The 72,089-nt window shown below is 42.9% G+C and overlaps 1 protein-coding gene across 1 annotated transcript; it reads left to right on the top strand.

The window, feature by feature from the left end:
- The first annotated feature begins 29,611 nt into the window (after window positions 1–29,611).
- KLHDC8B (kelch domain containing 8B) lies at window positions 29,612–65,427 on the top strand. The gene is made up of 5 exons (XM_070933518.1): window positions 29,612–29,987; window positions 53,466–53,630; window positions 55,802–56,026; window positions 58,419–58,520; window positions 65,231–65,427. The coding sequence occupies exons 1-5, from the start codon at window positions 29,612–29,614 to the stop codon at window positions 65,425–65,427; spliced, it is 1,065 nt and encodes a 354-aa protein (XP_070789619.1).
- Window positions 65,428–72,089: the final 6,662 nt, after the last annotated feature.

Here is a 72,089-nt window from a genome sequence, read left to right as displayed (position 1 = left end):
GGACAATATTACAGGAAAAAGAATTTCAACAATTTATGGAAAAGGAGATGTTCTTTTTCTTTAAAGTAAACAAAAAAAAAAAAAAAGATACATCACTCCAAAACATATGGGATACAGCGAAAGCATATATTAGAGGGCTGGTAATGACATATTTGGGAGAAAAGAATAAAAAGAAAAGACAGACACAAAAAAAGTTAGGAGTATAAAAAACTGGAGAAGGAGCTACAAAAAGATACACGAAAAAAAAAACCAACTTACAATCTGATAAAACAATATTATGAAGAATTAAAATGAATATTATAAAACAACAAGACAATAGATATAACATGAAAAATAAACATAACATCGTAATGATATCTTAATATCTTTTAAAACATGCTCTATTTCTAAGCAAGAACTTTTGATGTCATCTCTAGTTATGTCTGTGCAGACACATTTCGTTGAAAACTACAGGTAGACCTCGATTTACGACCACAATTGAGCCCAAAATTCCTGTTGCTAAGCAAGACATTTATTAAGTGAGTTTTACTCCATTTTACAACCTTGTCACAATTGTTAAGTGAATCACTGAAGTTATTAAATGAATCTGGCTTCTCCATTGACTTTGCTTGTCAGAAGGTCGCAAAAGCAGATCACATGACCCCAGGACACTGTGACAGTCATAAATACATGCCAGTTGCCAAGAGTCCAAATTTTGATCATGTGACTGCAACAGTCATAAGTGTGAAAAACAGTCATGTCACTTTTTTCAGAGCCGTTGTGACTTTGACGGTTACTAAACAAATGGTTGTAAGTCGAGGATTACCTGTATGGAGATTCCATCCAAGTAATACATTTAAGATAAGGTGTTGTTCTCCAGACTGATGAACTTCCAAATTATGAACAGCCAGAGTTAAAGAAGCACAATAGCGTTTTGTTTTTCCCTCCTTCACCCCAGCAAAATTAGAGTCACCTTCCTCTTTCCTAGATCCTTTCTCAGAAATATCTATGCTTTATCCTAAAGTAGGATGGCCCTCCTTATGTATTCTCGTATGTTTCGCCTAGTGATGGGTTTCAAATTTTTTTACTACCGGTTCTGTGGCTGTGGCTTGGTAGACATGGCAGCTTGGTGGGCATGGCATGGTGGGTGCGGCAGGGGAAGGATACTGTAAAATCTCCATTCCCACCATACTCCATGAGAAGGATGCTGCAAAATCTACATTCCCTTCCCAATCCAGGGGAAAGTTACTGCAAAATCCCCATTTCCTCCTGATCAGCTGGGACTCAGGAGGCAGAGAATAGATGGGGTGGGGGCCAGTCAGAATTTTTACTACCGGTTCTCCTAACTACTCAAAATTTCCGCTACCAGTTCTCCAGAACCGGTCAGAACCTGCTGCAACCCATCTCTAGTTTCGCCTGTCAATTCGATATTACCTTATTTGTTTTTAAAACACCCAGCATCCTGGTGCAGAGTCATATCTATTTTGCTGGGCTTGGTTGACTTAAAATGTGGCTGGGGTTCAGCCAGGTTCAACCTCAAGAATGGTGAGTTCAGCAAATTACGCCTGAAAGAGCACTGCAGCTAAGCTTCATTTTCCAACTGCTCCATTCCCCCTTCCTCTTTCCTATTTAAGGAAGCTCCCTGTGGATAGATGAGAGCAAGAATAAATGAGGGAGGAGAGATTTTTCAGAGAGGGCTGACAGGCAGGTGACAGTTTGCTAAACCTCCTCTTTGTACACTGATTTTCTTCTGCACATCTGTTTTCTGCCTCACCTTTGGGAATTCAAAGGAATATCAGGCCAGACAATGAATTTAGCTATAAGAGAGAGACGCAGGGTGGGCTAATTGACAAGGGCAGTGAAATGGATTTTTTTTAAAAAAAATGCTTTTACTTTGCATTTCATTGGAAAGGTTCCCAGTGCAAAGTATGAAGGTAAGAAGCAGTCCCTGTTCATGCTTTGAGAAAGAAAAAACGCTGTATAGATGTAGAAAGGTGGGAAAGAAGAAATAAAACAACATTTAGATGGTCTCTGTTTAATATTATAATGATCTCAATGACTTCCTCTGCAGTCTGATTGAAGGATGAAAGGAAGCCTGATAAATCTGGCTTCCTAAAAAGAATCACTGGTGCTTTTTTCTTGTTTCTGCTTTCTTGTTGAATTTAGTGCTAGGGGTCTTGAATTAGACCTGCTTCAGATTTCTCTTCTTTTTTTTTAGGCTTCCACGATTCTCTGTGTTTACTATATACACGCTTGGAATCATCTGTGCGTATTCTGAATATTTTAGGTTTTTTTCTTCCTCTCGTGACCATGAAGAATGATGGGGAAAGTGATGCTTGGCATCTGACATAATTAATTCAGAGGGGTGAAGAATAGGCAAAAGTTGTTGCAGGCTTCAGCATCCTTTCACGCCTGAAGGCCAGGTTCTCAAATCCATAGTATGTGTGCATAGGAAGAGAGTGTTTTTAATTGCAAAGAGCTGGGAAGATGGAAGGTTGTTTCATCCTGCCTCACCTAGTAAGAATAGAAGTTGTTGAAAAGAATAAGGAAGAGGAGGAAGTGACTGTCACTCTTCTTACAAAGCCTGGATATCTTTAAAGGTTAGCTATTATTTGAGATGGTTTATCTGGAAAATGTCTTTTAGAATTCTGCTCTCTTTTATTTACCTTTTTTTTTTGTTGGAAGGAAGGAGGAGAAACTGCAGGCATGAGCCCTGGATGTGAGTGCATGTTAGAATAGTTGGTGCATGCAGGATTCAATTGGTTTTATAATTAGTTGTCAAATTCACCTAATTCAATTATCATTATTAGTCAAAGTCATATAATCTTGATGGAATATTTGTAGCTCAAGGTTGAACTGTGGGGTCCTTGGTGCTGTCTGAGCTTGATTGTTTTCTTGCAAACATTTCATTACTCAACAAGCTAACAGCAAACAACAGCCTAATCAAGGAAGCACCAACAGCATTCCCACCAACACTGACAGGACAAACGACTAATATATAAACAAAGAGAAAATCCCAATCCCTTCTAGCACTGATAATGTTACCTAGCTGGATAATGAAACTCCTGCAAGAAAATAGCCTTGCCTTTTGTTTTGGTTATTTTAATTTGCAGAATTTCAGTTTATGGTAGCAAAACAGGCACATTCCATTCGGAATATAGAACAGAAGCAACTCTCTAACTTCCTTTTACCTGCCGTAAGCATGATCCTTCAAATGAATTCAGGCTTATTGGACTCAAGTTAATAAAAAGGAATTTTCTGACAGTTTAAAGCTTAACTCTGAAGCCTTTCGTAGAGGTATAAGACGGTAAAAGTGGCAATGAAATAATGAAAGCTACCCTATTTTCCCCAAAATAAGACATCCCCTGATATTAAGCCCAATTGGGCTTTTGAGCGCATGGCAATAAGGCCAAGCGCTTATTTCAGGGTTCAAAAAATTATAAGATAGGGTCTTCTTTTCAGCGAAACAAGGTAGCTTTCCTATGAGTCTTGCTTTGTGAAAGCATCACGTTTAAAAAAAAAAAGAATTGCTTCACAGAACTGCATGAGTATTGGTTCGATTTATTGGTTCGATTTATATGCCGCCCTTCTCCGGAGACTCAGGGTGGCTTACAATGCATTAAGCAATAGCCTTCATACTTTTGTATATACCTGCTTAGTAGGGCTTTCCCCCCCCACCAAGCCGTGTTCTTTTTTATGCAAAGTCAGCTTATTGCCCCCACAATCCGGGTCCTCATTTTACCTGCCTCGAAAGGCTGAAAGGCTGAAAAGGCTTCATACAAAAGTATGAAGGCTATTGCTTAACGCAGTGTAAGCCGCCCTGAGTCTCCGGAGAAGGGCGGCATATAAATTGAACCAATAAATAAAATAAATAAATAAATGCGAGGACCAATCATAAAGTCACCTTTGTAACTGGCAGGCCCAAAAACCAGGAACCAGGGTGGTTCAAATGAGTCCAGGTTTATTCTGTGCTAGCTCTCAACAAGAATCCGAACTCCCAAAAGCAACTGGATTTTCTTTGTTTTTGCTTGAAGACATTTTGCTTCTCATCCAAGAAGCTTCTTTAGTTCTGAAGAAGCTTCTTGGATGAGAAGTGAAACGTCTTCAGGTAAAAACAAAGAAAGTCCAGTTGCCTTTTGAAAAAGCACCTTTGGGACAACCATGACCTGGATGACTGAGAATCTCCACCAATTTTGTGGCCCGCCAGTGGCCTGCGCGGATCGTGGCTGATCCCGACGACGAGGAAGCTGGTGTGGGGTTGCACCAGCAGCCTGCGCAGCCGGCGCTTGCGTCGGACAGCGAGGAGGCTGAAGAGGATGTGGTGCCAGAGGCAGAGACTCAGCCTGGGCCTTCAGAATCTCCAGAGGCTCCTTCAAGTGGAGAGAGCGAAGTGGAGGAGCCTCTCCTCAAGGCTTGAGCACGCAGGGCTGCCAAAAGGCAGGAGTGGCTACTCAGGAGGAGGAGGTCTCCTCGAGAGTAAGGTTTGAGGATAATTGGCCACTCCCTTAGCCTATTTAATTTGCATGCAGTTAGTAATTTCTAGCTGGAAACAACGTGTAATTATTACAGAGCATTTTTGAAGACTGAGTGTCTTATCATATCTTGTTTTCTGGGCTGGTTGCCAACCTTTGCCGGACTTTGTTTATTCTTGGTATGTTATAACTTTGATAAGGACCGTTGGTGTGTGTCAATATCCTTGGGAATCTGGAGCTGGGGCAGAGCAACTGACAAGAATCTGAACTATTAATGGTCAAGGCAAATTAGCGGCAAATAAGAGTCAACAGAATTCAAGGGGGGCTGGACTTCGGTCTCTTGTGGGCGCGAAAGGACTCCAAACTAAAGATGCTCTTGACTCCTCCCTCAAGCTCAGCGTGCTCATTTCCTACAGTAACTTCGAACAGCTGCTAAACAAGGCGGCCAGTAAGCGAAGAATACCTGTCCTGAACTCCTTGGGTGAAGTTGCAGCGTAGAGAGCACTACCTCAGTTTCAAGGCAGAAGGCTGCTGAAAGATCACCACTGAAGGCACAGAGAATAGGGTATAAATTTTTGCAAATTCCTCGAAGACACTCCTTTCTTTTGGGCAAGAGTGACAGTGGTGAGAAATGATGGGCAATATTTGTGAATATCATCATCCTGTTCTGAAATCCTTTCCCTAGTTCGGTTGTTTCAGCAGGGATGTTGCATATCCAGGGGATTCATTTAAAAATACCTGACCTATCTTCCAACCAGACAGCAAAATATGACTCAAAACTGGCCTTTCAGGCATCCATTACTCAATGACACTTTAAAAAATACTACGGCTACTAGGATCACATCATTTCACTCTATAGTAGTCTTACTCAGGGGAATCTGAAAATCATATTATTTCCAGCCCAGGTATCCAGATGAGTTTCTCTAGTTTAAAAGCTTGGTGGCTCAGCAGACTGATAGCATTGTGATTAACACCAGCTGCCTGCAATTACTGTAAGTTCGAATCTCACCAGGCTCAAGGTTGACTCAGCCTTCCATCCTTTCTAAGGTAGGTAAATTGAGGACCCAGTTTGTGGGGGCAATAAGCTGACTTTGTATAAAGGCTATTGCTTAACGCATCGTAAGCCACCCTGAGTCTCCGGAGAAGGGCGGCATATAAATCAAATTATATATATATAAAAAAAGCTTCCTATTTTTAGGTCTGGGTAAAAACTTAAATTTCATAATTATTTATCAATATGCTGGCTTGAGCAATTACATTATAAAGGAAATAATTTCAGCAGCTGTGATCTTATTCCTTGGAAGTTTTCCTTGCCCTTATATTAAAAATAAACTAATTGAAATCTTGACAAGTACAGGTCATCCTCCCTTAACAGCCACAGTTGGAACTGGCAACTCCAGCACTAAACAATGCAGTCATTAAACAAGACATCACCTGACCGTGACAGACATGGTCATCACTTCTGTCACAGTCATTAAGCAAATTACCCATGGTTGTTAAGTGAGACATTATATGACCACAACTTGTGATTTTACTGCCAATTTCTCCATTGATTCTGCTTGTCAGAAGTTGGAAGGGCCTGACTATCAATCATGTGAACGTGGAAACACCGTGGCAGTCTTAAGCATGTGGACCAGTCAGAAAGTTATTTTTTCACTGGCATCATAACTTCAGGGAGTCATTAAGCGAGGATTACTTTTAGCCTATACTAGTAATCCATTGCTATAAATCAAGTGTAGATATCTCTTTTCACTAGTATATAATATCTTTTATGCCTGAAAAATCCACAGTTCTTGATGTATTGATCATTCCACGTAGAATATAGTCAATATGTAATCAAGAACAACAAAGGTGCTTTTAGTATTTGGCCACAGTGAAGACATATTAACAGTCCCTTTGATATTGGTGCCAGGTGTGACAATAATAGGACGCGATCGAAACATGTCAGTTCCTGTTTCAGCTCCAAGATTGCATCTCCAATCGCAAGACGATTGAAACCAGCTCTTATTAAATGTCCTGAAGCAATTTTTGTTGTTCTGTTAAGCTCATTTCTAAATCACAGGAAAACGCTGCCATGTTTTTAAAGCAAATCTGTATTAGTTTATCCAGCGTGTGACATTCAGTTTGTTATTTCAAAGGATGTGCAAATAACACAATTGTCACCAATCAAGGAGGGACGCGGTGGCTCAGTGGCTAAGACGCTGAGCTTGTCAATCGAAAGGTCGGCAGATCAGCGGTTCGAATCCCTAGTGTCGCGTGACGGGGTGAGTTCCCATTACTTGTCCCAGCTTCTGCCAACCTAGCAGTTCGAAAGCACGTAAAAAATGCAAGTAGAAAAATAGGGACCACCTTTGGTGGGAAGGTAACAGTGTTCCATGTCGGCGACATGACCACAGAGACATCTTCGGACAGCGCTGGCTCTTCGGCTTTGAAACTGAGATGAGCACACCGCCCCCTAGAGTCAGGAACGACTAGCACATATGTGTGAGGGGAATCTTTACTTTTACACCAATCATCTTTTTCCTAAAATGGCCAGCCAATTCTTAAACATCTAGAAGCCAGACAAAATAGCAATAGCATAACTTTCTCCTATTGTTATTTCTTAGAAATTAGTATTTAGAGGCAAGGTACTTCTTCTCATAATTATATTTTTACATCTGTCAGGGACCTATAATCTCTTTCCTATGGAATGCATTTATAATGGGGGAAGAAAGAGCTAGAAAGTTCAGGCTTATGGAAACTTAACTTTCTCTCTTAAAAATCTTGAAATCTACCAGTTGAAGCCAGATGTGCATGCTTGTCATTAAAGAACTGCATATAAAAATTCATTTTGAATATTAAATGAGGGAAAGAATACAGTAATCTGTTTCCAAACTTTTAACATACAAGTGCACCTTGTCTTTTTCTGACACTTCTGTTAATTTTGAAAATATGGTATCCTTCAATTTCCATCATCGTGGTACTCCTTCCATCTGTTAAACTGTATTTTCTTTCCTAATGATGCTCATCTAACATTTTTCCAGTACTCTGAGCATTAGCCTATAGACAATGAACATCATTAATTTTACGAGATTTTCTCCCTAAATTTTCATTGACTGTTTTAATAGATCCACTGGGGCAACACTTCTTCTTTCCAGAGTGTTTGGGTTCTTTCTTGAAGTTCTTCAGAGTTTTCTAATTCTACATGCGTCAAAGAAACATGTTTTTACCTGTCCTTGGGAGATGCAACCAACTTAAACCAGAGGCCAATTATCAGATAATTGCCAATGGTCTTGATCAGTCTTGGAAATGTAGTTCTGTCACATCTCTGAAACTTGCTCCTAATAGAGAAGCCTACTTCATAAGGTATTGGGTCTGCTGGACACATCCTTGCTTCGATAGTGAGTCACCAAGTACCACAAATGTTCTCTTCATCTTCTTGTAGTTTCATCTCTTCTATTTCTCTGTACTCCTGTACCACAGTGTCTTTCTCTCTCTCCCTGAAAGCCTGAAAATTCAGAGTTCTTGATGCTGAAATCTTCTATATCTCTTTCTTTTGATTGTCACACTTGTTCTTCTGTTTAGTTTCTTCTTTATGAACAGTAAGGTGACCAACTTTTTTTACAATGAGAAGGACACAAATAAATTGAAGAAAAAAATATTGTAAATAAAAGAAATATTTTATTCATTGCAACAATAATACAGAATACACTATAATATTGTGTATTTTGGCCGTCAGCCAAACAATGTCGACTGGCGGCCCCCAGGGGGAGAGCCTTCTCTGTGGGGGCACCTACGATCTGGAACGAGCTCCCCCCGGAGATACGGAGGATTCCGGATCTGCGTACCTTCCGTCGCGCGCTTAAGACGTTCTTATTCCATCAAGCTGGCCTGACCTAAACTTTTCGTCTTTTTAAATGGAATTTTAAATTTGGTTTTAATTTATTGGGGTTTTAAAATGGTTCAGCCAAATTTATTTAATTAGTTTTATCTCTATTTTAAATTTTGTATCTATATGTTTTATTTTATGGCTGTTCACCGCCCTGAGTCCTTCGGGAGTAGGGCGGTATACAAATTTAATAAAATGAAAATGAATGAAATGAAATAAGTATGATTGAAAATTCTCCTGTGCGGAGCGCATGTGTCTCATAATCGCATCTCGCCTTACTGTACCGAGCCTTGACGAATCATGTCAAATATAAATACATCACATCATACACAACAGATTGGATCGGCATCGATCGAATACGGAGATTTACAGATTAGTCTTAAAATATCAAAAAGGAGGACATGTAGGAGGACACTTTTCGAGAGAGGACAGAACTTACAAAAGAAGAACTGTCCTCCCTAAAGGAGGACGATTGGTCACCTTATGAACAGTGGCCTCTAGGTATAACTTTTTGTGGTAACTCCTTTCTTGGACTTGAACTGTCTTCAACTTTCATCAGCTGAGATGTGGCTCCTTGCTGGTCCAATTCTTTTTTTCTTTTCTTTAAAGCTTGTCATAAATATATGTCTGAAAATTCTTGGACACTAGTCACTAATGTTATCAGGAACTGTATAGTTCTTATAGGCAGAGGTGGTATTCAGATGGTCCGGAACAGTTCACCCGAACCAGTAGCGGAAATAGTGGGTGGGTTGCCCCCCCCGCCCTTGCTCTATGCCATCCTATTTAGGCATGTTTTTAAGGCTGGTCACATTGTGCGGAAGGCACGCGCATGTGAGCAAAGCGCATGCGTGGAAGGCTGCGTGTATGTGCGGAAGCCAGGCACATGCACAAAACGGGCACACGTGCACACAAAGCGAGCATGCGTGCATGAGGCAAACCGGTAGTAACATTATCTGAAACCCACCGCTGCTTATAGGTTCTCCTCAACTTACAACAGCAATTGAAAGTTATAACAGCCTCAGAAAAAGTGAGGGTTGCATGTTTAGGACCGCCACACCACCATCACAGTCATGTGATCACATTCAAGTGCTTGGCAATAGGCTCGCATTTAGGACCAATTACAATGTCCTGGAGTCATATGAATGCCATTTGTGACCTTGCTAACTAATTTCCAATAAAAAACACCAGTTGGGGAAGCTGAATTTGCTTAACAACAGCTTGGAAAAATGGTTGTAAAATTGGATTCAGTTTATGACTGTGCTGACTTTCGATGGAAATTCTAGTCCCAATTGAGATCATAACTCTGAGGATTGTATATAATCTTGCATGTAGGTTCAACTTTTACTTTTTTATTTTTTGAGTTTTTTTGTAAGCTTCAGTTCATACTCAGTATTTCCTGGTTCCCATAGGTGCAGAAGATAACAAAAGCAAAATACCTTTTCTTCTCCTGCGAGTTGAACACAATGGCAGTCCCCATAGGCAACAACTATTTCTGATTGGGAAGAACACATAATCAGTATTTGTGTCTATGTTACTAAATTCTGCAACTGTCTGTTCTTAAGCTACCAAATTTTTTTATTTTATTTTATTTTATTTTGAATTTGTATATCGCCCTTCTCCCTGAGGACTCAGGGCGGTGAACAGCCAAGTAAAAACATCAAGTACAAATATTAAAATGCAATTAAAAGATATATATAAATTTGGCCCCATTAATTAAAAACGATAAACTAAAACGATAAAATGCCTAATTTTGTGAGCTGAAAATAAATGAGTCATGGAATCCTCCTAGACCACTAGATTTAAAAGGAGGGAATTTATCACGCTTAGGGAACAGCTACAAATTAAAAGCCTCAGGTGGAGTTTATAGCGAACAGTTAGGGGTTGGGTGTCCATTGCAGATATGGTGGAGTTACGCAGGGAATAAAGTAGCAAGTTGGCTGAACATCCAGAATCCTAAAAATTGCTGCTGTGTCTTGGCTCTCTTCCCTGATTTTATGGTATTCTGACATCAAGAAGTTGAAGTTCATTAATGATTTCACCAAAGAGAAGTTTTTGCCCCTTGGGCTGGACAGATAAACTTGTCAAATGGACTTGTTTACTATATGTGGGGTTCTTGGTGCTCTCTGAACTTGGTTGTTTTCTTGTAGACGTTTCATTACCAAACTAAGTAACATCATCCGTGCTAGTGGTATTACCTAGTTTGGTAATGAAATATCTGCAAGAAAACATCCAAACTCTGAGAACACCAAGGACCCCACAGTTCAACCCTGAGCTACAAATTTTCTCTTCTATCCGGACTTTGCTTGTCCTGTGCATTAGAAGCCCTTTGATTTCTTGAAATGAAGGAAAACTTGATTTTTTTTCAGCAGGGAAAAGCTTGTAGATAACATAATCACGATCAGTGGCTAACTTCTGCAGAGCAAAAGATTACTAATAGTCCAGAATCAGTGGTGTGAAAGATGACAAACAGGGGTGGGCTTCAAATATTTTAGCAAGGGGTTCTCTGCCCAGTTGCTGGGTGGGTGTGGCCATGGTGGGTGTGGCCCAGTCGGCCTCTTGTACCACAGTGGGGGGTGGGTGTTTTTGCCCTCCCCGGGCTCTGGAGGCTTTGTTTGAGCCTCCAGGAGGGCGAAAACGGCCTCCCCAGGCTCCAAAGACCCTCTGGAGGCCAGAAACATGATCTTTCTGGCCTTCCCGAACTTCCGGTAGGCTCATTTTTCGCCGTCCCCGAGCCTCCATGCATGCCCTGCACTTACCTGCATCCAAAATGGGCTGCATGGGGACTCCGGGGAGGGGAGGGGTAGGCGGGACCAGCGAGGAGTGGGATTTGGGGGTTCTCTGAACTGCACAGAATCGTAGCTAGAGGTTCTCCCGAACCCCTGGGAACCCCCAGCAGCCCAACCCCTGATGACAACCCTACACAAAAATGAAGCTTTTAGGAACACTCAGCTTTCAATTGTATTGATTTCGTCTCTCTTCCAAGAGCCAGTCGCAATAATTTATTATGTTTATTCTTTTAAAATGATTTTTTTGTACTTTTACGAATATTAGTAATATCCTTTAATTATATTCTCCAGGGGGTTATAGGAAGAACGAGGAATTAAAATGTCAAGTTTTACATAAAGAGTGACTAACTAGACGAGGAAGCCGATGAAATTGTGTCATTTGATAGAATAGGACAAGGGAGAAATTTTAGTGGGCTAATGTGGATAGAAGGGATGTGGGAGGACTTTAATGAACAACAAATGTTTTGCCAAAAGAAGTAAAAACGGCTTTGAATAAGAGGCCGCTTCTGTCCATTATACAGAGAATTGAGTATGAAACATAAAATGGAGGTGAGGATGCAATAAATAGAATGTATATGGAGAAAAACAAGAATTGATCATGAAATATAGGTGATGAATGAATGTGGGTTGAATACCTAATTGACCGGTATGAAAGCAGTAGATTGAAATATTGGGTGGAGGGTGGGAGATAGTCAGACAGGAAGAACAAATGAGGATGGGATTGTATAGCAATTACATAAAGCAGGGGTGAGGAACGATAGCCCTCTTATGACATGTGGACTTCAACTCCCAAAATTCCTTTTATGTAATATATTTTTTATTTTTTTAAATTATACATTTATATTGTGTATGAACAGAGTTGGTTCTGGGTATCATTCATATTAATCCAATTCACAATAACATTATTAGTGATCTCTATCACATTTCTCAAATTTAAGTGAGCAGGAATTCTGGGAGTTGAAGTCCACACGTCATAAGAGGCCCATCGTTTCCCACCCCTGACATAAAGGAAAAATTGATGGTTTGTTTTTTTTTATTTGATTTATATGCCGCCCTTCTCCGGAGACTCAGGGCGGCTTACAATGCGTTAAGCAATAGCCTTCATACTTTTGTATATTTATACAAAGTCAGCTTATTGCCCCCACAAACTGGGTCCTCAATTTACCTACCTTAGAAAGGATGGAAGGCTGAGTCAACCTTGAGCCTGGTGAGATTCGAACTTACAGTAATTGCAGGCAGCTGGTGTTAATCACAATGCTATCAGTCTGCTTAGCCACCAGGCTCTTAATGGGTTGAGGGAAAGGGGAAAAAAACAAGGAAATCTTGGTTGGATGGAATTAATGAAATCCTCAAAAAAGAATTGAGGTGAGAAGCTTAAAAGAATAATAATACCAAGGTATGAAAAACTGGATTGGCAAGCTAGAGGCAAGGATGGCTTGCAAAAATGGAAAGGCATTGGAGGTATGGAGAGGTTTATGGTGGTTTCTAACCTCAGCAGCTTTAAGATGAATAGAACTCCCAGAATTCCCCAGTTCACGGATCTTAAAATTGCCGAGGTTGAGAAACACCGATATAGGGAATAGTATTGGTGTAAAGTAGTAGGTTTCTCCTTCTCTCCTGCCTTTCTAGGCATTTCTTGATATATAACCATGCCTGCGCACGACAGTCATAAGTCTGTAATGATGATAAAACAGTTCAGTCAAATGATTGATCCAGAGGTGGGTTTCAGCAGGTTCTGACCAGTTCTGGCGGAAATTTTGAGTAGTTCGGAGAACCGGTAGTTAAAATTCTGACTGGCTCCGCCCCCCATCTATTCTCTGCCCCCAAGTCCCAGCTGATCGGGAGGAAATGGGGATTTTGCAGTAACCTTCCTCTGGAGTGGGGTGGGAATGGAGATTTTACAGTATCCTTCCTATGCCACGCCCACCAAGCTGCACCCACAGAACCAGTAGTAAAAATTTTTGAAACCCACCACTGGATTGATCCAATATTGTGACCTTTTATGGCAGTTGTTAAGCGAATCAGTCTTGTTATTAAGAATATCCTCAGTCATTAAGAGAACCGATGGTTTGGTATGGGCACAGTTTTGCCAGAAAAAAAACAGAAGTTGTAAAATGCAAAACTGTGGTAAAATGCAGCCATGAGACCATGGGATGCTGCAAATGGTTGTAAATATTTCCATGTGGTTGCCAAGCTCGTTGAAATTCTGTCACATTACTGCAGAGGAGGCCATCGGAACTTCATATCTCGGTCATTAGTCTCTTTTTTCATGTTTTTTTTTCCATCAAGTTTTTAATTTTTAAAAAATTTATACATATCGTTATATGGATGGTGTGGTGTTTGAGTATCATACATTTCAATACAGATAAACATATTCATAATTATTACATTCCATTTTCCTTATTCCATATTATTTACCCCAATCTTTTAAACAATTTTTTTATTTTCGTATAAATATTAACAAGTATGCAATAACATCTAAACCGATATGCTTTAACGTCCACCGTATTATCTTTCGTTATAATTTCAATAGTATACCCTCAAGTAGAAAAAATATGAAATTGCCCGTCTGTTTTCTTTTCTCCTGTACACCATATTTCACCCAATTTTACAACAACAATCCATCTCCTTTGAGATTCTTTTTTCATGTTGATAGTAAGTTTGAACAGTCACCAAGCAACTCTCGTAAGTCAAGGATTACCTATATTTTATTTGCCTTATTAATTCTGACTCCTTGTGTCACATGTAAATGCCTTATTCTCTAATATGTAAATAGTATATGAACGGGATATCAGGGGTTAATTTATTCTTCACTTCTTAATGTATTCATACTTTACCACTCCCATACCTAGCTCCACCCATTGTATATATAAGGAGCTGCACGCACCCATTCCTCGCTTCTATCTGTGAATATTCAGTGAATATAGAATGCCTTGTGTAAATAAAGAGAGATATATTTGAACTCTTAACTCTTGCATAATTTATTGAGTCTGATCCTGAAAATATCGCAACAAGCTGGTAGCAGAGGATGGTTGAATTGACTCAATAAAAACTTAAATATGTCTAAGAGAGATAGGCCCAACACCAGGGCATACAGCAAAGAAATGGAAACGGATCAAGAAATAATCGATGAGTCCACAAATGCGATTTCGAGAGAATCTGAAGAATACACAACTGAAGACGAAGAAATAATAAATGAAGATGATGACCGAGAGGAAATCAAAATAGAAAACAACGAACTCAGGTCAGAGATATTAAAACTGTTAAAAAGCCAGAAGAACGATGAAAGCCTCATCGCGAACCTCCAAGATATGCTGAAAAACAGCGGAGCAGCGAGAGAGAAGCACATCGCTACTGAAAAGCCAAAAGATTCAAAAATAGTGAGTGATACGATTACAGAAAAAAACGCTATGAAGAAGAAAAACGGTGATCCCGCGCAAAATTTTGAATGGCAGCCATCTTGGTTTCAACAGACCTCCAGGGTGAGCGAAGCAGAGCCAATCAGAAAACTTGATTCAAAATTTCTGGCGCGAAAGACATTACTAGATAATGAAAACAAAAAAGAAAAGTCAAACACCTCAGAAGGATCAGAATCGGAAAGTGAAGGTGATTCAACAGATACTCAAATAAAGTCAGCAATGAAAACGCTTTTTGCTGCATTTGGACCGAAACTAAAGATTACCAAAAAGTCAACTAGAAAGCAAGCGAGCAAGACAACGTCTCAAAATCTACCCGCTCCCATCCTGACGACGAGAGCACCGACGCCTGAACCCAGAGAGCCCTGCAGATACCGCCCCACACCGCAGACCGATGCAAGCACCAACGCTCTCAAGAGAAGAAAAAGAACAACCGCCATCGTCAGGACTCCCAAGATCGAGCCGGAGACCGATTCATCTGAGGAGGAGCAGAACGAGCGAGCCGCAACGACGAGAACCTCTCACGACGACTCCAGGAACGAAATGAGCAACGCGCATGCGCAAGACTACGCAGACGGCCCAGGAAGACATGAGTTGCTGAAAGGATCGTGCAGGCTCGTCGCGAGCATTCCCACGCCGTTTTGTAATTTCCAGCATTTACAAGACCACGGACTACCTCCGGTTGTAAGTAATGGACCCAATAATGTCGGAAACTTGCCCAGTGACTTCCCAAAGCTGAGAATAGATGGCATTAATTTACAAGAATGGTATCAGCAGCTCCAGGTTGTCTTTATGAAAGAAAACTTACTGTTTTTTATCACTAATCCCCCAAAAAGACCTTGGACTCTAAAGTTAGACTGCTTACACCATAGAGCATTTTTCTTATTAATTTCTAGTGTATCTCCTGCTATGTATCACAGCATTAAGCAAAATCTGACTGTCTCAGAAATTATTCAATGCATGTTCAATTTATTTCACAGTGATAGTGTAGCTACTACCACAAGAATGTCTAAAGATTTCTTTTCTTCTAGGATAAAACCAGGGGTTTCCATAAGTGAACATTTAATATCTTTAAACAAAATAAGAGCTGAACTGCATTTAAGGGGGGAGGTGATTTCAGACCAAACGATGAAAAGTGTTATCATCAACTCACTTGACCCATCATGGGATAATTATATGTCACATTTAGACACAATCAATCTAGGATACTTATCCATAGAAAGTCTATCCAATAAGTTAATAGCTGAAGACAATTCAAGGAGGAGTCGCCCTAACAACCACATAGAACACAAACCATATAGAAAAGTAGCTTTCCAAGAAAGATATAATGAAACATTTAGATGCCACAACTGTGGATCCAGGGAACACAATAGGAGAGATTGCCCCAAAATTTCAAAAGAAAGACATAGGTCAGAACACAGAAACAAATACAACTATAGACAGTCTTCCATTGATAGACATAGATATAGAAGCCCACCAAATTACAAAGAGCATAGAGGGGGCAGAGATAATTCAAAGGATAGAAAATCTGGTTCACTGAATGGACTAAACAAACAAGACAACACTAACATACAGCAAACTGAGAACAATAATTGGCTTATTGATTCTGGAGCAACTAATCACACCACTAATAATAAAAATATATTATCTTCATTTGTAGAAGATAAATTTGTAATAAAGGTAGCTAACCAAGAAAAGGTCCAAGTATTAGGTAGAGGGAATGTAACCTTACCTGGCCTAGGAAAAATAGAGGGGGTATTACTAATACCTGAAATACCTCATAACATACTAAGTGCCATAAAACTAAGCAGAGATTCTGATATTAATATTGTGTTTTCAAAAGGAAAAGCAACCTTGGAGAAAAATAAAATAGATATAGGTACAGTAATGATTAAGGGAGGCCTACCTTATTTAATAACTAAGGAGAAATGGTTACACAACATTGATTCAAATATGGAAGATTGTATTGAACTAGATAATGGAAACATTAGCAACAGTGACAATGATGAATGTAAAGTAGCTCATGATCACAAGGATGCACATAATGAAAAAAAACCAAAAATAGGTAAGCCAATTCATGATGAGTGTGCTCATGTTTTACATAGGAAGTTAGGACATGCCAGTTTTCCTGTAGTACAAAAAATGACTGAACACGCAGAAGGTGTTAAAATAAAAAATTGTGAAAACTATTTGGAATGCTCAGTATGTAAATCTACAAAACTAAAAACTAGTCCCAGGCCTTGAAAATCAACAAGGTCAACCAACAAAATTTTTGATTTTGTACACATGGACCTGTTTGGTCCACTAACTCCATCAATCACTTATAAAAAACGTTACTTCTTAACCATTGTGGACGATTATAGTCGCTATGGATTTGTTTACACATTAAAACACAAAGATGAAACTTTTCAGAAATTTAAAGAATTTTACAAACGCGTAGAAACACAACACAATATCAAAATAAAACAAATCATGACAGATAGGGGATGTGAATTCATGTCTAAGGAATTCTCCCAATGGCTGAAGGACAAAGGAATGTTACATTACACATCTAGCCCATTTTCTGCACTCCAGAATGGAATTGCAGAGAGGAAGAACTCAACATTACAAACCATGATTAGATGCACATTGGAAGATGCTGGCTTAAGCAAACAATTCTGGTCAGAAGCCCTACAATATTCCAATTACACACAAAATAGAACTTGGTCCAGCATTGTAAATAAGACACCATATGAAGTGATGTATAATAGGAAACCAAAATTAGCACACATGCACATATTTGGAGTCACTGCAGACGTACACATACCTAAACAATTAAGAAGAAAGGGAGAAAATGTGTCTAGAAGACTTAGATTTATGGGATATGAGACAGGTACAAAAGGATACAGATTCATTGATAATAATAACAAATTTATAGTTTCCAGAACAGCTGTGTTTCATGAACAGGCCAACTGGTCTAAAATACATCTTAATGAAATATTCCCAAGCAACAACACAGATACAAAATCCCAAGAGAAAAGGACTATAGAAAAGCAAAATGACAACAAACATAGAAACAAAACCAAAACATGGACAGTCAACACAAAATAAAGACAGATACATTAACAAAAAAGGAAGCAAGATATTTGCACGATAATAATAGTAAACCTGAAAAAACAATTAGAAACACTAGAAACCAAATGCCAAATAAATACAAAGATTATATAATGCATATGGATGGAGAATCAACGACACCTAATACGTATGAGGAAGTGTTAAAACTTCCTCTTAAAGAAAAAGAAAAATGGGAATTAGCAATGACAAAAGAGATGGAAAGTTTACAAGGATTAGATGTATTTACACCTGCAATTGCACCAAAGGACAAAACCATTATTGGCACTAGGTGGATATATAAAATTAAAAATTTAGAGGGAGGCAATACTCTATACAAGGCTAGATTAGTTGCACAAGGTTATGCACAGAAATATCCGGAGGACTATACTGACACATACTCCCCCACAGTAAGAACTGAGAGTGTCAAAACAGCTCTAGTTGTAGCATCAGCACTCAATCTCGATGTATTCCAATATGACATACAGACTGCGTATTTACACGCAAAATTAGATAAGGAAATATATGTAAGAGCACCTCACAGTCAATACACAAACAAGAATGAGACTTGGTTATTAAACAAAAGTTTATACGGGTTAAAACAATCTGGTAAACGATGGTATGATTGTTTAGTGAAAGTACTCAAAACTATGGATTTCAATGCTACTACTGCTGATAACTGTTTCTTTGTTAAAAAGGGTGATGATTACATAGAATTTGTATTGATCTATGTGGATGACATTTTGTACATAGGTAAACATAAAGAAAGAAGAGAAACATTTGTAACAAAGTTAAATGAACATTTCTCATTGAAATCTTTAGGCAAAGTAAATAAGTATCTTGGTGTTCAAATTAGTAAAACTAGAAGAGGATTCAAGCTTTCTCAGAGAGATAAGATCATAGAACTCTTGAACAAATGTAATCTAAGTGATGCCAAACCCTGTGACACTCCTATGCAGACTGACTTCCTAAGAAATGCAGATGAATCATCCCCTGAATTCAAAGATAACACATTCTATAGATCAATCATAGGTTCCCTTCTTTACATTTCCAATTGGACTAGACCTGACATCGCTTTACCCCTCAATTTATTGTCCAGACATGTCAGCAAACCAACAATGTACCATTGGGAAGCTGTTAAAAGGATATTAAGATATTCAAAGAATACCTTAGATTTTTGTTTGATATTAGAGCCTAATAATGTCAAGGAGCCAAACCTCACATGTTACGCAGATGCAGATTGGGCTGGAGACACTTCATGCAGAAAAAGTACATCTGGTTATTTATTCCTCCTAAACGGTTGTCCAGTTTACTGGTACACTGGCAAACAAGATTTAGTGGCCACTTCAACGACAGAAGCAGAATATGTTTGTTTATCTAAAGCAGCAAATAACCTTGTATGGTTTAATGATTTAATTTCTGATGTTTGGAAAAAACCTGCCTTACCTTTTGTCATGCATGAAGATAATAAAGCGGCTATCGAAATATCTAGATCTGACGCCATTGGACAGAGGTCCAGACATATAGACATAAAATTTAAACATGTGAGACAATTATCTCAGGATGGATTTATTAAAGCGGTGCATTGTGAGACATCAGAACAATTAGCTGACATATTGACAAAGCCTTTGCCATCTAAGCAACATAAATACTTGACTTCCAAATTATATGTTTTGTATTGTTCTGAATCTGAATGTAATTGGTGTAGCATATCGAATCGGCATTTAGAGGGGGATTTGTCACATGTAAATGCCTTATTCTCTAATATGTAAATAGTATATGAACGGGATATCAGGGGTTAATTTATTCTTCACTTCTTAATGTATTCATACTTTACCACTCCCATACCTAGCTCCACCCATTGTATATATAAGGAGCTGCACGCACCCATTCCTCGCTTCTATCTGTGAATATTCAGTGAATATAGAATGCCTTGTGTAAATAAAGAGAGATATATTTGAACTCTTAACTCTTGCATAATTTATTGAGTCTGATCCTGAAAATATCGCAACACCTTGTCTATGCTTTGCATAAGCCTGCTTACCCTAAATGAGAAAAACGTGATTAAGTAAATACATATGAAAACCACCACAGCCTAAAAGCAGTCCATACAATCCCAGTTGTAACAGAATAACAGAGTGGAAAGGGACCTAGGAGGTCTTCTAGTCCAACCCCCTGCTCAAGCAGGAGACCCTCTACCATTCATGGTTCTCCAGTCTCTTCTTAAAAACCTCCAGTGATGGAGCATCCACAACTTCTGAAGGTTAGCCATTCAACTGATTGTTTTCACTTTCATGAAATTTCTTCTTAGTTTAATCATCTTTAAACTTAAATGATCTACCAGTTACTTCTTGTCCTGTCCTCCAGTGCTTTGGAGATTAGCTTGATTCCCTCTTCTTTGTGGCAGCTCTTTAGATACTGGAAGACTGCTATCTTGTCACCTCTAGTCCTTCTTTTCATTAAACCAGACAAACCCAATTCCTGTAATTGTTCTTCATTTGTTTTAGCCTCCGGTCCCCTAATCATGTGTTAAATATTTCTGTCTTCAGCCAAAAAAGGGCAATACTGAAAAGCTGATTGAAATTACTTTGGAAAGAATTTTATTTATTATTTATTTTATTTATGCAATTTATATGCCGCCCTATCTCCGATGACTCAGGGCGGCTCACAACAGTAAAAATGCATAATTCCTCATTAAAAGCAATATAAAATTAAAATTCCAATTTAAAACAATTTAAAATTCATTAAAAAACCCCCTTAGTCCAGGCTGTGGAACAACCAGGTCTTCAAATCGCGGCAGAACGAGCGAAGGTCAGGGGCTATCCGGAGCTCCAGAGGAAGTTGATTCCAGAGGGTGGGTGCACCCACAGAGAAAGCTCTCCCCCTGGGGGTCGCCAGCCAGCACTGTCTGGCCAACGGCACTCTGAGGAGGCCCTGTCTGTGGGAACACACCGAGCGATTGGGGATTGTCGCTGGCTGCAGGGGATCTGACAAATATCCCGGGCCTAGGCCATGAAGGGCTTTATAAGTGATAACCTATACACTCCCCTCCCCCCTCCTTTGAGAAGACACTCTTTTGATAGCCACATTCTTCATTTCATCTACCAGCAAGAGTCTTTTCAAGAGTCCCTCAACTGAAGAGTTTAAAGGGTAGATAGGTGTGTGTGAGTGATTCGCACACGTATCAAACCATGCTGCTTTTAAATTGCATCTAAGTCATCTTTTCAGTATTACTTCATAGGGATCGTTGCTTTTCATACTCCTTCAGAAGCAATTTCAGACTTTTCAGAAGTACAATATGTCCATTCTCAATCAATGTGGCTTGATGAAAACTATATTAGAGGTGACTATAAGGCAGTGAAAGGCATTGATTCTCACTGTATAGTTATTTATGAGTTGTCAGGGGATGAGATTTTTTTTTCTTCCCCTTAATTTTGTGGCTAAAGACGTGTTCTTGTGACAAGACTAGTGGACTTGAATGTCAGTGAAAGAGAAAGACCAACTATTGCCTATGATCAATTGGCACCTGTCTGATTTTATTTATTTTTATTTTTATTTATTTATTTTGTCAAGTATATATAAGATAACAGGTAAAAGTATAAACATAATTTGAATACATGAAAAGAGTAAGTAAAAAGGAATATTAGGACAGGGACGGTAGGCAAATTGGAGCACTTACGCATGCCCTTACAGACTTCTTAGGAATGGGGTGAGGTCAACAGTAGACAGTTTAAGGTTAAAGTTTTGGGGGTTTGGGGAAGAAACTACAGAGTCAGGTAGTGGATTCCAGGCACTGACCACTCTGTTACTGAAGTCATATTTTCTGCAATCGAGTTTGGAGCGGTTTACCTTAAGTTTGTATCTATTATTTGTTCATGTATTGTTGTGGTTGAAGTAGTCATTGACAGGTAGGACATTGTGGCAGATAATTCTAAGTTTTTAAAAATTCTAAGTTTTTAAGACCAGGTATACTTGGGACAGGTGCCACTTTCATGAATGTAATTATTTCAGAATGATTATCAAAAAGAGAAAAGTCAATTGAAACCCAATTAACAATTTACTGTCACGTTTCTGAATTTGAGCTACAGCAGATATAATAAAGCAGGTGTGTCTAACGTTGAAAACTTTAAGGCTTGTGGTCTTCAATTACCAGAATTCCCTAGCCAGCCATGCTGGCTGGAGAATTCTGGGAGTTGAAATCTACAAGTCTTAAATTTGCCAAGATAGGACACCCCCATAATAAAGGAAAGCCAGCAGAGATCTCTGCCTTCCTTTCCCCCCCTCCCCCAACGGCTTCCTAATTTTCTCACCTTCTGTGAACCACTTCATTATGCTAATTTTTCAGGAAATTGCTTTGAAATTATGTTAAATCATGGCAGTAGTCACCTTTCACATTTACTTAAGTTTGCTTTTCTTCCAATACACTGTTGTCCTTCCATCAAAATAAGAACGTATCCCACAGCCGTGATTTGTCCTCTTGGAGTATCCAGTTACATATTTGAGAAGGACTTTCTTAAGACTGGCTGATGTTGACATGAGGATATTATGGGTGCTTTTCCCTGGGGTAGGAAGATGCTGTTGCTTCTATAACTAAGTGAGCCAGTTTGGTCTAGTACAGGGGTGTCAAACTCAAGGGCCCAGGGGCCAGATCCGGCCCGCGGGGTGCTTAGATCTGACCCATGGGACCGCCCTGGAAACAGTGATGGAGTGGCGGGCAGCTCTCCCGAGCTCCGTTTTTGCTGGCAGAGGGTTGCAGGAGGCCATCGCAGCTGAAAACGGAGCTCAGGAGCCCGATTTCTCTGGCAGAGCACTCGGGCCAACACAGGACCCCCGACACAAGTGACATCACACCCATCCTGGCCATGCCCACTCTAACACCCACCCACCCCTGAGGTCAAGCACAACCCTGATGCATCCCTCAATGAAATTGAGTTTTACACCCCTGGTTTAGTGGTGTTGTGGCCCCGCCCTCTGAGCCTGTCCCATCGGAGGAAGAAAGCTCCGAGCATGAGGAAGAGGAGTCAGCCAGGCCTCCCTCTCCAGGCCCCTCCCCTCTGGCATTGTCTCAAGTGCCGGCCGAGGGAGAGGAGACAGCTGATTCGAGTCAAAGTGATAATGACACATCATTCCTGGACGCACGCCTCCGAAGGCGTGATAAACGTTTGCAGCAGCTTGGGAGGCGTGCTAGGGATTAGAACTGAGTCACTGGACCACACCCCAGAGACCACACCCCAGAGACTATATAATAGAGAGTGGTGGTCAAGGATCTTTTGTGACGAACAAAGCAAAACCTTGGAGTCACTAAAGCCTCGTCCGGAACTGCTGGGAGGAATATTATTTATGTTTGGACTTTCTTGAACGTTCGTATCTTATCTGTCTGTTTGTGAAAATAAAGTAACTTGGCAGACGGTGTGTCTATCGCTGCCAAGTTGGAGATAAGAACCGGGTGCGTTCCAAAGTGTTTCCTTAACCCTCGACTGGCTGTGTGTGTGTGTGTGGGGACGGGGACAGATCATCTTGTTCGTCACCCCATACTCCATCGTTAACCCACGATGGACCAACAGCTGCAGCAGCAGTTACAGCAGATACTGCAGGCCAATCAGCTTCTGCAACAGCAAGTAGCACAGCTAACTGCCCAACTTGCTTTGGGAAATGCTCCTGCAGCTCCACCTCCTCCCCCTCCCCGCCTGAGATGCCCAGTGAACGTGCCAGATAGGTTTTCTGGGCAGCAGGAGATGTTTCCGGCCTTCTTGGGACAATGCCAACTGTTTATGGCAATGAGGCCGGAGGATTTTCCGGATGACCGGGCTCGGGTGGCATTTGTTATCAGCTCCCTCTCGGGCACTGCCGCCCGATGGGCCACGCCCCTGTTGTTGCAAGATAGCCCCTTGCTCCTGGACTTTCAGGGCTTTTTACAACACCTGCGCACCATGTTTGAGGACCCCCTCCGGGTGCAGACGGCAGCGAGGCGCATCAAGGACCTCCGCCAAGGCAAGCGCCCCCTGCAGGACTATATTGCAGAGTTCCGACTGCTAGGCCAGGATTCGGCTTGGAATGAGGTGGCGCTGATGGACGCCTTCCAGGACGGCCTTTCCGACGAGATGCAGGACGAGCTGGTTCGTGTGGAGGCGCCACCGACCCTCGACGCGCTGGTGACCCAATGCCTGCGTATCGACGCCCACTTGCAACGGCGACGGCCCCGTCGGGCTCTTCCGGAACCATTGACAGCGTCGGCACCCCCGCGTTTCGCACCGACAGCGCTCCGAACCGCACAGCGTTTTGTGGCGACGGCTGAGGAGCCTATGGAGCTCGGAGCAGCCAGACCTCAACTGACGGCCCAGGAGCGGATGCGGAGACGTCAAGGGGGGTTGTGCCTCTATTGCGGCGAGGCGGGACATTTTGCCGCCTCGTGTCCCCGGAAGCGGAGTGGACCGCTCAGGCCTGTTCCGGAGTCTCGGCGTGACCTGCCGGGAAACGGGCCAGGCCTGGCCTAGGGGAAACTCTGGGTCAGGCACGTGACCATGCCCCGCCGGAGTCGGCGGCTGTGGACTGTGAGCCCCCTCGGCACCTGATTTTGAACACCCGGGTGTTGTTGGCTAACCGGTCGGAGGGGCTCCAAGCGCACGCGCTGGTGGACTCGGGGGCCACCACGAACTTTATGGACCAGGCCTTTGTGGCCCATTACAAAGTCCCCTTGGTTCCAGTGGACCCTCCGTTGAGGGTTGAAACTATAGATGGGCGGGAACTCGTGGCGGGGCCCATCAAAACCGCTACCCAGCCCTTGCGCCTCGCCATTGGAAACCACGAGGAGGCGATCCAGTTTTACGTAACGGCGGATCTGCACTTTCCCTTGGTCCTGGGGATGGCCTGGCTTCGGGCGCACGACCCTCAGGTGGCGTGGTCGAGAAACGCCATCTCGTTCCCGAGCCTGCAGTGTGTCGACCACCTTCGCCACACCTGCGCCGGCCAGGACGTCTCTGCCCCAAACGTCTCCTTGCCTCCGGAGCTGACGCCCTTCGCCGACGTGTTCAGCGAGAAGGAGGCGGACCGCTTGCCCCCGCACCGACCCTACGACTGTGCGGTGGACCTAATGCCCAACGCGCCCCTGCCTTCGGGACGCCTGTACTCCATGTCGGAGCCCGAGCTGGCCGCCTTGCGGGACTTCCTGGAAAAGAACCTGGCCCGTGGGTTCATCCGGCCTTCGACCTCCCCGCTCTCGGCCCCGGTCCTCTTCGTTAAAAAGAAGACGGGGGACTTGCGCCTGTGTTGCGACTACCGGCGCTTGAATGCCATCACAGTGCGAAATCGCTACCCCCTGCCGCTGATCCCGGAGCTGATGGAGAGGTTGCGGGAGGCCTCGATCTTCACTAAGCTCGATCTCCGAGGGGCTTACAACCTGGTGCGCGTGAGAGAGGGGGACGAGTGGAAGACGGCGTTCGGCACGCGGTACGGACACTTCGAGTATACCGTCATGCCGTTCGGGTTGACCAACGCCCCCGCGGTCTTCCAGCACTTGATGAACGATGTGTTCCGGGACATGCTGGATCGGTTCGTGGTGATCTACTTGGATGACATTTTGATCTATTCCCGGACCCCGGAAAGTCACCTCCAGCATGTCCGCCAGGTCCTGCAGCGCCTGCGGGAGCACCAGCTCTATGCGAAGTTGGAGAAATGCTACTTCTTCCAGACTTCCATAGAGTTCCTTGGGCACATCATCACCCCCGAGGGCATCGCGATGGACCCGCACAAGGTGGAGGCCTTGCGCAGTTGGGAACCCCCGCGTCGGGTGAAGGATGTCCAGCGTCTGTTGGGATTCGCCAACTACTATCGGACCTTCATCCCGGGCTTCGCCACCCTGACCTTGCCGTTGACCCAGCTCCTTCGGAAGAAGGTCCCGTTCCAGTGGGGGCCCCCGCAGCAGCAGGCCTTCGAGGTCCTCAAGCAGGCCTTCCTCACGGAGCCAGTCCTGAGGCACCCCAATCCACACCGTCCGTTCGTGGTGGAGACAGACGCGTCCAACGTGGCGATTGGGGCGGTGCTGCTACAGGCTCCGGTGGATGGCGGCACTCTTTTTCCCTGCGCATACTACTCCCGGAAACTCAACCCTTCCGAGCGCAACTACACCATCTGGGAAAAGGAGTTGCTGGCCATCAAGGCCGCGTTCGAGGCTTGGCGACATCACCTCGAGGGGGCCCGACACCAGGTGGAGGTGCGGACGGACCATCGGAACCTGGAGCACCTCACCACGGCACGGAAGTTGAACCAGCGGCAGATCCGGTGGTCGTTGTTTTTTGCCCGGTTCAACTTCCACGTCACCTACATTCCGAGCAACCTCAACCAGAGGGCGGACGCGCTATCCCGTAAGCCGGAATACTTTTGCCCCAAGGACTCCCTTCCCCCCCGGACGGTGCTGCCAGCGGACTCCTTGGCCGCGGTCCAGGAACCGGTGGACCTGCGGGCTCAGGTGCTGGAAGCGCAGCGATGGGACGACTGGTCGCAGCAGCGGAGAGCGGACGTCGGCCCCGCGTCCCCATGGACTGTGGAGGAGGGCTTGCTCAGACATCGGGGTCGGCTGTACGTGCCCACGAGTCCGCTCCGAGCCCTCGTCATGAACCAGTGTCATGACAACCCCGCGGCGGGGCCCTTCGGCTTCTTTAAGACTTTAAACCTGGTGACACGGACTTTTTGGTGGCCTCGGGTACGGCACGACGTGCACGCCTACGTGACATCCTGTGTGACGTGCCGACAGGCCAAAGCCGCGTCCGGCCCCCCTCCTGGACTCCTCCAGCCACTGCCGACACCGGAGAGACCGTGGGGAGCCATCTCCATGGACTTCCTGACAGACCTGCCCCTGTCCGCTACGTACACGACCGTCCTCGTGGTGGTGGATGCGCTCACGAAGATGGCACATTTCATCCCGTGCCGCGGCCTGCCCTCGGCCCGCACCACGGCTCGCCTGTTCCTGCAACATATCTTCCGCCTCCACGGCCTGCCGGACCGGGTGGTTTCGGACCGCGGGGCCCAGTTCACGGCCCGCTTCTGGAAAAGCCTGATGGCCGCGCTGGAGGTGCAGGTGTGCCTGTCGTCGTCGCACCATCCGGAGACTGACGGGGGCACGGAGAAGGTCATCGGCATACTGGAGCAGTACCTCCGCTGTTTTGTCAACCAGCAGCAGGACAACTGGGCCGAGTACCTTCCCCTGGCGGAGTTCGCCTTTAATAACTCCCAACACACCTCCACCCAGATGACCCCGTTCCATGCCAACGTCGGATACCATCCACGGCTTTTCCCGTTGACCATCATGGACTCCCCTGTTCCCGAGACCCGGGACTTCCTCTCAGAGCTGCAGGCGGTGCAGCAACTGGTGCGGCGGCAGCTGATCCGGGCGAAAGAGGATTATAAACGGTTCGCCGATCGCGCCCGCCGGGCGACGCCACCGCTGGAAGTAGGAGATCGGGTGTGGTTGTCCACGAAACACCTCCCCACGGACCGGCCGGTACGGAAACTGGCCCAACGCTTTATCGGTCCCTTCCCTATCGAGGTGGTCATCAATCCGGTGGCCTACCGGTTGACTCTACCCCGCTCCATGCAGCTCCACCCTGTTTTTCATCGGTCCCTCCTGGTCCCTGAGGCCCCCGCGAGCCATCTCCGCCGCCCGCCGACGCCTGCCCCCCCAGCCGCAGCCGACGAGGACGACGCCTCGACGTACGAGGTGGACAGTATCCGGGACTCCCGTTGGCTGAAGGGGCGCTTCCAATACCTCATCGCCTGGAAGGGGTACGGGCCCGAGGATTTCACCTGGGTGGACGCGTCTGCCGTTCAGGCCCCTGACCTGGTGCGGGCTTTCCACGAACAGTTCCCGTCCCGACCCCATCCCGACCGTCAGACCCGGGGGAAGGGCCCTGCGGTGGGGGATAGTGTTGTGGCCCCGCCCTCTGAGCCTGTCCCATCGGAGGAAGAAAGCTCCGAGCATGAGGAAGAGGAGTCAGCCAGGCCTCCCTCTCCAGGCCCCTCCCCTCTGGCATTGTCTCAAGTGCCGGCTGAGGGAGAGGAGACAGCTGATTCGAGTCAAAGTGATAATGACACATCATTCCTGGACGCACGCCTCCGAAGGCGTGATAAACGTTTGCAGCAGCTTGGGAGGCGTGCTAGGGATTAGAACTGAGTCACTGGACCACACCCCAGAGACCACACCCCAGAGACTATATAATAGAGAGTGGTGGTCAAGGATCTTTTGTGACGAACAAAGCAAAACCTTGGAGTCACTAAAGCCTCGTCCGGAACTGCTGGGAGGAATATTATTTATGTTTGGACTTTCTTGAACGTTCGTATCTTATCTGTCTGTTTGTGAAAATAAAGTAACTTGGCAGACGGTGTGTCTATCGCTGCCAAGTTGGAGATAAGAACCGGGTGCGTTCCAAAGTGTTTCCTTAACCCTCGACTGGCTGTGTGTGTGTGTGTGGGGACGGGGACAGATCATGTGGTTAAGGCACCAGGCTAGAAAGCAAGAGACCATGAGTTCAAGTTCTGCCCTAGGCATGAAAGCCGGTTGGATGATCTTGGTCCAGTCACTCACTCTCAGTTCAACCTGCCTCATAGAGTTGCTGTTGCGGGTAAAATAGGAGGAGGGGAGGAAGGAGGAGGAGATGTGTGATCGTCGCCTTGAAAAAATAACAAAGGCAGGATATAAATAAATAAAAATATGAAATCACTGGGACCTTGACTAGTAATAATGAAAGGGCTCTCTATCTACCCTAAAAGAGGGAGGGAGGGAGGGAGAGGGAGAGAGGGAGGGAGGGAGAAGAGAGGGGGGAGAGAGGGAGGGAGAAGAGAGAGAGAGAGAGAGAGAGAGAGGGAACAATGGCTGCTGTCAAGGAAGCCAGTTCAAGAAATTTAATCGTAGTGAAGATCACTGACACTGGATTAAAAACTATTTCCCAAATTAAACCCTTCAAGCTTCCATCTACCCTTCACACCTAGGCAATAATCCCAGACCAAGCAAGAATAAAAACCTTCAATGGAGTGAAGGCTTTCAGCTTGGATTTCATAATAGCACTTTCACACATCCCATGGGCTCCATTTGACCTCCCAGGTGGTCTTCTCCTGGGGAAAAAAGTATCTCTGATGAGAATGAGTTGTCCTGCAAGAGTCTTCTTTTAAAAGCCATGATATTCAGGAATGGCTTAGAATGAGGGTCAGGACTTGGACCAAGAAAATCCAGGATCATCACCACTCAGTCAGGGATTCACTGGGTAACTCTAGGATAGTGTTTCTCATTCTTGAGAACTTTAAGGTGATGGACTTCAACTCCCAGAATTCCCCAGCCAGCATCTTTCTAAAATCTAGGCCAATCACTCTTCACTCCATCTGTCTCGCAGATTATGATAAAGCTATGTGAAATGTGAGCATTCTAATTTGTTTGTGAATGCAGAATCAGGATCAAAGAGTTATTCTGAATTATTTAATGTACATCTTCTCTCTCTCGCTCGCTCATTCTCATTCTCTCTCTCTCTCTCTTTGTCTCTCTCAGAATTCAGCATCAATGCAGAGACACCGAGGTACAGACTTCATCCAGAAAAGCCTGCTGAAGGTATCCTGGTTTCTGAGACTGGCTGACCACTTATGGTTAGGGGCTGATCTCCAGCGTTATCGATCACCTTCGGTGTTTGGATTACCCATTCCTTCAAGTTATTCCTAGCCATTCTGGAGCGGAATGGTTCCTTCTGCTGTGGAGACCCCAACGCTTGGTCATCACGGCAGTCTTTGCCTGCTTCCTTGGGGCACCCTGGCCTCTCCCGGCAGTCAGATCTTCCTCCCAACCTCCTCAGTCATTGTGGATGTGGAGTTCCAAAGGTGGAAAAAATAAGTCCTTCGACTTGCTTCAGGTGAATCTTTCATGGTTTCGGGGACCCAATGCAGAAGGCTGCCATGTTGAGGCACCAACTCGCTGCAGGGACAATCACCATGTCTGTCTCCTGAGATGCCAGGCCCTTGGGCAAAATGGAAGCAGCCAACACCAAGTCATTCTTCTGGGAGACCTTCCCACCCATGCCTACCTGTCGGGTATACTGCAGCCCAACCTATCAGGAGGGACACCTCTTTGTGGCGGGCGGGTGCAGCCAGCAAGGCCAGCCATTGGACACCCTGGAAATGTTGGACGTGGTTTCCCACAAGTGGATGGCGTTACCTTCTATGCCCACCCCACGGGCAGGGGCAGCGGCCGTGATGCTTGGCAAGGAAGTGTTGGTGATTGGTGGGGTTGACTCCACACAGAGACCCCTGGCCTCCGTCGAAGTCTACCATACCGATGAAGGCAGGTGGGAGAAAAAAGCAGACCTGGCTCAGCCTTCAATGGGCATCTCAGCCCTTGAGAAAGGTAGGTGGGCAAATTATTCCATTTTGGTGGGTTGATGGTGAGCTAGAGAGGGGACAGTATGGGTAGTCCTTGACGTACGACCACAACTGAGCCCAAAATGTGTGTTGTTAAGTGGGACATTTGTTCAGTGAGTTTTGCCCCATTTTATGAGCTTTCTTGCCACAGTTGTTAAGTGAATCACTGCAGTTGTTAAGTTAGTAACACGGTTGTTAAGTGAATCTGGCTTCCCCATTGACTTTGCTCGACCGAAGATCATAAAAGGGGATCCTATGACTTTGGAAAACAACAACGGTCATCAATATGAACCAGTTGCTAAGCATCTGAATTTTAATCACGTGATGGTGGGGATGCTACCAAGTCATAAGGGTGAAAAATGGTCCCAAGTCAGTTTTTTCAATGCTGTTATAACTTTGAACGGTCATTAAATGAACTGCTTGTAAGTCGAGAACGACGTGTAGTTGCCTCGACTAGAACACCAGACATTGGGGCAACCGGTTGGTCTTCCTATACAAGTTGAATTTACAACCAGGCATATCCCCTTGCAGATACCACATTCTGTGCCACGTTGCCAATTTTCTTGCCCATTGAATGCCCAACTTTTCCTGAGCTGGTTTTGCTATTCATCATTTCTGCAAAACAAGTACCATCCTCTCCCATCCTCTCCCCCACTGATAATCTTGTCCTTATATAGTGTTGGAGCTGATTTAGTTTCATAAAGAGCCAGCTTTAGGAGAATATAAGTAGTCCTCAAGTTACGACCACAATTGAACCCAAAATTTATGTTGCTAAGTGAAACATTTGTTAAGTGAGTTTGCCCCATCTTACGACTGCTCTTGCCCTCTTGTTGTTAAGTGAATCATTGCATTTGTTAAGTTAGTAGCACTTTGGTGGTTAAGTGAATCTGACTTCCTCATTGGCTTTGCTTGTCAGAAGCTTGCAAAAGGGGATCACGTAACCCGGGGATATTGCAACCGTCATAAGTATGAGTCACTTGCCACGCATCTGAATTTTGATTGTGTGACCATGGGGACGCAGTCATAAGTGTGAAAAACAGTCATAAGTCACTTTTTTCAGTGCCGTTGTAACTTTGAATGGTCACTAAATGAACTGTTGTAAGTCGAGGACTACCTTTATATGCTAGTTTGAGGGGGAGGGCACAGTCTTTTGTGGATGCCCATGGGTTTTCTGGAAAATGTCATAACAAGGAGGCTGGGAAGAAATGGGCACAGTGAAAGAGCACGTCACAGTAAAAAAAAAAATTCTCAAAGCTCAAGCTGTCATTTTAAAATTCTTTTTTTTCCTCCTTTTTCGTTGCTTCCCACCTCATCTGAACCTATGTAATTTTTCATTCAAATTGGGTGGTAGTTGAAAAGTAAGCTGTGGGGTGTAGCAGGGTGGATTTGATTTAAATCGAGTTGATTTAAATCACAATTTAAATCACTAGTAAAAAGGCTTGATTTAAATCAACTCGATTTAAATCATAATTTTGAAAGAGCAACTGTCATCTCTGCTACTCCTTTGACCCACTGTTGACTCACTGATAGTCCCAGTGTTGCAGAATATACAGCCTCATGCTATATAACTAAGCTCCATTTCATGCTGAATAAACTAAATTATTTATGTATCTTAAATAGAAAACTATCTTACGATAGATTTTTACCCCCAAAGTTTTTTATTAAAATAAATTCGATAAAAATCAAAAAAATCCGATTTAAATTAAAAAAATCCGATTTAAATCAAAAAAATCTGATTTTTTTGATTTTTTTAAAAAAATCATTGATTTTTATCCACCCTGGGGCATAGCATTAAAAGAAGTTGGAAGGGGATGCACACAGCTTCAGTTCTGGTTAACACCCATGGAATATAGCAGAATTTTTCCACAGGCTGCTCGACACAGTTGGCTTTTGGAGGCTTGTTGGGGTTTGGGGAGTACCCCCAAAAAATAACAGGTAGGGCCAAGACATTTCCTTTCAGTCGTATTTTCATTTATTTAAAATTAAACTTAAAATTATTCTTTGCTGTGTATTTGATAGTTTTTCCTTTATGCCAACTTAATTAACCGCTGAATGAAACTTTGAGGGGCTGCTGATACAGAGAGGTGGGGGGGGGATCACAGAGCTAAAAGTCTGCACACAAATATTATACAAGTAGTCCTTGACTTACGACCACATTTTTGGGACTGGAATATTCCATGGTAAATTGAGTCGGACCCAATTTTACGACAATTTTTGTGGTGGCCATTGAACTTCTGCAATGGGCCTTTTTTTTTGCCAGAAATCACCAAGTGCCTGAATTACGATCACATGACCGTGGTACCATGGTTGTAACTTATGAGTACAGGTTGTATGCCACTTTTTCTGATGCTGTTGTAACTTTGAACTGGCATTGCATGAGTGGTCGTAAGTGGAGGACAACTTGTAGAGCAGGTATCTTAATTAATTAAGTACTCTTAACAAGGTAAGAGTGCCTTTCTAGATAAAGTTAGGCAGGCACAAAGGAATGTCCTGCTGCGTTCAAAGAAATCTGGTGGGGTTTTTTTAAACTTTGTAAAGAAAAACGTGCAATGTTCCATTATGTGTGTAACAGGGGTGGGTTCTACTTACCTTTACTACCAGTTCGCAACGGGAGCATGCGCAGATCATCTGGGCAGGTGGGGGGAGCCTCCCGCTGCTTTTACTACCGGTTCTAAAGAACTGGACAGAACTGGCAGCAACCCACCACTGATGTGTAAGAGCTGTGGTGGCGCAGTGGTTAGATTGCAGTATTGCAGGCTAACTCTGCTTACATTGCCAGGAGTTTGATTCCCTCAATCCTGACTGGCTCAAGGTTGACTCAGCCTTCCATCCTTCCGAGGTCGGTAAAATGAGGACCCAGATTGTTGGGGGCAATAGGCTGACTCTGTAAAAACCGCTGAGAGGGCTGTAAAGCACTGTGAAGTGGTATATAAGTCTAAGTGCTATTGATATGTGTGTGTTTTAAGTATCAGCTGTCTCAAAAGGAAAAGGGGGTGAGCAGTGGTGAAATCCAAATTTTTTTACTACCGGTTCTGTGGGCGCGGCTTGGTGGGCGTGGCTTGGTGGGCATGGCAGGGGGAAGATACTGCAAAATCTCCATGCCCACCTCACTCTAGGGGAAGGATACTACAAAATCCACATTCCCTCCCCACTCCTGGGGGAAGGATATTGCAAAATCTCCATTCCCACCCCACTCTGGGGCCAGCCAGAGATAGTATTAGCCGGTTCTCTGAACTGCTCAAAATTTCCGCTACTGGTTCTCCAGAACTTGTCAGAACCTGCTGGATTTCACCCCTGGGAGGTGAGAAAAACCAATAAAATAAACTTGCACAGGTAGTCCTCAATTTACGACCACAATTGAGCCCCATATCTCTGTTGTTAAATGAGTTTTGCCCCATTTTACAATCTTCCTTGCCACAGTTGTTTAGTGAATCACTGCGGTTGTTAAGTTAGTAGCCCGGTTTGTTATGGAATGATGGGACCAAACAACATTCCTGAGTCAGCCAGAGACAGTTTTATTGCGCAGTTTCAGAACAGATTTGTATCTGCAATTCTGAATCCAGAAGAGCTCTGATACAACTGCTTTTATACATCACCAAGACAAAGGATTTTGCAAGCACAGCAGTTTTCCATATATGGTTAACATACATTTGTTACATTATAATTGACACTTTCTAATTACTAAATTCTTTCATTATTTTCTAGTTCATGAGATTATCTTAGCTAAACAACCTTCCTCAATTCTGTGTTTTCTGATGCGTAGATTTATGACTGCTTTTGGATAATAATTAACTTTTTGTTTCAGATGTATGTCTCTGCATCCTTGACAGATAGGCCCCTCAGAAGATATATATTACATATGGATGTCCTGGCATCCTTGACATCTAGGCCCCTCAGAAGATATATATTACCAAGAATGGAATTTAGCTGACCTAGTGTAATTTCTAAACAAGCACATTTCTTTATAACAATGTGAATAAAGAGAGTCCTTCAGTGTTCATATAGCTGATCCTGTACTATTCCTATATCATTCACATTAGGTTGTTAAGTGAATCTGGCTTCCCCATTGACTTTGCTTGTCAGAAGGTTGCAAAGGGAGATCACATAACCCCAGAACATTGCAATAAATATGAGTCATCTGCCAAGCATCTGAATTTTGATCACATGACCATGTGGACGATGCAACAGTCATAAGTGTGAAAAATGGTCATAAGTCACTTTTTCAGGGCCGCTGTAATAGCAACTAGGATTCTCAGCCATAGTGTGTGTGAGGTGCCAGCATAGCACCTCTTTTACATGGTGTAACATTCCTTGCCTTCAAGCCGAAAAAAAGAAAGAAAGAAAGAAAGAGAGAAAGAAAGAAAGAAAGAAAGAAAGAAAGAAAGAAAGAAAGAAAGAAAGAAAGAAAGAAAGAAAGAAGCTTTAAAAACCCTGTCTATGTCTTTTCATATTTGTCATTACAAATAAGTCATGCAAAAGGTGCATTTGGCAGCCACTGAATTGATTTGCAACAAAGAGGCCTTTTCAGTAGTAATTTTACCCCTGTCTCTACAACCCCTTTGTTTTTAATTTAAAGCAGCCATAGGAGGCTCCCACTTTGGCTGCAGAAATGGAATGGGAAGGTTGTGTCGTTGTTCTCTCCAAAATTTTGTTCGCCTTGTTGGAAGAAATGTCCATCTGGGTTCAGTTCCAAGTGGGGAGAAAGACACTGGAAACATGGAGACTGCTTGAAAAGACGGTTTAATGGTGGACAGGACCACATGGTTTTGAGGTCCTGTGCAAATACTGACGACACCCAGCTGTACATCTCCACCCCGGACCACCCCAACAATGCCCTTGAAGTGATGTCCCAGTGCCTGGAGGCCGTACGGATCTGGATGGGGAGAAACGGGCTCAGGCTCAACCCAACCAAGACTGAGTGGCTGTGGTTTCCGACGTCCCGATATAGTCAGCTGGCGCCATCGCTGGCTATTGGGGGCGAATCATTGGCCCCCACGGAAAGGGCTCGTAACTTGGGCGTCCTCCTGGATTCACGGCTGTCTTTAGAAGAGCACTTGACGGCCGTGACCGGGAGGATTTTTCATCAGGTTCGCCTGATTCGCCAGTTGCGTCCCTTTCTAGATCGGGACTCGTTACGCACAGTCACTCATGCCCTCATCACCTCTCGTCTGGACTATTGTAACGCTCTCTACATGGGGCTCCCCTTGAGGTGCACCCGGCGGCTCCAACTGGCGCAGAGTGCGGCCGCGTGGGTGGTTATGGGAGCAGCGTGGAGCTCCCATGTAACACCTCTCCTGCGCGAGCTGCACTGGCTCCTGGTGGTCTTCCGGGTGCGCTTCAAGGTTCTGGTTACCACCTTTAAAGCGCTCCATGGCTTAGGACCTGGTTACTTACGGGACTGCCTACTACCATCAACAGCCTCCCACCGACCAGTACGCTCCCACAGAGAGGGGCTCCTCCAGGTGCCGTCGGCCAAACAATGTCGGCTGTCGGCCCCTAGGGGGAGAGCCTTCTCTGTGGGGGCACCGACGATCTGGAATGAGCTCCCCCCAGAGATACGGAGGATTCCGGATCTGCGCACCTTCCGCCGCGAGCTGAAGACGCTTTTATTTCATCAAGCTGGCCTCGCCTAAATCTTCTCCCTTTTAAGTGTAAATTTTAAATTTTTACTGTATTTTAAAATATGGGTATTTTAAATTATGGGTATCAATTCAGCCAAATTTATTTAATTCATTTTATTCGATTTTAAATTTTGTATATGTATGTGTTTTATTTCATGGCTGTTCACCGCCCTGAGTCCTTCGGGAGTAGGGCGGTATAGAAATTCAATAAAATAAATAAAAATAAAATAAATAGGCACATGGGTGAGACAGAGAGAGAGAGAGATTTATACCAGGGGTGGGTTCTACTTACCTTTACTACTGGTTTGCAGCGGGAGCATGCGCACTTCTGCGCATGCATAGATGACCCATGATGGTGTTGTGGCAGGTGGGCGGAGCCTCCCGCCGGTTTTACTACTGGTTCTATAGAACCGGGAGCAACCCACCACTGATTTATATCCTCTGTTCGGCTTTGAATTTGAGCTTGTATTCTGATTGGATGTCAGTCTCCCATGGGGCCATGCAAGGTTAACTTTGTAAGTTGTCTTTTCAGTCCCAGGCTTGGTTGAGCCTTGCTGGGTGATGCAATCTCCCCAGGTGCCATGTGGTGAGTTCTGTTGCTAGATGGGTAGAGGGCTAATCCTATCTTTGTTGGATCTCGGGTGAGGGCATTTGCTTATGAAGAGACCCAGCTATCTCTTTATCTCTTGAGTGCTGACATCTGCTGCGGGCTATTGAGGAGGGTGGGGGCTATTAAGAGTGAGTCTGCTTCCTGCCTAAAAAACATGTTTCTCCGTTTCTCATCCAGGGAGGTATAATATTCTGCTTTTTTAATATTTCCTAGAATATTTAATTCTTCTAGGAGAGGGGTAGGTGCTAACTTCCTACAGCCTCAAAAGAGAATCCAGATTTCCTTTCGTGATGAGACACAGCTTTGGGAAGGGTGACTTGTGGGGAGGGGGAAGGGTGATGCATGGCGGCAGAGAGATTTAATTCCTCTGCTCTCAGCACTGTTGCTGTGATAAAATCTGGAGCCCTCTGGAGCTGCAGAAAGTGAAAAACTACAAAAAGAAGATGTGATTATAGATGACCCCCGAAATGTGTCACATGACTTATAAGTGCCCCTCTGTAATATGCACTTAGCTGATCTTGCTTTCTGCAAAAGAGCACATTATTTGTAAAAAAAAAAAAAAAAGTGAGAGAGAGAGAGAGAGAGAGAAAAGAGATTTGGGATTTTTAAGACTTAACTGTTTCCCATTTATGAACTCTTCCTTATATTTTAATCTGTGCTGTCTCTGAAATTGGCTACAGTCCTTTAGTTCCGTATTTTTTTCCCAATTTTCCATTTCATTCCTTTCCTTCTCTTTTTTCCTGTTAAGTTTCGGATCATTTGGAGACAATCTTAAATGTGATGTTTCTAAAGATGATAATTTGATCAGGAAGAATTTAAATGTGAAAGTTATCAGCCTTTCTAGTAGAATGTATTCATTTAATATAATAAAATATATCCATTTAATTTAATACATTCAAACATTGTTTGGTGTAATTTCATGCATTCAGCAAAGATGATCAGATATGAAATTTTCAAGTTTGTTTCAAAACATATTGCATTCAAACTAGTCAATTTAGGCTTGAGTTTAAAAAAAGTAAATATTTTCTTTTGCCACAGTAAAAATTAATGCAAATATATTTCTTCCAACTAGCTAATGTTCTAAAAATTTAAATGTATTATCTATGAACATTTCTGCAGTATGTATAGTATGTATAGTATAGAAACAAAATGTTTACAACCCTATTTAATTACATTATTTGAGACCTGGGTAGTAAACAATTGTGCTTTTCTTGTGCCTAATAAGCCAGGTAAAATAGAAATTGCCTGTATTATCATAAGATGGCTATCTCTTTTTTGATATTGTCTTTCATTAGATCAATTTTCCAGCACATTTGCTACCATGTAAACATTTTCAAATTCTGCTTTGTTTTCTAACATCTTGCCACTGCTTGTTGGAATACAACTAATAAGAAAACTATCAATTCTTTAGACTTCAATGTGTTTTTGATTATCAAATCAAATCAAAACAAAAATTTAGTAAGTCCAACAAAGTAATTTTCTGAGTTGTGATTTGGTTCAAATTGGATTTTGTCCTATTTTAATAAAAATGTGCATCCCCAAAAGTGGATAGCTTTATAGGATTGCTCCATATGATAATAGGAACCTATTTCTTTTTATATTCTCTAACATACTGAGTTTAATGTCAGGCTTGAAAGACCAAGTCCACACATAATGGTCTAATTAAACTGATTTATTGCTAATCAACCTATACACAGGAATATTCTCAATTAACAGATTAGCACCTGCTTGGAATTAGATAAGGATCCACAAAATTCAAGTGGAGTTGAATTTAGTCCATTTATGACTACATAGGAATTCCAGGCTGATCCCTCTTTTAACTCCGTCCGCAGGTTCTACCACTCCTTCTACCCTTATGATAGAATTTATCATATTGAATTTGTTCGACATGAAATACAAGCTGTAAAACTCACTGAATTTTCCCTAATTTTGGGCAAAATTGTTTCCAGTGTTTTTCTACATCAGTTGGATAGCAGTCAGATCAAACGTATAGGGCAGGGGTGTCAAACTTGATTTTATTGAGGACCGCATCAGGGTTGCGTTTGACCTCAGGGGCCTGGGTGGGCATGGCTGGAGTGGGTGTGGTCAGCTTGACGTCACTCGTGTTGGGGCTGCGTGGGCTGGCCTGAGCACTCTGCCAGCAAAAACGGGCTCCCGAGCTCTGTTTTCAACCGTGATGGCTTCTTACAGCCCTGCAGTGAAAACAGAGTGGGGGAGGCATGTGTGGCCCCCCAAGCTGCGTTTTCACTGGAAGCAGGCTGCAGGAGGTTGTTGCAGCCGAAAATGGAGCTTGGAAGGACCGCACGCAGCCTTCCCGAGCTGTGTTTTCGCTGACACAGCAGTGGTGGGATTCAAATAATTTAACAACCAGTTCTCTGCCCTAATGACCAGCTGGGTAGGCGTGGCTCGGTGGTCATGTGACTGGGTGGGCGTGGCCAACTCAACATCACGTCGATGGGCGCTTTCTTTGCCTTAGCTGTTACAATGTAATAAGGGTTAACCAGAGAGGCAGTTTCTATAAGCTGGGCAATAAAGATTAGGCTAAAAACAACAACAGAATGTTTCCTACCTGCCTTCCTTACAGGATTAGCCCTGTAAAGTGGGAAAAAACAAAATGAGAATTTTTCCAACAACCGGTTCTCCAAACTGCTTAGAAAGTTAACAACCGGTTCTCCCGAATAGGTGCAAACTGACTGAATCCCACCACTGTGCCAGAGGCACCGCAGGCCGATCCTTCGCTGTTTCCAGGGCGGCCCCGCGGGCCAGATCTAAGCACTCCATGGGCTGCATCCAGCCTGCGGGCCTTGAGTTTGATATCCGTGGTATAGTGGCTTTCCCATCTAATACATTATTTTCAACCCACTCAGAAAGTTTGTCTTCTAACAGAATGTTGTAATTTTTTTTTTTTTGAAATCTCACCCATTCTCTATTAGCTGATGAATTTAGTTTAATCTCAGATTTAATGTTGATTCTAACTGTTAGTATTATAACTGCTGGAACTGTAGAATTTCTTCATGAATGAACAAAAGTGCTTAAAATTATTTTGAAAAAAGCCTCCAGTCCTGGAAGGACATTGGGTTTTTAATAGAAAAAAAAAGCAGGGAGATGGACTGGAAGACCTTCAAGGACCAATGGTGGGTTGCTCCCGGTTCGGTCCGGTTCTTGCGAACTGGTAGTAAAAGCAGCGGGAGGCTCCGCCCACCCGCACGTCATCATGGATGATCTGCACAAGTGCAAAAGCGCATGCGCACGCTCCCACTGCAAACCAGTAGTAAAGGTAAGTAGAACCCACCCACCCACCCTGTCAAGGACCCTTCCAACTCTGTTATTCTGTTAATTGTTAAGAGGCTTTTCAGGTTCCCCACTGCATTCCAAAGAGCTAGAAATATTTGCATGACTCTAAATGGAGTGTAAAATTTATAATTAGAATCTCCTTTTAATCATCACAAGTACCCAACGATATGTTATTGTAGAAGAGAAGTGGGAGAATGTACCAAAATAGGGATTTATGGAGACCGATAGCATTTCTTTATTGCTTGGTTTGGTGTGAAGTCGCCATTTTCATCCCTTTTTCCACGCTGTCGTGCAAAGATCAAAATAGTCTGAAGTGGCCTTAACTGAATGCCTTTATCCTTCCGTCTACAGCAGTGCCAGCTGAGCCGTGTGCCAATTATGTGCACAGTAGGTATGACATTAAAAACAACAACAACATGCAGTCTTTTAAAAAGCTTAAACCAGGCTTCTCTGATCTGGTACCCCGAGAAGTAGAACTTTTGAGAGTTCTAATGGAGAGCACTAAGTTTGAAAAGACTTGTTTTGAGTCCTTTAAGAATGGGGAAAAGGGTAACCAATTAACCTTTACAATCAGGGACAAACCAATAATGAATAAATAATGCAGAATCTGTATGTAGCATTTAGGATGGTGGACTATGGTGGAAGAGGCCAGCTTTCAAATTTCTACTAGCCATGAAACTTATTTGATGATTCTGGATCAGTCACTGGCAGGTTAACAGAATAAGAGTTGGAAGGGACCTCAGAGATCTTCTAGCCAAACCCCCTGCTCAGGCATGAAACTATATGTCCGCGATGGCGAATCTATGGCACGCGTGCCACAGGTGGCACACAGAGCCATATTTGTGGGCACACGAGCTCAGCTCTGGCGCAGATGCGCATGTCGGCCAGCTGATTTTTGGGCCTTCTGGGCCCACCGGAAGTCGGCAAACGGGCCATTTCCGGCCTCTGCAGGGCCTGGGGGGAGGGAGGTGGCTGTTTTCGCCTTCCCCAGGCTCCTAGAAAGGCTCTGGAGCCTGGGGAGAGCGAAAAACGGGCCTTCTTGTCCCACTGGAAGTCAGCAAATGGGCCGTTTCCAGCCTGTGGCAGGCCTCCGGGAGGGTGGGGAAGGCCATTTTCGCCCTCCCCAGGCTCCTAGAAAGCCTCTGGAGCCTGGGGAGGGCGAAAAAACAGACCTACTGGGCCCACGTGCAACCGCATGCCAAAAGCAGGGGGAGCACAGGGGGGTTGTGCGTGTGTGCGCGGGGTGGCAAGACACATAGAATTATGGGTGTGGGCACTTGTATGCATGACCCCCCCACACTCCCCCCATTTTCAGCACGTGATGGCAAAAAGGTTAGCCATCACTGCTATATGCCATTCTAGACAAATGGTTGTCCAATCTGTTCTTAAAAACCTCTGGTGATGGAGCATCTTCTGAAGGCAAGCAAGCAGTTCCCACTGGTTAATTGTTCTCACTGTCAGAAAATTTCTCCTTTTTTCTAGGTTGGTTCTCTCCTTGATTAGTTTCCATCCATTGCTTCTTGTTCTGCCTTCAAGTGCTTTGGAGAATAGCTTGACTCCCTCTTCTTTGTGGCAGCCCCTGAGATACTGGAACACTGCTATCATGTCACCCCTAGTCCCTCTTTTCATTAAACTAGACATACCCAATTCCTGCAACCGTTCTTCATATGTTTTAGCCTCCAGTCCCCTAATCATCTTCATTGCTCTTCTCTGCACTCTTTCTAGAGTCTCCACATCTTTTTATATTGTGGAGACCAAAACTGGATGCAATATTCCAAGTATGGTCTTCTCAATACTTGGAACTACCATAACATTTCCCACATGATATTGATTATATCCCCCTATTAATGCAGCCTGGGACTGAATAAGAATAACAGAGTAACAGAGTTGGAAGGGACCTTGGAGGTAATCTAGTTCAACTCCTGCTTGAGCAGGAGATCTTATACCAGTGATGGCGAACCTTTTTGGCACGTGATGGCACAGGGGGCTCGGTAGGCCCGTTTTTTCGCCCTCCCCAGGCTCCAGAGGCTTTCTTGGAGCCTGGGGAGGGTGAGAATGGCCTTCCCCACTCCCCCAGAAGCCCTCTGGAGGCTGGAAAGAGGTTGTTTGCCGACTTCTGGTGGGCCCGGAAGGCCCGAAAATCAGTTGGGCGCTGGAGCTGAACTAGGGCAATGCTCGCGTGTCCACTGATATGGCTCCACGTGCCACCTGTGGCACGCATGCCATAAGTTCGCCATCATGGTCCTATACCATTTCAGGCAAATGGATATCCAGTCTCTTCTTGAAAGACTGCATTGGCTTCTTTTGGCAGCTGCAAGTTGATAAAGTTGTAGGAGGTTAAAAGCCACATATACTGCTTTGGGATATCTGGATGAGGCAGATAAGAGTAATTACCGAAAAAAAAAATCAAGAAATTACGGTTTGGTAGTCACTGAATGTTTGGTAGAGGTGGGATTCTTCCACCTCTAAAATCTTTCAGGGCCTTTTTGTTTTCCTCAGCACAAGTTCACAGACAGTGACAGTCCCTTCTTTAAAGCCTGTTGCGGAAGAATGGAAGATGAGAAGCAGCAGGTGCATTGCCTCTTGGAGGCCTTCAAAGAATCTCAAAAGGGTGGCTCAGCTATTACATCCCCTCTCGACAGTCTTCCTCTTTAGTAGATTTGAAGAGGGGAGATGGAAAGAGCTGCGTTGTGCTTTGGAGGCCCTCTGGAAATTCAATCATCACTAGATGGCACCAAAGAGATACAGAGCCCCAAAATGGCAGCCTTGATTTAAGTCCACACATCTGGCAGGTGCCAAGTTTAGAAGGCAGAGCTCTTGGCTTCTGCTTCCATCCAGTTTCAGACTTTAAGAAAGATGGAAGTAGATCAGGGTGGACAAATGTGGCCCTTTTACAACCTGTGGACTTCAACTCCCAGAATTCCTGAGACAGCCAAGCTGTCTCAGGAATTCTGGGAGTTGAAGTCCACAGATTGTAAAAGGGCCACATTTGCCCATCCCTGGAGTAGATTGATCTTTATCCCAAACAACCTTTCTCAGACATGGTGTTTTCCCGGTTTGTATACATTTATTTATTCATTTTATTTATTTGTCAAGCATATATAAGATGACAGATAAAAGTATAAACATCAATTATGAATACATGAAATTGATACGAATAAAAAGGGACATTAGGACAGGGACCATCGTAATGCTGGTGCTCTTATGCCTGCCCCTTACAGACCTCTTAGGAGTGGGGTGAGGTCAACAGTAGACAGTCTAAGGTTAAGGTTTGGGGGTTTGGGGAAGAAACCAGAGAGTCAGGTAGTGCATTCCAGGCATTGACCACTCTGTTGCTGAAGTCATATTTTCTGCAACCGAGTTTGGAGCGGTTTACTTTAAGTTTGTATCTATTGTATGCTCATGTATTGTTGTGGTTGAAGCTGAAGTAGTCATTGATTAAGACAACATTATTCTCATTATAGTAGAGGGGCACAATGGCCAATGGTTAAAGACGCTGAGCTTGTCAGCTGGAGAACTGACAGCCCAGGTTCAAGACCTGAACTCTGCACAATGGGATGAGCTACTATTACTTTCCTCAACTCCTGCCCACCTAGCAGTTCGAAAACATGCATATGTGAGTAGATAAAATAGGTACCACTTTGGCAGGCGTTCCTTGTGCCATTTGGCATATAGCCATGCTGGCCAGTGACCCATGGAAATTATCTTCGGACAGCATTGGCTCCCTCAGCCAAGAAACCGAGATGAGCACCATGCTCTAGAGTCGGACACGGCTGATAGAGAAATCTTTTTAGTAGAGAAGATGTAGATGATAGTACAATATTTTTATATAGAATTAGGTCTAACGCCGCGTAACGGAGTGAGCTTCCATTACTTGTCCCAGCTTCTGCCAACCTAGCAGTTCGAAAGCATGTAAAAAATGCAATTAGAAAAATAGGGACCACTTTGGTGGGAAGGTAACAGTGTTCCGTCCGCCTTCAATGTTTAGTTATGCCGGCTACATGATCACGGAGACGTCTTCAGACAGCACTGGATCTTCAGCTCAGAAACAGAGATGAGCACCACCTGTAGAGCCAGAAACGACTAGCACGCATGTGCGGGGGAACCTTTACCTTTTTTGGAAAGGCTAGTCCAGCTGGATGGTCTCTCCTATCACAGATATGTCCTCTTTTTGGTGCAGTTGTGTTGTTAAAAGACACACAATGAGATAGTTCAATAACCAGCCTGTGGCTAAATCTGTTTACAGATATCACTACAGAATGATTTCCAGCTGTTAGCTTTGTTCCAAGCTTGTTGTCCGTAAATAGTGTGGAGAAGGCAAAAACAAACACACAAAACACACACAACGAAGGGTCAGTATTCATCATGAAATCAGTTTTTGTTTCTTTGACAGGGGGAACTAAGCTTCCTTTAGTTGATTTTAGCCTATCTCCCAAAGCAACTTTGAATAAGTTAATTCACAGTCTTTGCTTCCAATGGGCTTTCAGCTGCAGTTCAAGATACTGGTTATCACAAAAAACCCTACATTGATTGATTGATTGATTGATTGATTGATTGATTCATTCATTCATTCATTCATTCATTCATTCATTCATTCATTTTATAACTACCCATCTCAGTTAATGACTCTGCGTGGCTTACAATTCAAAAAATATATTACAATTAAAAGTACTAAAAACATTTTAAAACAATAAAAACAGTAAAAAAATATATGTGTTAAGGATATTGGTGTTGTGTTACCAACCAGCAGAGTAAATGCACAAGGAAACGTTGCTGAGAGCAATGAATAAGAGTTATGCAAACTGGTTTATCAAAAGTTTACTTTATAGTAGAAAAACAGTCTCATAGTCTTTAAACAAATTCCAAGTCTTTGCCAGTAAATCAGTCCAGTAGTTACAGAATCTTCTTACCCAACAAACAGTAGTTGGTTAGAATAACAAACTCACTCTGGTTCACAAACCACGATGGTTGCAGATCCATCCAACGATGATTAGCAGATAGCAACTCCTCTCAATGGTAGCTTATCATATCAGCTTCATCATCTCATCATCTTCATACACAATGGCAGCATAGCATAGCAGCTACTGAACATGTTACAGTACCTTGCTTAAATACTCTCATAACCAGTTATTATCTCATTACAGCATGACTCAGCATTAAAGTCACATAATACATTTACAGATTAAAGTTACAGTACACTTATATTGCCTGGACAACATAGTTAGGCTCAAACCATATCCTAACAATATGCATCAGAGCAAGATACTTGGCCAATTAGCAATACAGCCAGGAAACAGGGCTCTTAATACATTCAGTGCCCCAGGAACATAGCCAAGTTTTTAGGACCCTGTGAGGGTTGGAGCCATTCTGGTTTCCAAAGGGAGAGTGTTCCATAGAGCAGGGGCCAGGGCGGAAAAAGCTCATCTTCTGGTCCCCGCCAGCCGACACTCTTTGGCTAACAGGATCCGCAGCATGCCCATTCTGCTCTATGGACAAAAAACCCAATATATTTACAAAACCATCCAGCTGGTTCTGCTCATCCATCAGGGTTGGCATACTCTGAACCCCTTCCACTAGAAAATGTCTTCTCGTGGGACCAAGGATCTGTGACTTCTGTGTTGCTGTGTCTGCCCCATGAAAAAGTATCCCCCACCCCCCCCGAAAACTGGAAAGCCCTGATCCTCCTGTTGGCATTATAGATCTGGATGTTTACCCTGGCATTGGGACCAGGTGGTTAAATCAGCCCTGTTGGTGGATTTCTCTAATTGGTCTTTACATATTAATACTGGATTGTTCAGGTCCAATGCATATTATAAGTATTGATACTAAGTTCTCTTGGTTGCATTAAGTTTTAACCCTCTGTGCATCACCCTGGGAGGGTCACTGCTGTTGAGATGGGCAGAAATATAAAATAGATAGATAGATAGATAGATAGATAGATAGATAGATAGATAGATAGATAGATTTTAAAGATAGACAGATAGATAGACAGAGACAGACAGACAAACAGACAACTAAATCAATCAATCAATCAATCAATCAATCAATCAATCAATCTTCCTATCAAGCAGGTCCTCTCCCTAAGCAAACAAACAAATAAATAAATAATAAACAAACAAACCTCCAATACAAACAAACAAATAAACAAATAAATAAATAAATCTTCCTGCCAAGCCGGTCCTCTGCCTCTGATTTGTATCAGTCCTAGTTGGTCAGAATCATCCATTTTCTTCACCCCATTCAGTAATTTTTTAATATTACACCCTGTTCATGTGTATCAATACATCCTGTTGTCATGCCTTGAGCCAGGAAAAGAATGAAGCTGCCTGAATGGCTGGTTCAAAGGAGCGGTTATATAACTGATTCATTTCATCTGTTTGATTTAATTAGGCAGGACTTAATTACCGCATATCGGTTCCAGAAATTTGCTGCAGTGATTTCTCTCAGGGCATTTTATCTTTTTAAACATCTCTTGTCATAACTCTCTAAAATAAGATTGGCTGCTTATGCCTCTCTATCGTTATCTGATTTTTTAATCTCGTCAAGAAATAGAGCATTTTTCTTTCAGCCGGTGCCTGAGGGATTCTGCCTTTCTCAATATGCCTCTGCTGTCTTGGTGGAACAAAAAGGAGCTTGTGAGCCATTGTCGGAAATCACAATTGTAGGTTTCCATCCGGACCTGGAGTTAGAGGTGATTGTTCAGACAAGGAAGCCTGTTGTAACTTCTTGGTGTCATATTTGGCAACCTGACTTAATGAAAAAGAGGTTAAGAACAGATGCAAACCGATTAAGATCTGCAAGAAATTCTGGACATGGTTAGCTAATAATTTTGCGTCCCTCCTCTCAGATTGGGAGTGGAAACCTTCTCTTGTATTCCCACCCTCCCTTACTATGTGCAGAGTGGTGGGGAGGCTGTGCTGGAAGCAGAATTTGGCAGCATGGTTGGGTTGCCATGGTGTCTCCAGGGATACTACGTGGGGAATATAATTAGTTGTGATAGCCTGATATCCCAATGTTTTTCATGTGTTATATTTGTTAGAAGGAGCAGGTACCCACGTGAGGCAGTTGCTAGGGTCTACCAAAGCACAGCTAGCTTGGGTCTTAAAGCAATTGTGAGTAGAGTAGAGTAGGGTAGGATGCCATGCCGTACAGGGAACAAAGCAAGCCTTCCTCAACAGGTTGTCTTCTGGAAAGATAGACTGCTGGGCCCAGATTATGTCACTCATGGAAGAAGTCTGAGGAAGAATTTTTTAGGGAGTATGGGCAGGGTTTGGTTAGATAGTGTCATCGGCACCATGAACATGAATTTGGGCAAACTCTAAAAGAGTGGAGTTCAGGAGAGCCCTGTGTGCTGTAGACCATGGGGTTGTGAAGAGTTGGACATGACTTGCCAACTGAACAACAACAAAGGGGCACAGTTAGTTATGAGAGATATGGTCCTTGGATTCTTTCAGAAAGAATCCAATGTTTGTTCCATTGCTAAGAAATAAGACTCCCTCTGTGTGGGAGATGGGTTTTTTTCAAAATGTGAAAAGAAAGAAAGAAGGAAGGAAGGAAAGAAAGAAAGATAGATAGATAGATAGATAGATAGATAGATAGATAGATAGATAAAGGAAAGAAGGAAGGAAGGAAGGAAAGAAAGAAAGAAAGAGAGGAAGGAAGAGGGAGGAAGGAAGGAGAGAGAGAAAGAAAGAAAGATGAAGGAAGGAAAGAAAGAAAGAAAAGAAAGAGGAAGGGAGGGAGGAAGGAAGAGAGAGAGAGAGAAAGAAAGAAAAGAGAAAGGAAGAAAAAGAGGAAGGAAGGAGAGAGACAAAGAAAAGAAGGAAGGAAAGGAAGAAAGATGAAGGAAGGAGAAAGAGAAAGAAAGGAAAAAAAGAAAGAAAGAAGAAAGAAAAGAAAGTTAGTTGCCTATTGATTTTCCCAGATTTACTGCTAGAACCAAATCCACCTCAAATCATTGGTTAAGATTCTGCTTCAGTATATCAAGCTGGCCATCGTCAGTTGTATTGGGCTACTTCTGCTTTCAGTTCTGACATGTAGCTAGGGGCTGGTGGGAATTGAAGTCCCAAAGATCTGGAGGATGTTGTTTTCAGATACTGACACATCAGATCATTTTGGAGGATTGGTTGTTGATAAGGAAGAGGATAGCATTCTTTTCACAATTATTTAGATTATGGAATTAGGGCAGCCAAATCATGTTCTACAAGAGTGGAAGAAGATGAACATGTTCTATAACTGCATGTAATTTGTATTTTAGTCAACATTGCCAATTAATGGCAGCCTGGCTGGATCTGATACACTTGGAATCTAAATTTATCTGCAGTTATCCAGGTATCCAACCTAAAGAGAGAAAAATGCACTCATAGCAGTCTTCTCCAGCTTGTTGTCTATGAAGATTCTCTATCATCCAGGTCACCCAAAGGTGCTTTTCCAAAAGGCAACTGGAGTTCCTTGGTTTTTTTTTTCTTGAAAATGTTTTGCTTCTCATCCAAGAAGCTTCTTCAGTTCTTACTGAAGAAATAAATAAAATAAAACCAAGAAAGTCCCATTGCCTTTTGGAAAAGAACCTTTGGGATCTCCAGCTTGTTGTTTCCAGATGTGATGGACTACAGGTTTTATCATCTTAAGGTAGCACAGCCATTGTATTTTCCGAGTAATAAAAATAATATTTCAGCACATCTCCAGTTTGGGGTTAACGATGGGGATGTGAATCAGAAAAAGCAAAGCAACAAGTCAAGAAATTGAAATTGTTTTCCTATGGAGGGCTCCAAAATATGAACTGCCTTAAGAAAAGCAGCATAGATTGAGGAGGTGCAAGAGCTATTATTGCTGCCCTAGAGCAGTTTGGACTATAAGAAAGGCAAATCATGCTTTATTTTGATAGAAGATAAAATATGGGCGGATGACTGAAGGATTCTATTTCTTGACTTCCCCATTAAATTGCTGCAATGAACTGTGCACCTTGTGCATTAAAAGGCCCACATGGGCTTTTAATTATGCAGGCATCCAAGCCAGTGAGAACAAGAAGGTAATATTTAATTCTAGCAATTAGTATTCTAATTCATGCACAGGAGAGATCTCAAGTTTTTCTACTAGTTATTTATTAATAGAAACTGCCCTTTGAATGCTAGAGAAACATCTGAAGGGGTTCATTCTGATGATCCATAGCCTAGTACCTGCAATTCTACATACAAAGATTTTAATCCCTCCCCCACGTAATCCCCAAAAGATCCAGAAATTCATTTTTATCTGAATTCGACAATTCACCAGTCATTTTGATCAATCGCATGCAGATTTTCAACTCCATGGCCGTGGTGGCTATGAGCGTTGGTCCAGTTGAGCAGGAAGGCACCGGGAGGAGAAAGCTTAAATTTTGAGGCCTACAGTGGAAGAATCAGAAGGGTGATGGCATGCTGTAGCATCGGCCTATAAATATGATAAAAAGTGATTATGTAAACTTGCTTCATTGCCTTGCTGTAGCATTTGCCAATAGTTATAAAGGGAACGTCTCATGTCACTTTCTCTGCTTTGAAATTTCTTCTGTGACGCCATAACTTGCATTAAGCCTAAAAGACCCTTGAATCTTTCCTTCGTGTATCGTTAATCATTATTTTGTTCATTTTATTTATTTGTTGGTTTTTTTAATGTGTATCTTGCCCTTTGCAAAGAACTACTTCAGAGCAGATAATACGGTAACCATAAGAACTTCGGTAAGTATAAAATAAAAGAATAAAAAGAAAAGGATGGATCCCATTCCCACTATATCGGCTACAGTTATTCGATGGATTTGACGTGCCAGCTTGTCAGTCAATTTTACCCAAGTGCCTTTTTCTTAGCAAGGACAATGCCTCAGAAATCTACCACGTCATGTCGCCCCTTAACTTTCTTTATCTGTTTGTGAGACTACAAGACAGTTCTTCCTCAAACTTGTATAAGATGTTCTACAGGTGGCACCTACCCCCAACGAGGATAGCCAGAATGTTCAAGTTTAAATCGGAGAAATGTTGGAAGTGTCATCAGACTCCAGGATCATATTACCATATGTGGTGGACATGTGTAGAAGCTAAAAGATATTGGACTAAGATTCATATGTGGTTGGAAAAAATGACAAAATAACATACTGACTTTAAACCAGAGATATTTTTATTGGGAATTTTACCAGAAAAATATAACAGAGAAGTGCAATATTTAATTGTGAACGTTTTAACAGCGACTAGAATCGTATTTGCTAAAAATTGGAAAGGAGAGAAGTTACCTACTGATGATGAGATTATTAAGAAAATTATGGAATGTGCTGAAATGAGTAAATTGACATTTGAAATTAGAGAACAGGAAGATAAACAATATTATTTGATATGGGATTTGTTTTATCAATGGATAGATAATAAATCATGGAATTGAAGTATGAAATATGGGGTTGATGTAAAGATAAAATATCTGATTTTTTTTTCTATATAAAAGATATAGGTTTCTGTTATAAATTGGTATTTTAGAAATGGATTTATGCACAAGAGAATATGAACCGTTCGACTCACTGTCTGTAATTGTTTGGAATGATGACGGTTTTATGTTTTGTTTTTGTTTTTGTTTTAAAATTTAAAAAAAAAATCTCAAAAAAAAAGACAGTTCTTCCTCTAGATCTCGCAGCAAAGGCAAGCTAGTACGAAAATAGCCACTATTTTAAATACCTTGGTTTTGTTGGAAGAAAAATCCATCTGGTTCATTTTCAAGCTGGGAGAAAGAAGCTGGAAACAACATGGAGGCTGATTGGAAAGTTGGTTTATTGAGCAGAACCACAAAGACAGTGTGCAGTTCTGGGTCAGCTGAACAAATGGTCGGATGAGTGGATGGATCTTTATAGGTTTCTGTGACTTTGAAGTTTGAGCTGTTCTGGGGGTGGTGCAATGGAGGGACTTGTGTTCTGAAAGGGTGTTGGGCAATTCCTATTGTGGCTAATGGCTTTCGTCCTGTGTTGGATCTTGGGCGAGGGGCTGCTTCTAATCCTATCACTCTGCTTTTGTTAGCTGTCAAACTTTGCGGCAAGCAGTTTTGAAATATCCTGTCTTGAATAGATTTCTGCCTGCAGTATTTGCTTTGCTTATGAATAGAGCTATCTAGATCAGGGGTCCCCAACTTGGGCAACTTTAAGACTTGTGGACTTCAACTCCCAGAATTCTTCAGATGGCAACGCTGGCTGAGGAATTCTGAGAGTTGAAGTCCACAAGTCTTAAAAGTTGCCCAGGTTGAAGACCCCTGATTTGGATAGTTGTCTTCCTCTTTCAATAAGCTCTTTATCTCTTAAGTGCTGGCATCTGCTGTGGGCTATTAAGAAAGACTTGGGGGCTGCTTTCTGCCTCTAAAAACATGTTTCTCCATTTGTCCTTTAGGGAAATATAATATTCTGCCTTTTTAATATTTCCCAAAATATTTCATTCTTCTGGTGCAGAGGTGGGGGCTTCCCACAGTTTCAAATTGCTTAGATTTTTGTGCAGATCAGTGTTTCTCAACCTCGGCAGCTTTAAGATGTCTGACTTGAATTCCCAGAATTCCTCAGCCAGCATCCATATTTAATTGCCATAACCATTAGGGAACTTTTCACAACATTCCACAAGAATCTTCCCACTTTTTATTTAAGATTATCATTTTGTGTGAAATTAAGGTTATTACTTTGCGGCAGGGTGGTTTTGATTTAAATCAAGTTGATTTAAATCACAATTTAAATCATGATTTAAATCACTAGTAAAAAGGCTTGATTTAAATCAACTTGATTTAAATCATAATTTTTAAAGAGCAACTGTCATCTCTGCTACTCCTTTGACCCACTGTTGACTCACCGATAGTCCCAGTGTTGCAGAATATACAGCCTCATGCTACATAACTAAGCTCCATTTCATGCTGAATAAACTAAATTATTTATGTATCTTAAATAGAAAACTATCTTACGATAGATTTTTACCCCAAAAGTTTTTTATTAAAATAAATTCGATAAAAATAAAAAAAATCCGATAAAAATCAAAAAAATCCGATTTAAATCAAAAAAAAAATCTGATTTTTTTGGATTTTTTTAAAAAAATCATTGTTTTTTATCACCCTGCTTTGCGGGGTCTGACCCAGGCAGAATATAGTGCAACTATGGCGTGACTTCCAGTGACATTTTGTTTTAAATTGATGGCAGTCAGAAGAAAGGATTTTATAATTTTTTTGTCCTAGAGTTTAGAGTGCCAGATATAGGTAACTGTAGACCTACAAACATTCAGTGACCATTCAGAGTTATTGAAAAAAGGGACTTATCACCGGTACTCACCCTTACGACCGTCACCCCATCCCTACAGTCACGTGATGAAAATTCAGATGCTTAGTAACCAGTGTCTATTTACAACAGTTGCAGCATCCTGGGTTCCTGTGATTGCCATTTGCAAATCTTCCCAGCCAGCCTCTGACAAGCAAAGTCAAAGGGGGAAGCTAAATTTGCTTAATGACTGCACAATTCACTTACGATTCACTAACAATCTTGGCAAAAAAAAGGTCATAAAATTGGGTGTGGCTCATTTAACAACTGCCTTGCTTAGCCACAGGAATTCTGGCCCCAATTGTGGTCGTAAGTCAAGGACTACCTGTATCTCTTTGGATCAGCATGGCTGGCTGGGGAATTCTGGGAGCTGAAATCCACATATCTTAAAGCTGCCAAGGTCTCAACACTAGTATAGATTATTTAGAATTCTACCTCATGAGCTTCACCTGAGCTGGCGGAAAACTCTATGGTACAATGTTTACTGGCAACCTGTCCTGCCACAGGGAAAATACTGGATGGTGATGTTAAGACATGTTAAATATGGGACTAAAGAGATTGGTTTTGTTTTTCTCCTATCCAAGCAAACTGTCAGCGTTCCAAGTAATGCACCCAAAGAAAGCAGAACTCCAAGGCAGATATATTCCTCAAGGAACGATTTATTGGATACTTCATATTGGCACAACTGGTGAAAAACGACTCTGAAGGTCCCCGTGGTTTTCACCTAATTAAAAAGTAAAAGTTCCCCCTTTTTCCCAAGTTATCAGTCACAATGTATAATCGAGGTGCTGGCTGGTTGCTTGGTTACTCCACTCCTCCTCTCCCCAGCCACCTGTTGGAATGTCCTTGGTTCCCACAGGAAGACTTTCTTGTTTTGACTACAAACCCCCTGCTAGCTATTTCCCTGCCTCCCTGTCCCTTCTTCTTCCTTGTGGCAACCCTGAAGCCTCCAAGATGGCCTACAGCCAGGTTCACTTCAGGGTTGACACAAACTTTACCAGCTTGTAAGAAAACCTCTGCCAAGTATTCTCCTTAACATGAGGGTTGGAATTAGAGGGAAGACAAGATTGGTTGGTTGCAGAGGTGGGTTTCAGCAGGTTCTGACCAGTTCTGGAGAACTGGTAGCGGAAATTTTGAGTAGTTCAGAGAACCGGTAGTAAAAATTCTGACTGGCCCTGCCCCCATCTAATCTCTGCCTCCCAAGTCCCAGCTGATCGGGAGGAAATGGGGATTTTGCAGTAACCTTCCCCTGGATTGGGGACGGAATGGAGATTTTACAGTAGCCTTCCCCTGGAGTGGGATGGGAATTGAGATTTTACAGTATCCTTCCCCTGCCATGCCCACCAAGCCACGCCCACCAAGCCATGCCATGCCTACCAAGCCACGCCCACAGAACTGGTAGTAAAATAATTTGAAACCCATCACTGGTTGGTTGGTTGGTGATTGATTGATTGATTGATTGAGTGAAAGACTAACAGGGACATCGATCCTAAGAGTCGTGATTCTCACAACAGTGCTACGAAACCAAAACCCATAAAACAATAAAAGCAAAAACCCTGGCACCGTAAGGTAAAATTACAAGATGCTTTTTTATTATTATTATTTCCATCACGTGTTCCTTTTACCTGGACCCATTTCTCCTTTTCTTAGATGGAGTGGTTTATGCTTTAGGTGGAATGGGTGCAGACACGTCTCCACAAGCTCTCCTGCGAATGTATGAACCAGCTAAGGATCATTGGCAGTCTTTACCGCCTATGCCGACACCTTGCTATGGGGTTTCTGCTTTCTTGCATGGGAACAAGATCTACGTGATGGGTAAGGATTCAGCCAACAGGGCCAGGCTGTGGGTGAGTTGGATTATACTTAACCGCAAACTTTGGTCCCAGAAGCTTCCCAGCCACAGGTAAGGTGGAGACATCAATCTCCACATTCCAATAACCATTCCAATGGTCTTTGGCTTACAACGGTTTGTTTTTAGAGACTGTTCAAAGTTACATTGACACTGAAAAAAAATGACTTACAACTGGTCCTCACACTTAGGGCTGTCGCAGCATTCCCCACGGTCATGTGATCCAAATTTGGGCACATGGCAACTGGCATGTATTTAGGATGATTGCGGTGTCCCAGGGTCATGCAAATGTCATGGGCGACCTTCCCAGCTAGCTTTCCACAAACAAAGTCATTGAAAGAGGGCAGATTTGCTTAACGTCTACACCAGGGCTCTCCAACCTTGGCAACTTTAAGACTTGTGGACTTCAACTCCCAGAGTTCCTCAGCCAGCTTTGCTCTGGGAGTTGAAGTCAACAAGTCTTAAAGTTGCCAAGGTTGGAGACCCCTGGTCTACACGATTCACTTCACTGCAGTGATTCACTTAGCAACCGTCACGAAAAAAGGGTCACAAAATCACATAACAACTTACTCAGCAACAGAAATTCTGGTCCCAACTCTGGTCTTAAGTCAAGGACTTGTAAATATCAAGAAATGCTCAAATATCATTTTATAAATGCTTGATCCAGAGTTTGTTACCCTGAGGTAGAAATCCAGCACCCATAATGAGGTCAAGCCTTTATTGAGGCTTACCAAAGAGACACAAAGAAGAGTGCAGGCTTTCAAAGTCTCCAGAATTCTTCGAGCACAAAGTATTATGAATTAACAGGTGAGGGGGGGAAAAAGACTTCCTGGCTTCTTTCCTATCCTCTGCTTTTTGGAACATCAGGCCCAGTGAAAGATTTCTGGAGAAATCTCACAAGCTTGTGGACATTTTTGTATTATTTTAGTTGCAACGTTTCTTTCCTTCATGAACCAATGTGGCTGTCATTGTTTTTAATAGGTTAATGGGTCATATTATCTTTCAGCAAGGAATCACTACCTAATGTTTTATACCTGCTTTGTGGCTTGATCTTGGGTCATTCATAGGCATTGGGGTTCTTTATGGAATGGGAAAGATTTCCATTACAGATGACCACTTTTGGAAATGTTCACCTACTCATTAATTGTGGGGTGTGCAGCCAGGCTGATCTAATCTAAAACTAATCTAATATATATATATAAACACTACTCTAAAATCAAATCTAAAACTAATCAAAGAGAAAACCAACCTAAAACTAAGGAGAAATTTCCTGACAGTGAGAACAATTAATTGCTTGCCTTCAGAAGTTGTGGGTGCTTCATCACTGGAGGCTTTTAAGAAGAGACTGGACCTGTCTGGAATGGTATTCAGGGTCTCCTGCTTGAGTAGGGGGTTGGACTAGAAGACCTTCCAGGTCCCTTCCAACTCTATTATTTTATTTTTGAACATGTTAAACCAGGGGTCAGCAACTTACGGCTCCGGAGCCACATGTGGTTCTTTGGGCCCTCTGCTGTGGCTCCCTGTAGGGTGATCCCAGCATTGGCTGGCCCCACCCCTCGCCCTCCCCTCCCAGTCATTCCTCGCCTGGCCTGAGAAGGTAAGGGTTACGGCGGGGTATTGAGAAGCGGCCAGGGCAGAGACAGAGAGATACAGAGAGAGGGGGAGAGAGAGAGAGAGACATAGAGAGATACAGAGAGGGGAGGGGAGAGAGATATGTCAAAAGAATTTTGGGGTTCCCGGTGTTTTTTAACAACTGGTTCTCTGCCCTAATGACCAGCTGGGTAGGGGTGTGCGGGTCATGTGACTGGTGGAAGTGAGTGACATCGAGTTGGCCATGCCCACCCAGGTTTTGTGGCTCCCGGTGTTTTCTTTTCTGTGGGGGAAATGGGTCCAAATGGCTCTTTGAGTGCTTAAGGTTGCAAACCCCTGTGTTAAACATTTTGAAGTTGAACTGAGCTTGGTGGTTTTTGTTCTTGTTTTTGCAAGATCTTAACTTGCCTGCCTTTAGTACTCTGCCGTCAAAGGTATTTACCTGGCTTTGGAATTCAGTAGAAATTGTTGTATATTTCCTCAGTTTTGCTACACTTTGCTACACTTCATGAGTGATTTGCAGTCATGGTGTCTCTGATTTCCGTAGGAGGACGACAAGGCAAGCTGCCCGTCACAGCCTTTGAAGCGTTTGATCTGGAAGTGAGAAGCTGGACACGCTACCCCAGCGTGCCCAGTCGGCGTGCCTTTGCCAGCTGTGCCATGGCTGAGGGTTGCTTCTTCAGCTTGGGAGGACTGCAACAGCCCGGCCCCCATAACTTCTATTCCCGACCCCACTTTGTCAACACCGTGGAGATGTTTGACTTAGAGGAAGGTAAACTAGAGATGTAGGTGTGTAAATTAAGTGGAAGAATTGTGAATCCTAAAATGATTATTATGTCTCATTAAAGGGTAGAAAAAAGGGATAATGACTGAGTACAGATACTCCTCAACTTATGACCACTGTTGAGCCCAACATTTCTATGGCTAAGCAAGACAGTTGTTAAGTGAGTTTGCTTCATTTTAAGACCTTTCTTGCCACAGGGGTTAAACCACTGCAGTTGTTAATTTATTGATTTACTAATACGGTTAAGTGAATCTGGTTTTCCCATTGACTTTGCTTGTCAGAAGGTCGCAAAAAGTGATTGCATAACCCTGAGACCCAGCAACTGTCATAAATACAGGCCATTGGTCAAGTGTCCAAATTTTGATCATGTGATTATGGGGATGCTGCAAAGGTTCTAAGTGTGAAAAATGGTCATAAACCCTCTTTTTCAGTGCCCTAGTAACTTCAAACGATCACTAAACAAATGATTGTAAATTGAGGACTATCTATAATCCATAGTTTTCACGCACCCAGATTAGAACATGCAGTCACCATCCTGTCAGATTCCATCTTTGAATTCAGGCTTCTTAATCATTATAAATGCCTTTTAATAACAATAGCAATAGCCCTTAGACTTATATACCGCTTCACAGTGCTTTACAGCCCTCTCTAAGTGGTTTACAGAGTCAGCATCTTGCCCACAACAATCTGGGTCCTCATTTTATCGACCTCGGAAGGATGGAAGGCTGAGGTAGTGAGAATCGAACTGCTGAACTGCAGCCAGCAGTCAGCAGAAGTAGCCTGCAGTACTGCATTCTGACCAATGTGCCCCCATGGCTCTAAAGTTGTCTCCAAGTCAAGTTCAGTTCTTGGTGACTTTGTTGACACAGTCAGGATATTTTATTGGCAAACCTGCAAGTAGCTTACCATTGACGCTGTGCTGGTTACCCATTCAAGAATTAACCAGATCCACTCCTGCTTAGCTTCGAGACTCAGAAACAGGAGTTCTTGGTGCTTCTATTTGTCAAAGCTAACTACAGATAGTTTTCCATTTGCGATCCCAATTGGGATTAGAATTTTGATCACTAAGCAACGCAGTCATTAATCAAGTCATCACACCACTGGCCCCAAATTTACAGTACAACCATTTTTACCGTGGTCGTTAAGTGGCTCATGGGAGTTAATTGACTCACATGGTTGATAAGTGAATCGTAGTCGTTAAGCAAACCCAGCTTCCCTAATTGACTTGGTTTGTCAGAAACTGACTGGAAGGTTACAGATCAGAGTCACATGATTTGCAACCGTTGTAAATATGAGCTGTAAATAAACACCCAGATAGCAGTCCCATGACTATGGGTATGGGTATGTGTGTGTGATGGTTGTGACTTCAAGGACAGGCCATAAATCACTTTTTACAAGGCCATTGTAACTACAAACCATCATTAAATGAATTAAGTGAATAAGTCAAGGGCTACCTATATATATTTATATTATATTACATATATATAATAAATAATATTATATATTACATATAAATATATATATATATTCCCGAATGTCATCACTCTGCTAAACAAACAATTCCCTCAATGCTGTCAAACTATTCACTAAGTCTGCACTACTATTAATCTTCTCATCGTTCCCACCACCCATCTCCTTCCACTTCTGACTATAAGACTGTAATTTTGTTGCTTGAATCCTTACAATTTATATTGATATTGTTTCCTGATTGCTTATTTGTACCCTATGACTATCATTAAGTGTTGTACCTTATGATTCTTGACGAACGTATCTTTTCTTTTATGTACACCGAGAGCGTATGCACCAAGACAAATTCCTTGTGTGTCCAATCACACTTGGCCAATAAAAAATTCTATTCTATTCTATTCTATTCTATTCTATTCTATTCTATTCTATTCTATTCTATTCTATTCTATTCTATTCTATTCTATTCTATATATATATTAATGTATACATATATGTAGAGTTTATCTTTAGATCAGGGATGTCAAACTGGATTTCTTTGAGGGCCGGATCAGCATTGTAGTTCTCCTCCGCGGGCCAGCTGCATGGTGGTGGGGAGATGGGACGGACACCTCCTGCAGCACTTTGCCGGCCAAAATGGGGTGCGGGGAGGCACACACTCCCGCGCCCCATTTTGGCCGGCAAAGTACTTCAGGAGGCTGTCCAGGCTGAAAATGGGGCACGGGGGGCTGCACGTGGCCCCCTGCTCCCCATTTTGGCTGCCAGAGGCACTGTGGGCTGGTCCTTTGCTATTTCGAGGCTGGCCCTGCGGGCCAGTTTAAGCACCCTATGAGCTGGATGTGGCCCACAGTCCTTGAGTTTGACACCCCTGCTTTAGATGAAGCTAAATTCTTTCTCTCTCCAATTTTCCAATTAGGGTCTTGGAGTCGGTTAAGCCGGGCCATCCGCATGAGAGACAAAAGGGCTGACTTCGTAGCTGGGCAACTTGGTGGACGTGTGATAGTAGCTGGTGGCCTTGGTGAGTGTTGCTGATCTGGGAGTCTTGGCTCAACACATGAGATAGTTTCAATTGCTCTTCCGAGCTGGGGAATATTTTAGTTCCTTAAAATACCCTGTTCCCCCCAAAATAAGACATCCCCTGATACTATAATAAGCCCATTTGGGCTTTTGAGCGCATGGCAATAAGGCCAAGCGCTTATTTCAGGGTTCAAAAAAATATAAGACAGGGTCTTATTTTTGGGAAAACATGGTAAATAAACCTTACCTATCTCACTCATTGTCTAAGAGATTCTTACTCATTTTGAAAACCTTTAGTTTTTTAAAAAACGACTTTGTATTTGACTGTTTTTCTCTGTCTAATTTTCTATTCTAGCCACCACAGTGTCTCTTAATTTTTCTATGCTATTGTGCAGAGCGTGTTAATAGCAGCTTAGGCACAGCAAATGATGACTCTGCAGTAAGTTAAAAAACAAACACAAAAGTGCCATTTTAGCGGGATAACAGAGGCTTTACCCTTTTACGCCCTGTTTTAGCAATTGACGTCTCTGTTTCAGGGGTCTCGGAGAATTTTCTGGAAAGGCTTAGAAGAACTGGAGCCTAGTTAGGTAAAGAGAATAGAAGATTTGATAGGACCATTGGTGACAATCACAGCTGATAAGTCCATATTTTTCACATATGATTTATTTTGGAAGAACTGGTTTTTACTATTTCAACATTCTTATCTTCCCAAAGAAAGAAATTAAGCTGTGACAATGAGCATCTGCTTCTAAAACCTTGCCATACACCGTGTGTTATGTGTTTTATATATTTACCTCCACAAACAGTGATCATAATATCAATAAGAACAATAATTGCCAGCTTACTTGTGTAGGAATCCAGTTTGATTCATACATGTGGGAAAGGATATATCCCTTTCCAAGCCTCCTTTAAATCTCTGAAAATTTCCTATTATTGTGCACATGAATAACACTGACTCCAGCTAGGCAGAAGGATAAAATCAGCTACGGTTTCCAACTGAGCATATTTATCAAGGAATCGTGCAGAAAGTATTTGAGAATGTTGCTTCTAAAAATAAAGACTTGGCTGAAATTTAACAGGAGCCAAATCTTTTAAGAGTTGAGATTTCTTGGGCTAGCAATAGCCTAAATTTGTTGTATATACTATCCTTTTAGTTGAGCTTCTATAGACTTATGTCAGAGAAATCCAACTAAAAGGATCATTATCTTATCAAAGGAGCTTGCAGAGAAGAAAAAATACTCTTGGACTGCACAATGTAACAAATCCATAATCTTGAACCTTAGTTAATTCCTTGGAGAAACAGCAATAGTACTTAGTAATAGCACTTATATTTATATACTGCTCAGTAGTTACCGCACCCTGGATGGTTTACAATGTCAGCACATTGCCGCCAACTATCTGGATCCTCATTTTACCAACCTTGGAAGGATGGAAGGCTGAGTCAACCTTGAGCCGGTCAGGATCAAACCCCTAGCTGTGGGCAGAATTAGCCTGCAATGCTTCATTCTAACCATGGCAGTATTGCAGGCTAATTCTGCCCACCATTTCACCAAGGAGAAATGAAGATTTTTGTAAGCAAATGTATTTCAATAGGAACGGTTAGATAATGCCCTAAGAGTAAAATTCAGACTAATTGATCAATACTGGAATGATGTAGGGCAGTGTGTCTGATGTCGCTTGTCTAGAGCAATTTGAGCCTGAATAAAAGAAAATTCTTCCAGAAGGGAGAACTGGAAGACGTACTTGGGCTGCCTGAACTTTGGGCTGTCCTTGACATAAAGGACATGGCATGAAGACTCATATTCTGGAAATAGTGATGGGGAGGAGCCCTTGGTGCTCTTTGAGCTTGGATGTTTTTGTGCAAACATTTCATTACCCAACTAGGTAACATCATCAATGCTGTAAATAAATGCTTAATAGTAACAGTATAACAGAGTTGGAAGGAACCTTGGAGGTCTTCTTGTCCAAATGGTAAGATGTTTGGATGTGACCCATGTATCTTCTGGTTGATTCCTGTGCAGGTCATCTTTAACTTACAACCATTGGCTTAGTGACTGTTTTAAGGTACAGCGGCACTGAAAAAACTGACTTACAATTGGTCCTCCTCACACTTAACAACCGTCGCAGCACCCTCATGGTCACATGATCAAAATTTGAGTGCTTGGCAACCAGCATGTATTTATGACAGTTGTAGCGTCCTGGGTTCATGTAATCACCATTTGCAACTTTCTGAGCCAACTTCCAACAAGCAAAGTGTCAAGAGTTCCAAGTAACATACCCACAGCAAACAGAATTCTGAGGCAGGCAAATTCCTCAAAGAATAGGTTTATTGGAGATGTCATATTGGCACAGGCTGGTGAAAACCGACTCTGAATATTCCCTCGGTTTTCACCTAATTAAAAGTGAAAGTTTCTCACTTTGTCAGAACCATCAGTCACATGGTCCTAATCAGGATATTGTCCAGTTGCTAAATGACTCCAGTCCCCTCCTTCCGATCACCTGCAGGAATGTCCTTGGTTCCCACGAGAAAGCATTTTGTTTTGGCTACAACACCCCAACTATCTCTATTCCCCACTCCCTAGCCCTCTTCTCCGGTGTGTCACCGCCGAAGCCCCAAAACGGCCTCAGTCAGGCCAGCTTCAGGGCTGACACAAACTCAGTGGGAAAAGCCATATTTGCTTCGCTACTGTGTCATTTGGTTAACAACTGAATGTTTAATAACTCTGGAAAAAAAGGTCACAACATCGAATGCAACTCATTTAACAACTGCCTTGCTTAGCAATGAAAATTCTGTTCCCAATTGTGGTTGTAAGTTGAGAAATAACTGCATGGAGCTAAAATGAAGTTGAGGTTGAGTAATAGGTCATTCTTCAAGTCATTCTTGGACGTGCGGTGGTGCAAATTTTGTTTCTGATGAATTTCTTTGTTTGGAGGCCTGTTCTACAAAGGAGGAAAAGGGCTGGGTTTGTCAATCAAGGTGATAACCGAGAGTGGATTCTGGTGTTGGCCCTGTTGCTTGAAAATCAGAGGAGTAATACACCTGTGTGAACACAGAGGCTAACGCAGTTTTGCTCACACAGTTTCTTTAATGTTTAGAGGTTGTGCAAATACTCTGTTGAACAATATGCGCAGAGTAACCCTTGAGTAGCAAGGGTGTGCACATGAGAAAACGGTTGAGAGTGATTGTAAATAAGCATTGTCAATACAGACACACTGAGTTGTGGTATTCTTTTACTTTTAGGAAAAAGCAAAGCAAAGTCCAATAAACAATCCAGGTCATACACAGATAAAGATAGTTAATTTGTCAATCTAGGGATATTCCACGAACAAAGTCTTCTTACCAGTTGTTGTAGTCATATGCAATAAAACAGTTCTTTTTGGAGTTGCAAACAGGAACAAGTACAGCAGTAAAACAATCAGTAAAACAGTAGAAAAACAACAAGTAGCAATGATCAAGCAGTGATCATGCAGAGAGAACAGGCAGAGAGGAGCAGAGGTAGCAATAATAATGTAATAAGAACAATAAGCCATGATTCAAGCTTCCTCTTAAATACGTTGGCTACAGTGCTAGCCAATCAGAATACAATGTGATGCAATACAGCACTACAGTCTTAAAGCTATACCTTACATTTTGACTGCAAACATGCATTGATGGTTTATATATATTGCCAACCCAACCAGTTAGGCAATAGCTATTTCCTAACATACTCTTCTCGGGTAATCAAGAGAATTGTATAAATAGCTGTCCTGAAATGACTTGGCTGTGTTTTTATGTATATTCAAAGCAGGGTGGGGGGGAAAGAATGACATGTTTTTAGTTGGATCAGCAAACACTGTGCCAGAATCAGTTAGGTGAAAACTAGGTCACTCGGCAAATATGGTACAAAAATCTCTGGATGCAAACTCATTTGGAAGGACAAGAAAAGATGATGTTACTCAATGTGGACGTAAGACCAGGCTTCGGAGCACCAGGAGCAGATGCTCCATCCTTCTCCTGTGTGTCACTCCTGCAATCCATTCTTCCTAACAACTTTTTTTCCCGTGGGGGAAAATTATTAAGAAATTGGTTGGGCAAAAGCTAGCAAAGGGCAGAGGCAGTAGATGGCTTCGGGGGGAGAAAACAAGTGGATTAGGAGTAAGAACATTATTTTTCCTCTGCTAATGCCGACCATAACAACGATATGATGCAGCAAAGGCCTAGCTATTCCATTTTAGTCCTATTCTTCCGCATCCATTAACCTTACTGCCTTTAACACAAGTCAGAAGGTCTCGTCTCTCCTGGCGTTCTGCCAGCAGCGTTTTTCTGAATTACTTAAGCAGTGAGGAAAAGCAGATTTGGAATATGTACCTTTCTGAATGTTGCCTGCTAAGAGATATGTTTTGCAGCCAAAATATTCCAGTTTAAGTTCTGGCACATCCAATGAATTGAGCTCAAGCATCTGGGCTACAAACTAGTCCAAGGATGCTGTCAGAACAGCAGGCAACAGGAGTAGTAGAGCCAACTCCTTGTATAATTTATGGGAGTTCTCCAGAACCATTCATGAGAAACATAAAAACACAAGGTCGTATATACTATTTCAGGACTAGAATAAAAAAAAAAAAGTGAAGATAGAGTGTGTTTTGCTACACTCTAGTCACTTTTTCAGGTAATAAATAGAATTAGTGAGGTAAATAACATCCTCCTCCTCCTACAAACTTTGTGAGTATGCCTTGTGGCATTTGTGTGTGTGTGTTTTTTTTAAATGGATTTATAGGAAGAGGAATCTAATGTTGGGAATATTTTCAGGGGTATGCTGTGTGTGCTTATAGCTCTTGCAAAAGGGTAAAACCAATTGGATTGAAAATGATTTCCCTTGATTTCTTAAAGATTTATCTATTTTATTTGGGGTAGGGAAAGGAGCAGGTTTTTTTCTGGTTGAAGGCCAAACTTGACACAGGAAGGCATATATTCAAACAGGCTATTGCTGAGCACATTGTAAGCCGCCCTGAGTCTTCGGAGAAGGGCGGCATATAAATCAAATTAAAAAAAAAAAAAAGACATATTTCAACTCAGTAGCTGATACCAGGACAGTCTCTAAAATTGAATGCAATTTAATTTCCACTTATACTAAGTCAAAGCAATGGTTTTGTGTTATTTCACTTTCCTCTCTTTTGAACAGAAAAGGATCAAAGTGGTGGTACAGATTATTTTGTGTCTTTTTACCATCTTCTGTAGTATCATCTATCCTGTTTAGAGAGGAAGGAGGGAGAAAAGCATTTAATAATACTTTGTGTGAACAGATCTTATGATGAGCCCAAGCAACAATTAGTTATAGTCTGTCTTTCGTCTGAAGTGGACAGTGCCTCTACTTGTCACCTCTGCTCCCCTCTTTACACTTCCACCCTTGTGTAACTGAGTTCCTTCTGCACCTTTATTAGACTAGTTAGTGTTGGAAGAAATATCCTTCTGGGTTCAGTTCCAAGTGGGGAAAAAGACACTGGAAACATGGAGACTGCTTAGAAAGATGGTTTAATGGTGGACAGGATCACATGGTTAGAAGCTGAGCGTGCCTTGATTTTATGCCCTGTCTGAGCTTTGAACTTCCTGGGGCACAGGAAGAGTATCCTGATTTGTTGTCAGACTCCCAGGGGGTGGGTATCTTAGCTAGCCTTGCTGGCTGATGTAATCTTCCCAGGTGCCATGTGGTGAGTTTCTGTTGCTAGATGGGCCCTATTGTGTTGTAGATGATGGTCCATTGACAAAGATAGGGGGAATGAGTGAGCTTGGCTGAGGCCTTAATGGCCCATTGACAAAGGTGGGGTGGATAAAACATGGTTTCTTCATTTCTCATCCAGGGAAATATAATATTCTGCCTTTTTAATATTTCCTAAAATATTTCATTCTTCTAGGAGAGGGGTGAGTGCTAACTTCCTACATTAGTATCATACGTTCTGTTGTATAGTTTGGCAATGACATTTCATCTGGGTGTTGTGTGATGGATCTTCCTTTGACCCTGAACCTGTAGCTCATATCCTGTCTCAACCCCCTGTTGCAATACCCCCCCACCTTTTTTTTTTTTATGTAGATTGAAGGAAATATAGATAAGTTTTGTTCTTCATTTCCACAATGAAAATCATAGCAGAGCTGCTGTGGGTGACTTCTGCCCCCGCTGAAAATAACACCAAACAGAATATTTTTTCTCCAGCTTTCTTGACCTTAAAAAAAGTCTATATTACACAACTTAACATCTAAAGATAAAATATAAGCACTCTCTATATGAAATAAATAAATCCAAAAAGATTCCATTTGAAACGGAAGTTAGAAAATATGCATCCTGAATCCCTTGGCACTGTCTCGCTGGCTTTCATGGAGAAATTACAACAGGCAGTGCCGGTGGCGTTGGCAATGTGATCTAGTGTGAGAAAGTGAGCTCAGATCTCTCGGCACCGTTTCCGGCTCGAATTTTGGCTCCGGGCTTCCAGAAATCTCTCGCGTTCGAAAGCACCACGTATCCTGTCAAATCCTTTGCTTCAGCAGCAAGACACGCCTGGCAGTAGATCCTGGGAGATATTTGGCTTGGTAGAATTCAATTGCACAGTTCTCTTTTAATTAACAGAGTGTGCAATTTTGACGCCTTCAGTATGTGGCACTGCAGTTGAGACAAATGCCAGCTGAGTCTCCATTGGGTAAAGCAACCCAAGTTCACCCAACTTTCTCTCTCCTTCTTCTAGGGAACCAATCAAGTCCTCTGGGATCTGCGGAAGGATTTAATCTGGCTAAGAAGAAATGGGAGCCTTTGCCCTCCATGTCTATCGGGCGCTGCTCTTGTGCTAGTTTGGAAGCACCCAACCTGCTGTTTGTGATCGGAGGGGTGGCTCAAGGCCCCAGCGGTGCAGTGGAGGCCCTGAGCTTACAGGAGGAGGTCTGATTGAAGGTTATTATGAAAAGGTTTCCCCATGCCAGCACCAAGGAGGACTCAAAAGTGCCTGTTGACGACAGCATTAGCATACGAGGAGGGAGCAGCGAGAAGAGCTTTATGGCCAACGTTGAGGCCTGCTGCGGTGACTTTTCCTTTTGCCATTCTGCAAATAACTCATTTCATCTCTGCAAAGCATCAAGTAGCTCAGAGACCAGAGCAGTCTGTTCTGTAGGCGAGGCTAGGGGTCAAGCAGTTTAGCGGCTCTGACTGCCGGAGGACAAAGTAGGTTTGACGCGGTTGATTCTTTTGATGTGCAGCTGCGGATTTCTTCGCATAGCTTTCCAAAGGAACAGGATTGGGAATTTGGGCTTGGTCTGGGTGAACTCTGATTGAAGCGGCTGCGTGACTGCCTCCTCATAAGCAAAACTCTCCAATTCTACTCTCTTCCTTTTGGTTATTTACTTATATTCCACTGCAATAGAATATAAAGCCAATACACCACAACAATACTGTCATTATTATTTTATTTTATTTTGGCTTTGATGAAGCTCTCTAGCTTAAAGATCTTCCCTCCCCTTTCTGTGGCTCAGCTACTCTGCAGATTGTCATTGCCGCATTAGTAAGACTCATATATAGCATCCCACTATTAATCGTCCAAGAAAAAAAGGGGGTAAGAGATGACCTGAGTTGATTGCGTTTGGGAGATCCATTTGCAATGAAGTCAGCACAAAGCTCGGGACACAGCTTCACCCATCTTCTAGCCAAGCCTGTTTGACAGCATAGATTGTCTCTTACTTATGAAAGACAGCAACGTTCCTTCAGCTGGGTCTGGGGAAGAGTAACCGGAAGTGCTGTCCCCGTGGAGCAGGTACTCCAGTATTTTTGCTTCAAGTTGTGATTGCTATCCTTGTGCTGATGCCTCTCTTGCTGCATAGCTGAGTGGACTCTAGGACTCTGGGTGTAGCCATTGCACCCCACGTGGTATGTTCCTAACTCTGTGTCTCATGTAGCACATAAGGTACCCTCTAGTTCAGTGCCTAGGAGGTGGTGTAGCACCTCACGCCAATAAAATCTGGATTTTTTTCCCCTCTGGCATTCTGTCTCATTCAGTGTCGGGTTATATGCTCATTCAATGTTGGATTAGACATTACCACTGCAATGTCTTTACTGTGTTATAAGCTCTCTATTTTTTATCATTATTAAATGCTCAGCTGCATTCTCTAGACCAGAAGGGGACAATTTATGACCTTTTGACAGTGGATTGTAGCTCCCATGATATTTTTTAACTGTCCAGGTTGGCCTGCAACTTAGGTTTATTCCAGGGGTGAAATCCAGCAGGTTCTGACAGGTTCTGGAGAACCAGTAACAGAAACTTTGAGGAGTTGGGATAACCGGTAGCAAAAATTTTGAGTAGTTCGGAGAACCGGTAGCAGAAATTTTGAGCAGTTCAGAGAAGCGGCAAATACCACCTCTGGCTGGCCCCAGAGTGGGGTGGGAATGGAGATTTTGCAATACCCTTCCCCCAGGAGTGGGGAGGGAATGGGTATCCTCCCCCTGGGTTGGGGTGGGAATGGAGATTTTGCAGTATCCTTCCCCTGCCATGCCCACCAAGCCACGCCCACAGAACTGGTAATAAAAAAAATTGGATTTCACCACTGGTTTATTCTCATCTTTATCCAAAAATCAGCCTATTCTCATCAGAAGACGAAGCAATTCATTAAAAATCTTAATTTAAGCCTTCAGATGTATATGTATGTGATTGTAACGCTCTGGTTATGAATATGGGTTTGTGATCATCCATATTGTAGCCATGCCTGTTTGGCAGCATAGATGGTTTGGTAGCTGGGAAGCTGACAAACTCAGTGTTTTTAACCACTGAGCCATTGTGCCGATGAGGTGAGCTCCTGTTATTTGCCCCAGCTCCTAGAGTTCAAAAGCATGAAAAATGCGAGTAGATAAATAGGTACCACTTCGGTGGGAGGGTAACAGCGTTCCGTGTGCCTCTGCATATAGTCATGCTGGCCACATGACCACGGAAGAGTCTTCAATTAACGCTGGCTCCCTTGGCTAAAAAAGGGAGATTAGCACTGCCTCATAGAGTTGGGCACAACTGGACAAGGGAAACCTTTACCTTTTATGTAATTGTAAAGTTGGAAGATGTACACAGATCCCATCTCAGTGCGTTCTTTCTCTAGTTCTGACTTTTGAGCATTTAAGTAAAATCAGAGATGGGCCACAATTACTGGAGGAGGATGTTCAAATGAATCGATCCCCTGTTCTAAAACCCCATATTTCCACAATTCCAAATTGCAGAGAGGCTTTCTAAACATGTTAAAGTCATGGTACTCCCCTAAACTGAGATGGCCAGTCTTGAGTAAGCAGAAAACTACGGTTGTGAAATTTGCTATCCCTATTGCCAATACTAATCTTGCCTCTATTCCCAGCTGCTATATAACAGTGCCAAGTTAACTGCAATCCGTTGGCTTCAAGCCAAGGTACTTTTGAGGCTGCCCTTTAGGGGATGTAAGAATAAGGACAACCTAAATCTTTTTTTTTTCTTCATATAGAGGCTGGGAGTAAAATAAAGGCAGTATCACAGGCACACAGTAGAAAAGAAATGTCATTGAGATATGTTTGTATTGTATCTAGGTCCAAGATGACACAAAGGCCCTTAAAATCCTACTGAAAGAGCTAAAATGTGCAGATTAAGTAACAGCTTACTAGAACTGCATTTTAGGAAACCTATGATTGAAAATGGATATGTGGCCACCAGGAAGCTTTAAAATCACTGCAACACTGAGATGGGTGTCTATGGGGATTCTCAGTCCTCTAGATCATGGTTGTCCCAAAGGTGTTTTTTCAAAGAGACAACTGGACTTTCTGGTTTTTCTTTGAAGACGTTTCACTTCTCATCCAAGAAGCTGAAGAAGCTTCTTGGATGAGAAGCGAAACGCCTTCAAAGAAAAACCAGAAAGTCCAGTTGCCCCTTGAAAAAGCACCTTTGGGACTGAGATGGGTGGCATATAATTTAATAAATAAATAAATTAGAAAGCAGGATACCAAGATCCATCTTAAGCTTGAAGCCAACCTTGAAATTGATGGCTACATATTTTGGTTTTCACTTCTTTAAGGATATTTGTATTTGGACCCCAAACACTACACTCAACATATAGCACAATTTCGGCTATACACAATTCATACCCAACAGCATATGAATTTATTACCAGCAACCATTAGACCTTAGATATAATAATCGAACAGATTAGATCATATTATCTCTTAATAAAGGTAAAGGTAAAGGTTCCCCTTGCACCTATGTGCTAGTTGTTACCGACTCTAGGGGGCGGTGCTCATCTCTGTTTCAAAGCCGAAGAGCGATCACTGTCTGAAGACGTCTCCATGGTCATGTGGCCAGCATGACTAAACGCCAAAGGTGCACGGAACGCTGTTACCTTCCCACCAAAGGCGGTCCCTATTTTTCTACTTGCATTTTTTACATGCTTTCGAACTGCTAGGTTGGCAGCAGCTGGGACAAGTAACGGGAGCTCACCCCGTTATGCGGCAGTAGGGATTCGAACCGCTGAACTGCTGACCTTTCAGTCGACAAACTCAGCGTCTTAGCCACTGAGCCACCGCGTCCCTCTGATCTCTTAATAATAACCCCATAAATGTGGGTCTTGAGATTGGATATATTTCTGTCATGGCACAAGCATGGATTACAAGACTTTGCTATTAATACTTCCTTAATTTCCAATTTCAAACTATAATGTTAAGGAGAGAATAATCCAATACCTCAAAATAATGGTGGCCTACAAAAGTTTAATGCATACCAAAGGTTATCAACATGTGACATTTTCCAACCAAGACCCGGCTGAGTTAAAATCCAATCTAACAAGTGAGATTATTACGGTATCCATTTATTCAGTTGTCATACGAAAAGTTAAAAGTCACTAATGACAGATCTAAAAGAAAGAAACTTTCTCTTTCACAAACTTGGATGCTCATTCTTCATGCCTGCTACCTTTCCTGAATGCTTTCCTTACCCAGTTCTCCTGCCCTAACAACTTTATTTCAATTACTTATTTTGAAATACAAGATGATGACATTATATGCTACAATTAAACTTCAACAAGCTGAACAAGCTTAACGAAAAGATTTTCTTCAAAAAAATAAATAAATAAATTCCTTTGTTAGAAAAAATTGTCCAAGGAAGTGTGCTTGAAAACATAACACATAAAACATAACACATAAAACTGACAGGATCCTTCCTGTGCCGTTCATAGCAAATATTCTACCTTGGCAGAACTTGGCTGTGAGCTACAAAATATTCTCCGCTGTGACAAAAACTCTCTGCAGTCCAGCAAGATTTTAATTATTTTTCTCTCACTTTTAGCATTTACAAAAGAGCTTTTCATTTTCCTCAGTCAAATGAACAGAACCTTTCGGATATGCGATCAACAATTATGCCAGTGCAAACAGTCGTAAACTGTCAGTCGGGGTGGAAGAAGAAACACCGAACGCTTAGAAACAGGTGCCGGAGCAACAACTTCTGCAGCTGTTGTGTTGTCTGTTGCCGTGGCCTCACTGCAGGCAGGAGCTGGAGGATCATTGGAGGCAAGAATGCTAGGCTCACTGGAGGCAGGAACAGTAGATTCGGGATCTTTCGGTTTGGGATCCTTGGCCAACCGCTGCTCTTGGAGTATGCTTGGGTTGGGTTGAGGCAAACAATAGCTGTGGTAGGTATGTTGGTAGGTGGTGCTGGGTATACGTTGGAGGGGTTGCCTTTGAAAGTGGTGTTGGATTAAGAGCTGGGGAATCTTCTCTTTGGAGTGGAAATCGTACTGATAACTCGAGTGGAGGGGCCTATCACGTTCTAATTCCTCCTTCAAGGGGACCCAGTCAATCAAGTTCCGGGTATTGGGAAGACTCCCTTCTATTCTCCTTCTCCCTAAGCCCTGCCATAAAAGAAGGAGAATCTGTTCAGACTTGCACTGCTGAAACAAGCTGAATTTAATCCAAAAATAAAAAAAGGATGCTAGTTACCGAAGGTGAAGATCAAGCAAGTTGTAGAGACCATTGAAAAGAGCCCCTGCAACAGGGGTGATCAACTACAGATAGTCCTCGACTTACAACAGTTCGTTTAGTGGCCCAAGTTACAAAGGCACCAAAAAAAAGTGGCTTATGACCGTTTTTCACACTTACGACAGCTGCAGCATCCTCATGGTCACTTGATCAAAATTCGGACGCTTGGGCAACTGTCTCAGTGTCCCCAGGGGTCATATGATTACCTTTTGCGATCTTCTCCCAATGTCTATGGAGATTCTCAATCATCCAGATCCTGGTTGTCCCAAAGATGCTTTTTCACGAGGCAAGCGGACTTTCTGGTTTCTCTTTGAAGACATTTCACTTCTCCTCCAAGAAGCTTCTTCAGTTCAGGGCAGCTCATCCTCTGAGATGAAGAAGCTTGAAGCTTCTTGGAGGAGAAACGAAACGTCTTCAAAGAAAAACCAGAAAGTCCGCTTGCCTCGTGAAAAAGCACCTTTCTCCCAACCAAAATCAAAGGAAAAGCCAGATTCACTTAACAACTGTGGCAAGATGTAAAATGGGCAAAACTTGCTTAGTAACCGAAATGTTGGGCTTCATTGTGGTCATAAGTCAAGGAGTACCTGTGATTTAAGCCAGTGATGGCTAACTTTTTTGCCATCGCGTGCCAGGAAGCGGGGGGCAGGGGAGGTTCGCGTGCATGCGTGTCCACACCCATAATTCTATGCACTCCGCCCCGCGTATGCACACGCGACCCCCCTTCCCCCCCCGGTCCTGGCACATGATGACCCAATAGGCCCATTTTTCTTTCTCACCTGGCTCCGGACCCTCTCTATATATCTGGGCAGGGTGAAAACAGCCTTCCCCACTCCTCGGAGGCCCTCTGGTGGCCCGAAACAGCCTGTTTTTTGCAAAAAATGTCACTTGCTGTCCAACCGAAAGTTGGAAAACGGGCTGTTTCAGGCCTCTGAGGGGGTGGGGAAGGCTGTTTTCGCCCTCCCCAGATGCATAGAGAGGATCTGGAACCAGGTGAGAAAGAAAAACGGGCCTTCCCCATTACCCCCAGGCCCTCCGGAGGCAGGAAACAGCCTGTTTCCCTACTTCTGGTGGGCCCAGAAGGCCCAAAAATCAGTTGGCCGGTGTGTGCATGCACGGCGGAGCTGAGCTGGCGTGCCAGGTGACATGGCTCTGCGTGCCACCTGTGGCACATGTGCCATAGGTTCGCCATCACGGATCTAAGACAAACCAAAGGAAAATACATAGAGTGGATTCCAATAGAATCCCGGCCCCCAAAACTACTGATTTCTGCCCCCAATGGGGGAGAGTTTGAAGCTGTAAGCAATTAAGAGGCTTAGAGGTGAAATGCTCCCGGTTTGGACTAGTTCGGCCGATCCAATAGCGATCATGGCGGGTGGTTCGGAGAACTGGTAGCGATGGCGGCGAGAGGCTCTGCCCACCTGCCCGGTTGTTGTTACTTCCTGTTTTAACCAGGAAGTAATGTGTTTTTTACGCTCTGCACATGCGCAGAAGGTTTTGTGCGTGCACAGAGGGTCCATGTGCACACGTGACGCATGCCAGCAAAGCAAGCACGTGCGCGGCACGTGCACTTCCAAACCGGTAAGGAAGGT

The sequence above is a fragment of the Pituophis catenifer genome, unplaced genomic scaffold (genome assembly GCF_029215685.1).
Source record: "Pituophis catenifer annectens isolate HBS135680 unplaced genomic scaffold, rPitCat1.0.hap2 SCAF_2, whole genome shotgun sequence".
In the NCBI taxonomy this organism is placed as follows: Eukaryota; Metazoa; Chordata; class Lepidosauria; order Squamata; family Colubridae; genus Pituophis; species Pituophis catenifer.
Note: the sequence above shows the minus strand (reverse complement) of the source record. Positions and strands in the feature narration are given on the sequence as shown.

Excerpts from the sequence above, each read along its gene's own strand:
- KLHDC8B (XM_070933518.1), top strand. The coding sequence starts at position 29,612 with ATGGAAGCAGCCAACACCAAGTCATTCTTCTGGGAGACCTTCCCACCC. Across the intron at positions 29,988-53,465 it reads CATCTCAGCCCTTGAGAAAG|ATGGAGTGGTTTATGCTTTA; the intron begins GTAGGTGGGCAA and ends TCCTTTTCTTAG. Across the intron at positions 53,631-55,801 it reads GAACAAGATCTACGTGATGG|GAGGACGACAAGGCAAGCTG; the intron begins GTAAGGATTCAG and ends TGATTTCCGTAG.